This window comes from Ascaphus truei, chromosome 20, assembly GCF_040206685.1.
Source record: "Ascaphus truei isolate aAscTru1 chromosome 20, aAscTru1.hap1, whole genome shotgun sequence".
Taxonomy (NCBI): Eukaryota; Metazoa; Chordata; class Amphibia; order Anura; family Ascaphidae; genus Ascaphus; species Ascaphus truei.
The window spans coordinates 5,087,988-5,160,076 of NC_134502.1; the positions used below are offsets into that span (position 1 = coordinate 5,087,988).

Below are 72,089 nucleotides of genomic sequence, written 5' to 3' on the forward strand. Positions count from 1 at the left end.
GCGGAAGGTTGTTTTGCGCCTCCTTCTCGGCAAGGGAATAAAGTTATGTATTTTGATAATGGATGTCACCGAGGTAGGAGACATGGCAGAGGGCAGAATAGACGAAGATCTTATGCTGGACCCAGAAATCAGTCAGGAAGAAGAGCTCAGAATAATGGTGCCTGTTTTAACTGTGGTAATTCTGGTCATTGGCAGAGAGAGTGCCCCTATCAGAGTCAGAATCAGGGAACTGCTGCTTCACCCCTGGGGGGCTCAGAGTGTAAGTCCCTGTGAAAAAAAAACACGCCTCCTCATGTAAAAAAGTTTGTTTGAAACCCTGATGAATTTTTTCCTGATTGATTTTTGTGTGAAAGATACTGTGGGTCATGCTGATTATCACGTGTTTAGGTCACATCCATGAATTTGCAGGTATTTACAAAAATACGAATATTATTGATTGCTCATGATGAAATCTAAGGTTTTAAAAGGTGTACACCAATTATAGAAGTAGACCAGAACGGAAAAGAACGAGCATATATTCAGCTGTGTTCCTGGTGATAGTTTGAAAGGTTTATTCGTCCTGGCCAGGCGAGTGGATCTTTAAACCAGAGACATTTTTTTCTGTTTGCTCTATTTCTATCTCAAAGAAAGGAGAGGCACTGCCTCTCCCCTCCAGTTTAAGAATGCGCAGCATTCACATTCCAGAAATGAAAATTAACTAGCTTAAGCAGTTTATTTATGAGAACAAGGTAATTTAGAAATGTTTTCTCGTTTGTTTGTTATTTCTGTGAAGTTGGTTGGATGTGTATGAGAGAAGTTTTGTGTCTCTGTTCCTTGTGTGTCTGTATTGTGGTTTCTATTTGTGTGTAAACCAGTAAAAACACACATTTCAATTTTATTTCTATAGGATTAGGATATGTTTGGTAATATTTTTGTTTAAAAAATGCTGGTAAAAAAACTCACACGCACTGTTTGAATTATATATATTGTATTGTATATGAATATAGCGCTATTAATGTGCATAGCGCTTCACAGGAGTGGTGCACGTGGTAATCATATAGGCAGCAAATGGTAAAGGTAATAGGTCATTGAATAAGTGATCCAGACATAAAATATAATATTAAGGAAGAGGAGTCCCTGCACTGAGGAGTTGTGTAAAGAGTAGAGTGATTCTGGCAGCAGCGTTTAGGATAAACTGTAGAGGGTCAAGGAGAGAATGGGTGTTGAGAAAATGGAGCAAGCAAGAGAATACAAGACAGGTAGGGTCAAACTTGCTGTTTTTGAGTCATGGTATAACTATCGCATGTTTGAAGAGATTGATTAATGGAGAGAAGTAGTTTTGTTTAGCTCGAGAGAGGTTGAAACAGGATATCATAAATTTGTAGTGAAGGAAGTTTGCGGGAATATGAGATTTCTTTCAGAAGGCATTCAGAGGAATGAGTGGAAGAATGTAGCATGCTCTTCTTGGAATAGATTTTGTGTTTATAAATTAATTTGACCTATTGGTATAAAAAGTCCCATTATTTTATTTTTGAGAGGCCATAAAAAATGTAGTTTTTAGGGCTGTGGAGAAAGCTTCATTTTTAACATTAAACTAATGTTCCAATTAGGCCATGTATATTATACTATGTATGTTTATTTTTGATTTGCCTAATAAAAACATTTGAAAAAAAAAAACTAATGTTCCAATCCAGCAATTAATATGTAGAAGACGGCGAAACCCATTATCTGCTATCTGTACCGCTCAAGGTTTTAGGGCGAAATGCCCAAAAGCTTGTTGGCTTTGTGCCTGAAAAAAAAAAAAAAAGCTTTGAGAATTACTTTTTAGTTAAATGAATTAATGCTGAGTGTCTTTAAAAAATATAAAGCTGGCCATGTGCTCGGCACTTCGCAAAGAAATTATATTACAAGAAATTATATTACAAGAAATTAGTGTGGAGTCCTATGCAAAATCATTTGTCTATTTTAAAAGGAAATCTCCTACTCAAGATTTCAGGGTTTTTCTTATATTTACAGGTTCCCTATTGCTAATGCCACAGATGTTAAAAGACCTACTACAGGCTTTTCCTTTTACCACAAGCAGTAAATATTTTTGTAGTCGCTACACATACAAATCTATTTACCAGTTTAATTTTGCTATATATCAAGCAACCAACAATTTAGCCACTACTGTTTTTATAACTATGTTTATATCTTTGTTCACATGATATATAGATAATATATGAACAAAAGAGGGGAGATACATAGGTGAGGGAATTACTCTTTGAGATCCCTATAGAAGATCCACAATTTGATATGTTTGTTGACAATACACAATGCACAGCAGGTTCAGAATTTATTTGAAGCAATGTTAACTCCAAGGGCTCTTGGAGTAATAAAGGTTGCTGCCCATACTAACAGGGTTGACAGGCTCTCATTAGGAAATACCTTTGCAGATGTTACAGCAAAGCAAGCAGCAAGCCATCCATATGTTGAGGGTAATATCATATTTGCCAACTCAGGAAGTAGTGAGTTGGCAGTCACCTTTAGTTTTTGGGTGTGTCCTGGGCATAGGGTTAAATACAGGGGATATATGGTTGCAAGTGCAATTGCATAAGTGAACAGGGTATACATTATATACAAGGCATTTCATATTTTTAGCAGAATAGTTACAGTGGAGTGTTTGAGGTGAAAGCCAGATTGGAATTGGCTAGGGAAATTTGTTTTGGTATAGATTATATTAATTGGGAGTGAACATATTTTTGTCTATGACTTTGGATAATATTTGTATGGAACTTACAGAGATACAAGGTGAGGGAATAAGTGCTGTAGATAGCAGTGCGTGGCCACAATGGGTGGTAGGAGTGACTGTGAGTGTGGGACAATAGCCATGAGAGCAGGCTATAGGAAAAATCTTGATTTGTGAGGCGAGTTTTAAGGTTAGTTAGTATTAAATGACTAAAAAGTTGACACCATTTGCATCAGAGGAGATGGCAGTGAGGCATGAATTAGAGCAAGTGTGTATTGGGAGAAGAGAGATTGGACTGTAGTTTGAGACAGTGTTTTTGTCCCCACTTTTGAAGATTGGAACAACTCTGACAGTTTTCCAGGTCTTAGGGAAATGGCCTGCAGACAGGATAGAGTTGATTATGGAAGCAATTGGTTTGGCAATGGCTGAGGCACCAAGTCTTAGGAACTTGGATTGTAGCAAAGTCAAATCCACTTTAGTTGCTTAGTTTTAAATTTGAGGAGCGTTAATAGGGGATACCTCTGTCTATATGCGGATGTTAATACAGTAGTAAACACAAATGGATACAAGAATTTATTCCTAGGTATAAATTAGCTCCCTATGAGACATATTTGGGATGACTTATGACTATCAGTAGTTCAAAGGAACGAATTAAGGACCATGTTATTGGTAATAAAACAATTAGTAAGTATTGTATGCAACTAATACATTTTTGAGTTTCTCTAGGCACAGGTCAAAGTTGAAAGTGCACCTACGTGAGACGGGTTAATGGTCAAGCATTTCCTACGCAAGCACGCTCTTCATCCCAGATGACAAGGCCATTTAAAGGACTACTCATCACCAACACTGCAGTAAATGTTTGCTTCATTATCATCATGGATACACATCACGCACGTCAAAATAGTGCCAGCCTGGCACAAACAGCTAATAAAGACAAAGCGCCTGCAAATTAGTGTTTTGAAGGGCATAATACTCCCTGACCACTAATCATTGAGGGAGAAAGGTCACAGGCAAAAGTCCAGGCCTCAACACACGAACTTTGAACATTTTACCATTTGTACAGGTTTTTGTTATTTTTCCGTTACAATGTATGCTCCGTTGGGTTTGTGTAAGTGGCGTCCCATAAGGTTGACAAAATACTAGAAGGTATTATTTGCTTAACTCTGTTTATTTTGTTTGGATTTATAGATGAATAGAATCTCCCTGCAGAATGATATCCCGGTGGGAGGATGTTTTATCTGTCAAACACACGGTTATGTTAATTGCCGACAGGTAGACTCAGAAACAGGAGAGATACACCCAATACACAAGAGTTAAAAAGTAGTCTATGGGAAGAATACGTTTTGGGGAACTTATTCCCAAATGTAGGAGTTGGGTTAATGTATGACAGGTTTACAGGTTGTAGATATCCTCAATCATACAACCACAGCCATTTACTCACTTAACCAAGAACAGGTTTAGTTCAGACTAATGGCTCTACAGAATGGAAAAGCTCTAGACTATATTTTAGCTTCAAAGGGAGGAGTATGTATGCGCCCTTGTTAAAGCGCAATGTTGTGTATTTATTCAGGATTCAGGAACCATTGGGACTTGGTGGTTGTATTGGTTCGCTTGGTGCAAAGCTAGTGAATGCTTTTGTATGTGTGTTTGTCCTACTCATTACTCTCTATGTATATGTTATGTGCAGTAAACTTTGATCCAGAAGTGCGTTGTGCTCCCCACCGACGCTGTGCCTCTTTTCAGTGATGAAGATGTCGATAGTACCCCAGAAGAAGAGACCGAAGAAGAAATCAACTGGGCCGATATAATGGCCGGAAAGGAATGAAGTTATGCACAAATTGGACATCTTGGTCCAGCAGGACTATGAAGTGGTTAACTGCTCTTTAAATAGACTGTCTCTTAAGGATAAGGGGGGACTGAGAAGATTGGATATCAGGATATGAGGAAGGTGGGGTGGTCACCAAGGGGCATCAGTCAACCATAAAGAAAGGATCACAAGACATCAATTTTGACCATAGCATCCATTTTGCCATTCTGAGTAAATGTAGTATGAAAGATGCGTGCAAGAAGGATGTTTGTGCAGTCGCTCCTAGCAGAAATTAGCCCCCACCAATTCTCACAAATAGCTGACCCTTAAATTATGTGACATATTGAGACGTAGGGTATTTCCCTTATCTGCAGAAATGTTTAATGTTATATATAAATATATGACACTATTGGTCCCTACAGGGCCCGTCATAGAGAAGAGTACCAAGTAAGGGTATTATTCTTTAGAGAACAAAAGGAGGGAACTGTTAGGGACAGTAGAGAAGGCCAGAAGCTGCATTTGTGTTAAACCATTAATTTTGTCTGCACTGGCTAGCTAAACTCATATAGTCGGCTTCTGCCAAGACACATTTTCTCTTTACTCAGCTTTTTTACTGAGATACATTTTCTTATGTGGTCAGCTCTTTGCTGTTTTAATTAGTAGTAGGAGACTAGTTCTTTCGGAAGGCAGAATCACCCCACATAGCTGCCATGGAAACCAAGGTTGTAGATAACGTAGACAATGAGAAAGTTATGTATTTCAGACAGTGCCTGTCTTGGGAGAATTACGCCCCTAGATCATTCCACTAACTTGTCTTGCCCCTAAATCACGCCTCTAACCTAAGTTACGCGTCTAACCAATGTTTTCTTTATTCTGTAAAAATATCTTTACCCTATGCTTAATAAACTGAGACAAAGGATTTGAAACATTGCGTGCGTGTCGTTTCATTTCTTTCGTTTCCCGGGCCTGTACGTTTTACCAGATCAGAGCAAGCAGTGCCAGGGCGTGGTTCCAAAGCTTCCCGGGAAGTCAGCAGTGTGGTGCTGTGTTTGTATCCAGTCACAAAGGCCTCCAGACCTTTTTCCAATTGCCAGGGCAGGTTCTTTCAAACAGTATCTTGATACTAACAGAATCTCCAGAGGATTGACACTATTTAAAACACCTACAGTAGACATTTCTAATAGTAGTTTCATTAAGGAATAAAGAACAAGATTCATGCTCTTTTGCATTAATTAAATTACTAATTAAGCATAGAAAAGAATCACTTTCTAAAACTGAAGAAGAGATTAAGAAACGTCAGTAGGTAATGGAACCCCATTCTGAAAGGGAAGAGTTTAAAAAATCTGAAAAATTCTTAAAAGAGAAAGTTTCAAACACAGAAAAATATGTTATTTTGTTAAAACAAAAGAAATTTAAATGTGTCAAAACTGACTCTATAAATAATTGTGTTAGGACATGGAAAGAAAAACCACATGTGGAGAAAAAAAACATACAATAATACAAACAGGGTAATTTTAATTCAAATTTTAATGCAGAGTAAGGTTCACAAACAGAAACCATCTTAAGCCTCGCTAAGAAAGGCTGCGTTGCGACGTGTGCGCGCTTACGTGCTCGCGGACGTCCATCACAATTTCGGGTTATTCGGTGGGAGTTTTCAAACTGAAAACTCCCCCAGCGGCAAAGTACAGCATTGTCGCTGCGACATTTTGCCGCCACAACATTGAAATTTGGGGCTATAGTCGCATGACTCGAGCTGGTTCAGCCAATAAAAGCTAACCAGCTCCGTGACGTATTCGTTACGCCCCCCCGCCACACCCCGACCCAACTCCTGCAGTTTGAGCACAGATCACTGGGCTGCAGGAGCGCGCGGTGAAGGCGCGAACACAAGCGCGCGGTCGTAGCAGCCTGTCTGAGCGAGGCCTTACTCTAAAAAGGCTACACAGGAAAACAATAAAGCTCCATCTAGGAGCACACGTAAACACTCAGATAATGTGAGACATGCAGATAAATCTACGGGGAAAGAATCGCAAAATAAACACAAAAAAAGTGAACAATCACCTGATCAGAATGATTTTCTGAAATTTCACACTGCAAATAAACACACTCCGTTAGAAACTTCTACGCCTTTTTTAGAGAGAAGCGGGAAATTGAATGGTGGAAGGGAACCACAAAACAAGATTCAACTAAATTTGAATCCAGTGATGGGAAAAAGGGAAAGGTCACTAAACGAGGAAGCAGAGGAGGACGTAATACCAAAAACCAAGAGGAGCACAACATAGAACAGACTCTTTAACCCGAGTTAAAAAAAGTTCTTAATTTAGAGAAAAAAAAAGTCCTAAGTAAAGGCTTAGCCTTTGCACCGTCTAATAAAATAAATTTGTTCGGTACTTACTGTATATAGACGTAGGCAAATTTGTCAGGAACTTATCTCTCAAAAAAATACTTTATCAAACAAACATTGCATATTGAGCAAAAAGATGGAGGTATTACGCAAACCAAGACCACTGGTTTCAAAAATAAATCTATATTCTACCCCAGTTATCTGAAAGGGTGTGTCTGGAGATGTTTGAAAAATTAGTACAAGATCTAGAGAAACTGGAGAAATATAACTACTGTATAACTGCTATAATATAACTGCTAGACCCAGAAGCAGCTTGGCCAAGGAAGCGGTTAAACAAGGTATAGTATATTGAAGTACAGATTACTGTTAGTACTTATAAACTTCATAGTTGCTAGAATGAGCAGGATTGAAAATGCCACTCAGTGCACATCTTGCCACATGTCTGTGCACTTGGAGCAGCTGTTCCAAGGAGCATACAGTACCGCTGTGAGAAGTGTGAGCAGGTGGTCTCGTTAGAGTCAGAGATTGCTGATCTGAAGAGGCAACTTGCAATATTGAGAGACATTGTCAATCTTGAAAGGGGTTTAGAGCTCACTGAGCAGGCCCTTGCTTTGACTAGTGGTGCAGATGGTGGTGCTGTTAGTGAGGAGCAGGTAGGTAGCTGGGCAGAAGGGGAAGCAGGGGCGATAGGGAAAGGCAGGTCATTTCTTAGTTGACCCATCTGTGATTGTGAAGGGGTCTCCAGGCCACCAATTAAAGCATTATGCCCAGCTGCCCCCCCCCCCGTCATAAAAGGTGACTGTGAAGTGTCAGTTCTGCAGTCCAGAGCTGACTGCAGTCTTAGAAATGTATTTCACATGGTGTTAATATGTTCGTGGGAGGAAAAAGGGCTGCTAGCCTGTGTTTAAGGGGTTCATTGGAGAAGTACGCCTGGGATTGTGAAGAATACAACATTGTAACACTGTTAACCACAGACTAAAGGTGCTCTGGCGACAAGATATATGGTACCATGGTATGGTACTGTGAAGGAAAAGGAGGGGTATTAGACCAGATTTAGGAGGAAATATGTGGAGCTCAGTTTTGGACATTAAGTTTAAGGGGTCAGACCGGCATCCATGAGGATATAGCCAGGAGGAGGGAGGTTGTGAGGAGAGTGGGGAGGGGTGGTGAAGATAAGGGGGTGGTGAGGAGTTGGAGATGGTTAAGAGAAGGGGGTGGTGAGGGGAAGATAGGAGAAAGGGGAGGGGAGAGGTGAAAGGGAGGAGTGAGGAGAAAGGGGAGGGGGAGAGGAAGGAAAGAGAAGGGGTTGGTGAGGATATGAGGGTGTTGGTGAGAAGGGGTGATTGGTGAGGGGAAGGGGGGTTGGTGAGGAGAAGGGTGAGAGAAGGGGAGAGTGAAGACAAGGGTGAGAGGTGTGAAGGGGTAAGGAGGAGGGGGAAGGGTGATGAGGGGGAGCAGGAGGGGTGAGATGGGGACAGGTGAGATGGGGGGAGAAAGAGGGTGAGGAGAAAGGGGGTGGTGAGGGAAGGAGTGAGAAGGGGAAGGGGAGGGGTTAGGAGAAGGGAGAGGAGTGAGAAGGGGCATTGTGAGAAAAGGGGATTGTGAAAAGGGGATGAGAAGGGGGGACTGGTGAGGGGAAGGGGCTTGGTGAGAAGGGGAGGGTGAGCAGGAGGAGTGAGAAGGGGGTATTAGAGAAAGGGGTGGGGGGGAGTAAGAAGGGATGAAGGGGAGAAGTGAGGAGGGGAAGGGGTAAGGAGGTGGAGAGGGGAGACAGTAAGGGGTGAGAAGAAGGGGGAGGTGTGAGGGGGAGTCGTTTGGCGATTTTTTTCCTGCTGAAAACAGCATTTATCGTCGACTTATCAGGGCTTACTGAAACGCTGTAGGCTTTTTTGGTGATAAGGTAGCGATAAGTGGCTTATCACTGCTTAGTGCATAGGCCACTATGTATTTTTGTAATATTCATTTTAACTTTATTATCGTGTGTGCAAATAAAACATTTCATTCTCTAAAAAAGCCTTTTTGGGCGCATGCGCGATGGCAGAGAGAATGGATGCGTGATCCCATTGCTCTGTGCCCCGCTCAGAATCCAATGACATAAAACAACCTTTATTTTTCGAGAAAAAACGGGACATTATCTTCTAACACTCTGCTAACCCACCGAGATGGCGAAGCGACAAGCCAAAACCCCGAAATCAAAGGGGCTCCCGCAGTATTTCCCCAGCACCAGAAACAGCGCGGCTGAGGCAGTAATGGCGCCAAGCTCGAATCAGGGCTCTGATTCAGAACGGGAGGGAGAGATGGAGGACGGAGCAAATCCAGAACACCAGCCAGTTCGGCTCTGCGATTTCAATCGCCTCTATACAGATCTCAAAACCCTCCTTCAGGCAGAAATAAAAGAGATGGGGAGGGAGATTGGGAGCCTGGGGGAGCGCACAGGACAATTGGAGACCCAGCTAGATGTAACATCCACGGCCGCCAAACGTAACACTAAAAAAGTAACGGAGATGCTGACTCAAATCACCGACCTGCAGGAAAAACAAGAGGACGCTGAGAACCGCGAGAGGCGGAATAATATCAGGATCCGGGGGGTCCCCGAAGATGCAGGGGAGTGTGAGGAATTCGTGTTGAGATGGCTGGGAGAACTGCTGCCAGACGTCCCCAAAGAGCGGCTAGAAATGGACCGCTGCCACAGGGCCCTGAGAACGAGGCCCATGCAGTCTGAGCAGCCGCGCGACATTATTGCACGTCTGCATTATTATAAGACCAGGGAGGCTATCTTACGGAGAGCCCGGGAGACACCGTCGGTGGAATTCGAGGGGGTAAAGCTACTTATCTTCCAAGACCTGTCCCCCCTGACTTTGCTGCGCCGAAGGGCCCTTACACCAATCACTAAGGTGTTGAGAGACCACAATGTTCGCTACAGATGGACATTTCCATTCGGGCTGTCCGTCAGTAAAAATGGAAGAGCCCACTACATGAAAGAGTTGGGAGAGGGAGAGGCTTTCCTCCAAAAGTTGGGGCTCAAAGGGGCACCAGCGGCACCGGAGGAGGCGGAGGAAACCCCAGGTCCCAGCTGGGCAATGGCGGGTCAGTCTCCCCGACCTCCACGTTCCAGAAGTTGAACCTCACCAAAGATATGGTTCAGTTTATCCCAAGTTGTTAGGGTACCAAGTTTATCAGTTCCCAGTTAAATTCACCTGGTTCTATATTCCAGGCATGTGTCCCCGTTACTGATCAGGTATTCGCATCAAGATCCCCTCCGGTAGGAGAAAAACAAAAAAAGCCTCGTTTGCCCACCTGAAAGAGACTCTGTACTTACCTGGGCAAGGACGGTTGAAGGCCCAAAGATGGCGACGTACACGAGGCAGGAGAAGCATCCAGCCTGGAACGCAGGAGCAGGAAACTACCATCAGCCAGGAAGAGAGATCACACACATCCGTCCAGGTCGAGCGACGATTCCAAAATGGCGGCGGCCGGATGTTCGGGCGCTGAAACCGGAAAGGAGCGAGCGGCCATCTTGCAGGTGGCAAAGGAACGATCCGGATATCGCGAGGAAGTGACAAGCGTCACACGAGAGGCCCGGAGCAGCGGGATATTCAAACATACTTACGCGCCGCGGCTATAGAAAGAAAGGCAGCAGAGCACGGCAGCGGAGAGAACGTGACCCTATCCCCACTCCTCAGAAAGAAAAGAGGATGTAGAGGCTGTAGGAGGCGGGTAGGGGGCAAGTAGTTAGTAAAAGACAGAGGGCCTATAAGGTTGAGGATGGTGACAAGGGCAGAGTATAGGAGGAGGGGGGGTAACCCCTAAGACTGGGGCAAAAGGAGGCAAGCTGAAGGGCTAGAGCAGTAGGTATAAGTAAGTAATGAGAAGGCGAAAGGGAAGTGATAATAGTTGGAGGACAAAGGGAAGTTGCAGGAAAGAGAGAGGTAAGGTGTAGGAGGATAAGGGGAGTAGAGGAGGTAAGAGACGAAGGCAAAAGCGAGGGTACAAAGAGGAGTGTGTATGTTACGGAAAGTAAAGAGTAAGTAATAGAAAGTAGAAGCGAGTTGAGCAGGTTAAGCGGGTCAAGCAAGTTAGAAGAGGGGAAGGCATAATGAATAGACAGAGAGCACACCATAGAAGGTATACTAGGATGAGGGTAAGGGGATGAGGCCACCCAAGTGAATATGGAAGCATAGAATGGGGACTAGTGCAGCGGAAACAGGTGCCCGGGATAGCATCAAACATAGGTGTTAGTAGATATAGGATATAAAGGTTAAGGTTAGACCGTTGATATAGGAGCGGGGTGGGAGCTGAGGGATCTCAGCCTGCTCTGCGGTCCACATGGGCCAGAGGCTGGGAGGGGGTAGTCCCAGCGAAGTCCTTTGGGAGGGAGGGGGATTAAGAGGCGAAGTGTCATCAGACGGAGTCCCGGGGCAGGGGCCCAATCCCCAAAGGCATTGGACTCTGAGCCAAGTTGGCAGGGCCACAGCTCGGAGGTCATTAAATGTTTATTGTTATATGTGTGTCACCCCCCATGTTTTCCTGCTGTCTCCCCCCAACCCACAGGACCCACCATTCGAGGATCAGCGCGAGCGCCACAGGAAGGAGACTGTCGTACTTCGGTCAAGGCTATCGGCGAAGCACACAACACTACTGTCCCATGTTGCAGGTTCTATTCAACCCCGAGATGAGTAACGATCTGACCCTCATTTCCCATAATGTCAAGGGATTTAATAACCCAATAAAGCGTAGAATTGCCTTCCGGGATTATTTACGTAGAAGGGCGGATATAGTGTTTGTCCAGGAAACTCATTTCTCTAAATCTAACCATCCCAAATACCTGGACAGACACTATAGGACCATTTTTATGTCCTCGGCGACAGTAAAGAAAAGGGGGGTAGCTATATTAGTGCATCGAAGAGTGCCCTTCCAAGTGGTTAAATCATATAAAGATTCAGACGGAAGATATGTTATAGTCACAGGCACAATTAATAACAAGGAGGTCACATTAAGCTCAATATACGCCCCCTGCGAACAGGCCCCGCAATTCTTTACGGCATTTTTCAATAAACTACACAAAGTGGCAATAGGTTGTATATTCCTCGCTGGCGACATGAACCGCACCCTAGACCCAGACCTGGACAGATGCACGGGGACTAACTTACCACAGAAACAGGACGTACTAACCATATTTCAAGGGCTACACGATTGTCACTTACTTGACATTTGGAGGGAAAAACATCCCACGGAGAGAACATACACTTTTTACTCACACCCCCACAACAGATACAGTAGGATAGATTACTTCCTGGTTTCTAAGAAAGCGGTTCCCATGGTCACCCATACTGGGATCCATGATATTTCATGGTCGGACCATGCACCGATTGAGCTGCGGTGTGCTCTGCAGCCTCTGGACAGACCGGGGGCGAACTGGAAATTAAACGAGCTGCTGTTAAAAAACCCAATATCGGAGCGGGCGATAGGAGATAAAATCAAGGAATATTTTGATATCAACACGGGGAGTGTATCTTCCCACTCTACACTCTGGGAAGCCCATAAGGCAACCATGAGGGGTCTTCTAATGAATTTAGCAGCACAATCCAAACGAGCTAAGGAGTCCCAGATAAAAGACCTGCGAGGGAGACTAGCACACCTCTCCGCATGTCATAGTCTAAATAAACAGAGCGCTACCCTAAAGGAACTCTCTGACACCAAAACTAAACTCAATTTGTTGCTAAACTCCAGAGCCGAGAGGGAGTTGGCCTGGTCCAAGCGTAAGTTTTACGACAAAGCCAACAAACCAGATACCTTACTTGCCAATAAATTACGTAACAAACTCCCTAATTATAGTATTTCCTCTATCCGCACCAAGGGGGGGGACCTTACCTCCGATCCCAGAAGAATTGTTGAGGAATTTAAAAAATTCTACGAAGTTCTCTATGATGGAGATAAGGTCAGCCACACACAGAAAATAGAGGAAAAAACCCAGAAATTCCTAAAAGAGGCGCGCCTTCCCAAATTGAGCAGGGCAGAAAAGGAGGCACTACAGGGTGACTTTACGTTCGAAGAACTATCAGAGGTTATAAAGGCCCTTAAGCCAGCTAAAGCTCCGGGACCAGATGGTTTTTCAAATTTATATTACAAAAAATACCTTAAAATATTAGCGCCACAACTATTAAAACTATTTAACGAGATCTTAGCGGGGGGCGCCTTTCCATCCCAGATGCTCCAGGCCTCAATCTCCCTGATCCATAAGCCTGGCAAGGACCCGGTAGACTGTAAGAGCTACCGGCCCATATCCCTGATCAATTCCGATGTGAAAATATTTTCTAAACTCATAGCTAACAGGGTGGGCATTGTCCTGCCTGGGCTAATCCATCCGGATCAGGTGGGATTTATTGGAGGAAGGCAGGCGGCAGACAACACAAGACGGATCATTGATTTGATCGATCTGGCCAATAGAAAGAATATCCCGTCTATGCTGTTGAGTCTGGATGCCGAGAAGGCCTTCGATAGGATTGACTGGTCCTATCTGAGGGCAGTACTAGGAGCGTTTGGGTTCGAGGGACGCCTCCTAGAAGCCATCTTAGCCCTGTATAAAGGCCCCACAGCTAGGGTGCGCCACCAGGGCTTCCCATCGGAGCAATTCAACATCTGTAGCGGGACGCGACAGGGGTGCCCCCTGTCCCCTTTGCTATTTGCATTATGTATAGAACCCCTGGCGGCCCATATTCGCCTAAGCCCAGATATAACAGGGATAGACGTAGGGGACCAACCCCACAAAGTGGCATTATACGCTGATGACGTTATACTGACCCTGTCGAGACCGCTCACTTCCCTGCCCAATGTCTTTGAGATTCTGGGTGCGTTTAGCCTCATCTCCGGGTTTAAAATTAACCAGACAAAGTCTGAAGCCCTAAATATTAATCTCCCGCGCCCAATGGAGAAATTAATCGAACTAAATTTTAACTTTAAATGGCAAGCCTCCTCAATCAAATACTTAGGTATCCAAATTACCAAGACATATGACTCATTATACAAAGCTAATTATCCCAAATTATTTCAAGCTTTAAGGGAGGATATGAGGGTGTGGGCGGGGTTTGGAATTTCTTGGTTTGGAAGAATTCATAGCATTAAGATGAATCTTCTGCCAAGGGTGCTTTACCTGTTCCAGGCCCTGCCAATACCATTGGTGCGGGCAGATATCCTCGCCTTACAGTCAAAGATCATGAAATTCATTTGGCACAAGAAGAGTCCAAGAATTGCTAAGAGTATATTAACTAGACCCACGATTAGAGGAGGACTAGCGGTACCTTGTTTGATGGCATATTACAAAGCAGCTAGATTGGGTCAGATCGTCCAGTGGCACCTGGACCCGTCCCTGCGGAGATGGGTGGCCCTGGAGAAAACCTACTGTGCTCCAATTGAGCTGTATAATTTAATTTGGCTGCCAAAACGCTGCGACAACACGGTGGGGATGCTGGTACGGACCATGGTGAACTCTCTGGCGGTGTGGAGGAGTTCCAAATTTAAACATAAACTAACGACAAAACACTCCTTGATGACCCCGCTATTCGATAACCCAGATTTCGCCCCGGGGATGGCCGGAGAGCGGCACTTTAAAATTTGGATACAGTCGGGATATAAGCGATTAATGAATCTGAAGGGGCCTCAGTATATTAAAACATTCGAACACGTCAAATCAGAAAAAGGCCTTCCAAACACTGAATTATTCCGCTACCTTCAGATAAGAGCATTCTATAATGAATTTCCAATTAGACCAGCCAGGACCAATTTCGAGCAGCTGTGTTCTAGAGCCACGGACACACGGGGACTCACCTCTAGATTATACCGGGAAGTGATCTGTCCAAGTGGACCTGACGCCGACAAACTGAACTACATGACTAAATGGGAGACAGACCTAGGGGAGACTTTAGAGGACAAAGACTGGGAGTGGATCCTACAGGCGGCAGCCAAAAGCTCCATATGCTCTACGTTAAAAGAGAACGCATATAAGGTCATGATGCGCTGGTATCATACCCCATTACGTTTATCTAAATTTGTCGGCGGTTATTCCCCGCTCTGCCCAAAACAGTGCGGGGAAGCAGCAGACCTAGTCCACATGCTGTGGTCCTGCCCGAAGGTACTTCCGATTTGGGAGAGCATTAGAGCTTGGACACAAAGTATCCTCGATTTAGAGGTCCCCCTGGACCCGTGGCTGTTCTTACTGGGCAGGCGGGCTCAGGGGCTGTCGAAAACGGCACACAAACTGGTGGCACATATGGCCACAGCCACACGGTGCGAGATCGCAGCATTGTGGATACAGCAAGATATTCCAGTCATTTCTAAAATTCGAAACAGATTGTGGCAAGTTTGCCAGATGGAACAGTTGACTAGCTGGGTCAATGACTCTGGCCGAAATTTTTTTTAAAGTATGGGAGCCATGGCTCACCCAATCCGACATCCCCGGGGTAGATGCCAGCACGATTTTGCTATAATACACACAAGTGCGTTCTCTGGTGACGGAGCGGAACATACTATAACATAGGCACATGACAGGTAGGATCCCCCCCGACTATTCGAATTGGAACCAAGAGGTGGAGTCGTCAGGAGCCGCGGAGAAGGACGCCTTACGGACCGACAGCAGATCTTCCACTACCAAAGAACAGGGTGGCAGTCCATTCCCTTCCCCCCTCCCCCCTCCTCTCCTTTTCCCCCCTTTGGTGTTTTTTCCTCTGTTGTCTAGTCTCTGGTCCAGTAAGTCAGGTTTGTCTAGTCTTGTGAGTGTATGTTGTTAGTCCCTCGTTGCTCTTGAGTGACTTTACCCTCGATAGTGAGAAGGAAAAGGGTAAACCTCGGGGGGTTTCAAATCGTTTACAATGGGATGTGGCATAATGTTTTTGGTGTGAAACCCAATAAAAATTTTGAAGTTGAAAAAAAAAAAAAAGCCTTTTTGGTGTGTTCACGTTTTTACCCTTTAGATTTCAATTAAATAAACTTGAAGTACATACAGTACAGTACTAAACATCTGTGTGATATCGGATCGTGCACACAAACGGGAATAAGTGACAGGTTGCATTGCAATTTCATTTTTAAGACACAATAACTGACTTTTGCCGACAATTGCCAACTTGAGTTTCTGGCCGGTGTTGAAGACAGTTTACATTGCTTTCACAATCTAATATCTACATTTCTCTAGGACTAATCCAGCGCCTACAACTTTGAGTTCAAAACAAAAAGGAACAATTCCCCAACATTTTCTTTATTTATTGTTAATCAGGACATTTTTGCAGAAAATAAGTGCAAATTGAACATTCTAGAAAAGAAAATTAAATACAGGGTTTCCCATCATGAACAGGTTTTCCATGATTCATGTGTGGGTTTACTAGCATGTCTTTCATTTTGTGTGGCTTTTTTGATGCATAGAAATATTTTATTGATCAAAAAAGTTTTTCCCGCATGGGACAATCACACAGCTTCTACTCCATGTGTTTGCTTGTGTGTGACAAGACTTTCAAGGTGAGTATATATATATATAGATGTCATGAGAAGTTCCATTTCCCAGATTCATGGCTTCGCTCTTGTTGTATAAATTTGTCTGGTGTGTAAGAAGACTTGATTATTCAGAAAAGCATTTCCCAGATTTAGGGAAAACATACACTGTGGATTGTCTCGTGAATTTTGAGGCAATAAAAAGCGGCTTTCCTAAAAATATTGAACGTAAGTCTCTCTCCTTTGTGCATTCTCTGATATACTGTAAAATTACATTTGGTACCAAAGTATTTCCCACATTTATGGCACACATTATTTCTCTTCTTTATGAGTTTTCTGGTATTGAAGAAGATTTGACCTGTGAGTAAAGCAATTCCCACACTAAGTTCAAGCATAAGACTTTTCTCTTGTATGAATTATCTGATGTCGATTAAGAGAGGGCTTACTAGAAGTGTTTCCCACGGTCAGTGAACGTATGACGTTTCTAGAGGGAAGATGAGGTGAATGATCACCCCCGATGTTTCCCACACTCATTACACTTATGTGGCTTCTCTCCTGTGTGTGTTTTCTGATGCACAATAAGACTACATTTGAAAGCAAAGTCTTTCCCACATACATTGCATTTATAAGGCTTCTCTCCTGTGTGTTCTGAGATGTTCAGCAAGATTATATTTGCGGCTGAAGTGTTTCCCACATTCATTGCATTTATGTGGCTTTTGTGTGCATTTGTGAGCATTCTCTCCTGTGTGTGTTTTCTGATGTACATTAAGATTAGATTTTAAAGTAAACTGTTTCCCACATTCTGTGCATTTATGAGGCTTCTCTCCTGTGTGTGTTATCTGATGAACAATAAGATTAGATTTGAAAGTAAACTGTTTCCCACATTCTTTGCATTTATGAGGCTTTTCTCCTGTATGTGTTTTCTGATGCGCAACAAGATTAGATTTGCGGTTGAAGTATTTCCCACATTCGTTGCATTTATGAGGCTTCTCTCCTGTGTGTGTTTTCCGATGTACAATAAGATGAGATTTGTTAGCAAAGTGTCTCCCACATTCATTGCATTTATGACACTTCCCCTCTGAGGGGAAATTGATATTGTCCATTGTCCTATCTGTTGAACACGCTGCAGTGTGGATCCAGCTCATGGATCCATCTGTTGGAAGGAAATTCACAGTGAGTGTATCATAACAGTGAGTGTAATCTAACATTTCATTCACTATGAGCATCATTTGACAATGAGGGGTGTTGGCTTTTTGGTGGTAACACTTTCGAGTTTGGTTATATTTTCTATGCCACTCTATGTATTGGCTGTCCTCTCTCTATATGTAATCATTACAAAGACAATTCAGAACTTGAATATGAAAACACAATATACTGGAGAAAAGGAAACCTAGTGTTCATGCGCTCTGTCACAACTGAATGTATAATGATTTTGTTAAAATACTTTATTGATAACCAATGAATAAAAAAAGGGGGTTTCAAATAAAATATATATCAAACAGCACGTGACTGTGTCATTTGTAACATAACTACGAGTAGTTAGGTTGATTGTACATACAGTATGGAGAACCTTGATTGATATTCAGGATCTTGTGCTATACATATAGCTGCCTACAGATATAGGAATGGGGCCGTAGTGGGACCACTATGTAGATAAAGTCTTGGCCCAATATAAATGTATCAGAGCGTGTAATTATAAACGCGCTATAATAGTAGACTTAGTATGGTATATATGTTAATAATCCAAGGCATCAAATGCGAAGATAGATCTGATGTGTGTAACTACCTGTAATAAATGGTCAATAATGAACCGGAGGGTAACCTCGTTCATACTGCTTGGCGAGATGTCAAGCTGTGAGGGTAACACTAGAGGGGAACACTAAATAAAGTAACACCCCTTATGCCGTTTTAGCCAAAAATGGATGACAGCGTATGCACAGTAAAATAACTCATGTAGACACCCACAATAGGGTATTCATGCATATAGTGCCAACCTAATACATGTATTAATGTATACTGTGGCTCGGCTGTTGGGCTAATGCAGGGGGTAGTGATACCTCCTCAAGGATGTGTATGATCAACTAGTCTTGTATCTCCAATAAGGGAGATGACTATTATATATAGAATTAAGCCTCACAGTACTCACAAAAGGAGTGTTTGGGGCAAATGAGTGCAGTGTATACGCTGGGAGGTTCGCATTGGGAAATAATTGGCATAAGCGAAGCACTAAAGAGAGCCTCCGCAATACGTAAGTATTATATACAGTGCATGGTAGGCAATGCGTGATTATCGCATGTAGTACATGATAGGCGTGATAGGGGTAGTTTTAAAGTCGGCTTAGTGACTGGAAGGTGTTGCTTACCTAGACACAGGTATAACAACAGCTGAAACCGACTGGTTCCTACAGCAAAAAGGTAAGTGTCGTGCGTTGCGATCAGTGTAGACCCGCAGTCCACGAACACCCCCTAAACGCTTCGGTAGATATGGATATCAGCCTTAGTATACAGTCATGTGCAGTAGTTTGTCCAGATGGGACCACCGTGTTGCACGTGAAATAATCAATACAGGCTCTAGTTATAGTGGTTAACGTTAAGCGCCAAATGACTTCAGCCGAAGGATACTTCTTAATAGCCGGTGTGTAACAGCTGATACGAGCGGCTCCCCACGCCAGAGGCAAGTGCCGTGCAGTAGGTTGCTTTAGACCCGTCACCCACGTATGAACGCTTCTTACGTGCCCTGAAGAAGCGTTCATACGTGAAACGCACGCGTGGGCCACACACTCTCCTACACACGCGGGAAGCTTTTCATTTTGAATGTAGCATTGTATTGATAGTTTCATGCTACTATGCTTTCAGCGACCTCCATGTATTTGTTACGGTGATCCTGCGTGTTATACTCTACACCGCAGGATCCTTCTGCCCTGAGGGGCTGTTTATAAGCCCACTATCTAGTTAGGCATGCCCTTGAACATATCAGCGCTGATATATCAATGATCAGCGCTGATATAGGGGACTATGCGCTGTCAGTTCTGTAATAATGTGTTCTACCTGATTTATGTAACCTCCTACATTTTCTGTCCTGCTCAGTGGGGGTGCGGGAGGGTTCGGATCCACATAGACCTTACCTCACGGCACTTGCCCCCACTGAGGATTCGCGTTCATCAGCTGTTATTACCGGCGGTTTTAAGAAGCACTATCGGTGGCTTTTGCTGATTTTCAAGTGTTACCCATACCAATTGAGCCAGGAGTGGGTATATAAACTGCCTATGGTTGTCCTAATTGGACAATTAATTACATTATACTACATACTCAGACTCACAGTATATTTTTTTTTTTTCAACATAAAAGTTTTTATTGGGACATGGTACAGTTCGCATACTGTCTAACAACCCATTATCATACATGAGTGATCACGTTCCCATTTTTTATTTTATTTTTAAATGCCAAACGGTACAAATAATAACGTACTGTGGGGAAAAAGAAAAAAGACAACGGACATACGGGACGAACAAGACGAACCCAGGGGAGGAGGGGGGGGGGAGGGTAGGGGGGGGAGGGTAGGGGGGGCCCAGTCGAGGAGCATCTCCTGACTGTGATCTGTGACCTCCGATAGTGTGCTTGTTCGGTGTGGGTCTTCTCATTGCCATCTTACTGTCTGCCTACGTCTGCCCTACCAGTGCTCTGATCCGTCGCTGTCCGTGCCGCCCCCCCCCCCCCCCCCCCGAGGAGAACGCATTTCTTTCTATCACAGCAGAATATTGGTGGCATTCACCCCTGGGATGTCTGATTGATCTAGCCAAGGGGCCCATATTTTTAGAAAATTTGTGCCGGTGTCATTGACCAAACTCGTCAATTGCTCCATCCGGCAAACATACCAGATTCTGTTCCGAATTTTCATCATCGTGGGTAAGTCTGGTTGCTTCCACAATGCCGCGAGTTCGCACCTCATGGCTGTTGCAAAGTGTGCAATCAGTTTTTGAGCCGGTCTGCTTAGCCCCTGCCTGCGCCTGCCCAGCAGGAACAGCCAGGGGTCCAAGGGGACCGGGTGTCCGAGAATTCTCTCCAGCCAATCTTGGATTTCCTCCCATAAAGGTGCCACTTTGGTGCAGCCCCACAGCATGTGCAGCAAGTCTGCATGTTCCCTACACTGTTTGGGGCACAGTGGGGGGTAATCTTTTACAAACTTTGCTAATCGTATTGGGGTAAGGTACCACCTCATTAGGACCTTATATGCGTTCTCCTTCAGGGTTGTGCAGATCGAGCTTTTGGATGCTGCCAGCACTATTGAGTCCCAGTCGTCGTCTTCTAAAGTCTCCCCTAAGTCAGCTTCCCATGCACGTCTGTAACTTAATTTAGTGTTGTCTTTGGTTCCAGGACAGACCACCTCTCTATAGATCTTAGAAGTAAGTCCCTTAGTGTCCGTGCCTCTCTAACACAGCTGCTCAAAATTGTTACGCCGAGGGCGTTTAGGGATTTTGTTGTAAAGTGCTCTAATCTGGAGGTATCTAAAGAATTCAGAGTTTGGTATCCCACTTTCAGATTTAATTTGGTCAAAAGATTTTAATAATGGACTTCCTTCCAGATGTAGTAGCTTCGTGAGGCCCTTTGTTTTCCAGGCCCCCAGGTTCCCACTTGGCATGCCCGGAGCGAAATCAGGGTTCCCTACAAATGGGGTCATGTATGTGTGCTGGGTGGTAAGAGCACATCTGTGTCTGGTGCCCCCCCAAACTGCCAACGAGCTCCTCATTGCCACCAGCGGCACCCCTACGGATTTTTGGGCCCTTTTCGGTAGCCAAATTAAGTCCTGTAGATCTACAGGGGAGCTACATTCCTTTTCCAATTCAACCCACCTCCGGAGATCCGGCGGCATGTGCCACTGTACAATTTGAGTCAATTGTGCCGCTCGGAAGTAGGCCATCAAGCAAGGTACCCCCAGTCCTCCTCGTAGTGTTGGGCGAATTAACGTACTAGCTTTGATGCGTGGTTTTTTACTACCCCAGTAGGATGTCATCTCCGGCCACCTGCACCGGAGGGTCTGAAAGAGGTACAGGATTCTGGGGAGGAGGTTCATCTTGAGGCTTTGGATCCTGCCGATCCAGGAAATTGCATAGCCCGACCAAAGTCTGAGCTCCTCCGTCAGAGTCCTTATCAGTCTGGGGTAGTTGGCTTTGTAAAGGGCGCTATATTCTTTGGTAATATTTACCCCTAGGTATTTGATAGAGGAGGCTTGCCATTTAAAGTTAAAATTTAGTTCTATCAGTTTTGCTGTGCTCCTTTGGCAGGTTTAAATTTAACGCTTCTGATTTAGTTTGGTTAATTTTGAACCCCGAAATCTTATTAAATGCATCTAGTAAGCTGAAGACGTTCGGCAGAGAGGTAAGGGGCTTTGACAGCATTAAGATAATGTCGTCCGCATACAGGGCCACTTTGTGTGACTGGTCTTGAATTTGGATTCCTGTTATGTCTGGGTTGTTACGGATATGTGCCGCCAAGGGCTCAATGCATAGTGCGAATATAAGTGGAGACAGAGGACAACCCTGCCTAGTGCCACTCTGTATCGGGAATTCCTCCGAGGGGAAGCCCTGGTGCCTGACCTTCGCCTTCGGTTCATGATACAGAGCTAGAATGGCGCCCAACATTCTCCCTCCCACCCCAAACTCTCCAAGCGTCTCTGTGAGGTAGGGCCAATCAATTCGATCAAAGGCTTTTTCGGCGTCTAAACTAAGTGCCATAGACGGGATATTCTGTCTTTGGGCCAAATCAATTAAATCTATAATCTGTCTAGTGTTGTCCGCCGCTTGCCTCCCGCAGATGAACCCTACTTGATCTGGGTGGACCAGCCTGGGCATAACCGTATTGAGGCGGTTCGCCAGTAGTTTGGAAAAAAAATTTGTGTCGGAATTGATTAATGAGATTGGGCGATAACTTTTACCGTCAGCTGGGTCCTTCCCTGGTTTGGGGATCACTGAAGTAGACGCTTGGAGCATCTGGCTGGGTATAGGGGCACCTTCCAGAAATGAGTTAAACAACCTAGTCAGGTGAGGTACTAACAGTTTTCGGAACTTTTTGTAATATAAATTAGAGAAACCATCGGGGCCTGGGGCCTTCGATGGCTTCAGTGTTTTGATTACCTCTGATATTTCCTCACCTGTAAAATCTACCTGTAGCGCGTCCCTTTCCGTTCTGCTCAGTTTGGGCAGGTTCGCCTCCTTCAAGAATGCCTTCAGCCGTTTACGAGTGGTCTCGCAAAGGGAGACCTTCGCCCCGTCGTACAGGGTCTCGTAATAAGTTTTAAATTCTTCCACAATTTGTTTAGGGTCAGAAGTGAGGCCACCCTTACTAGTTCGGATTGACTGTATATGGAAATTACTACTCACGTTTCGGAGTTTACGGGCAAGCGGGGTATCTGGCTTGTTGGCTCGTTCATAGAATTTCCGTTTGGACCACGTCAGCTCCTTCTCAGCTCGGGAGGCCATCAGTAAATTTAGTTGTGTATTGGTATCTAGCCATGCCTTAAGGGTCTGTGCTTGTTGATTGTGTTTGTGTAGGGCGGATAGGGTTTGTAGGTCAGATTGTAAAGTGTGAATCTTTTTTTCCCTTTCTTTCTTCCGCCTACTTGCGATCCCTATGAGTTCACCTCGGAGAGTCGCCTTATGGGCCTCCCACAGGGTAGATTGAGATGTCACGCTACCCATGTTCTCATTAAAATAAGCCCTGATTTTTTCCCCTATCGATTGTGCCACCTCGGGGATTTTAATTAAGAACTCATTGAGTTTCCAGGTCGCTCCTGGCCTGTCCAGTACAAAATCGGTGCACCGCAGCTCTACTGGTGCGTGATCGGACCATGAAATATCATGGGTTCCCGTATGGGAGATCTGCGAAACCATTCTGTTGGTCACAAAGAGGTAGTCTATCCTGCTGTAACGGTCGTGTGGGTGGGAGTAAAATGTGTATTCCCTTTCTCCTGGGTGTTGCTCGCGCCAGATATCGACTAGACTATTGGCTCGGAGGCCTCTGATCCAGGCAGCTCTACCCTGCGGATTTTTCTGTCTGCCCGGGGTGCATCTGTCTGTATGCGGGTCGAGTGTGTGGTTAAAGTCCCCTCCTAATATTATGGCACCTTGTGCTATTTTCTGTAAGATCGTGAAAAATCTATCAAAGAATGAGTCTGCGCGGTCGCTAGGGGCGTATACGTTTGCTATGGTAAGTGGTTGGCTACGGATGGTCCCAACCACTATTATGAACCGACCGTTAGCGTCTTTCCTAGTGGTTTTAATGTCCAGCGATAGGCGGTTGTGCAGCATGATCGCAGGGGTGTCTGCTGATATGCTTGCTTGTTGTACCTCATCTTAGTAGTGTTCCCTAGGGGGTGCAAAGTGGGAGTGTGCCCATTACTGTCCCAGCATGCGAGCTCCCTATTTCGCCTGGGCCCTATGGATCTGAGTCGGTTTGATGGATATAAAAAGAACTGACCATGTACTGCCCTTACAGTTACATAGTCTCCTTGGGTGTTTGTGCAAGTGACTTGAGGGCTCACGTAAATGGGGGCCTACCGTGTTGATCTCCTGTAGAGGCACTACTGCAAAAGGTTTCTCCTCCCCCTTTTTTTTGGGGGGGGGGGGTTCCCTATTTTTGGGGGGGGTGGGGAAGGTATGGGGGGGTGAGGGGGTTAGAGGGGGGGTGGAAGGGGGGGGTAGATTGGGGATGAGGGGGGGGTGGTAGGGGAGGGGGGTGGGGGGGGCGGGGAGGTGGGGAAGGCATGGGGGGGTGGGGGAGGGTGGGTATGGGGAGGGGGGTGGTGGAAGGGGGGGGAAGTGGGGGGTATGGGGGGGAAGTGGGGCGGTATGGGGGGAGGATATGGGGTTGTGTGGGGGGGGTGAGAGGTGGGTGGTGTTGGTATAGGGGGGTGGGGGGGTGGGGTGATGGTATGGTGTGGGGGGGGTGGGGTATGGGGGGATGGGGGTTTCCGCGTGCTATATCAAACTTTTATTGATCTGCCACCCATCCATAATCCCCTCTGTTGGGGTCCATAATGTCCGCTCCGTCTCAGGTGGTGACGGGCTGCCTGTATCAGTCCCTCGGGTTGGCGCTTCCGGTGCCGGATGTGAGGTGCCCCAACCAAGATGGCCATCCCTTGACTTCCGGTGACGTCCATCCGGTCGTCGCCATTCAGCCGCCGGATGTCGAAGGGAGCGGATGTCTCCTGGTCAGCTCTTCCCGCGTAGATGGCTTCTTCTTCCGGTAGGTGTTGGAAAGCCCGCCAAGCAGCCTGATGTCGCCATTTTCTGGAGCGTGCGTGTCAAGGCTGGTTTCCGGGTTCCCGATTTTCGCATCCACTGGATCTGCAGGTAAGTTTGACATCGCGGGTGTCTCTTGCCTCCTTAGCATTGGTGGGGCTCTTCGGGGGCCGCTGGAAGATGGTGGGGATCTAGTTGGTCAGCTATCATCGTCCTCAGGGGTAATGGCGCCATTTTTGGAGGAAAACTGTGGCTCAACTTTGGCCGACAAAACAGCGATAACAGTCGCTTTAGAGTGTTCGTGTCTTTCACTCTTTCTCCTCTACCGCCCGTTCCTTATGTTTTTTGGAACTGGGGGCCTGTTGCCAATCTCCTGTTGGTCCCTCCGGGTGGCCGGAGCTGGGCCTTCTTCTACCCCGAGTTTGCGGAGGAATTCCGGGGCGTCTTCTGGCTCTCTCATAGAGATGGCCTTCCCATTCCTCAGGACCAGGAGTCCGAATTTGAAGGTCCACCGGTATCGGATTGCTCTGTCCCGCAACAGTTTTGTGACAGGTTGCAATTTCTTTCGTCGGGCCAGGGTGATGGGGGATAAGTCTTGGTACAGCTGGAGGGAGGCCCCCTCGAAGCTGCAGGTCCCTGGGCCCCTTGCTGTTTGAAGTACTGCCTCTCGGGTGCTGAAGTAGTGCATCCGAGCTATCACATCGTGTGGTTGGTCATTGGCTGCTGGCCGGCTTCGGAGGGCCCGGTCGCTAGCTCCGTTGCGGGAACCTCCGGGAGTAAGGTGGACATCCAGCGGGTGATATACTCTTTTATTTCTGTAATGTCCTCCGAGATGCCTCTGATACGGAGATTGCTCCGGTGGTCTCGGTTCTCAGAGTCCTCCTGTCTTTCTGCCAGCTCTGAGATCTGGGCCTGTAGGTGGTTTGCCCTCTTCTCCGCTTTCCGCGCGGTGGTAGTGGTGGCCGCCATTTTTTCTTCCAGTGCTCCTGTGCGTTCTCCCAGGCCTTGGACTTCTTTCTTTAGTTCTTGTATTTCAGCGCGGAAGAGCGACTTCATGCTGTTATAGAGACGGTCGAAGTCGCATCTTTGCACGGGTAATTGGCCTGCTGTGTCCTCCATCTCCTCCTCCGACTCTGAGCCCGCGGCAGAGCCCGGCGCCATGTCTGCCTCGGCCCCCCTCGTTGCCGTCCGGCTCAAATATCTCCTTAGATCGCCGGTCTGTTTTTTCTTCGTGGACTGCGGGGCCATCCTGAGTTATTCCCCGATTGGTATTTGGTAGTTATAAGGGCAAAAATTTATTTAATAAGTGTTATTAATGTGTGCTTCGTGCGGCGGGGGCGGGAGCTCTCAACTTAAGCAGCTACCCACCTCACCATCGCGCATGCGCCTCTCCACAGTATATTTTTTATGGGCTGTGCATCTCCTAAAATATTCTGGCTATTATACTACACTTACCTGCATACTCTTTCACCTTGTTGATTAAAGGGAAAAGGGTGAGGGGTTTACGTGGGTGACAGGTCTAAAGCAACCTACTGCACGGCACTTGCCTCTGGCGTGATGAGCCGCTCGTATCAGCTGTTACACACCGGCTATTAAGAAGTATCCTTCGGCTGAAGTCATTCTGCGCTTAACGTTAACCACTATAACTAGAGCCTGTATTGATTATTTCATGTGCAACACGGTGGTCCCATCTGGACAAACTACTGCACATGACTGTATACTAAGGCTGATATCCATATCTACCGAAGCGTTTAGGGGGTGTTCGTGGACTGCGGGTCTACACTGATCGCAACGCACGACACTTACCTTTTGCTGTAGGAACCAGCCGGTTTCAGCTGTTGTTATACCAGTGTCTAGGTAAGCAACACCTTCCAGTCACTAAGCCGACTTTAAAACTACCCTATCACGCCTATCATGTACTACATGCGATAATCACGCATTGCCTACCATGCACTGTATATAATACGTATTGCGGAGGCTCTCTTTAGTGCTTCGCTTATGCCAATTATTTCCCAATGCGAACCTCCCAGCGTATACACTGCACTCATTTGCCCCAAACACTCCTTATGTGAGTACTGTGAGAGTTCATACTATATACTAGTCATCTCCCTTATTGGAGATACAAGACTAGTTGATCATACACATCCTTGAGGAGGTATCACTACCCCCTGCATTAGCCCAACAGCCGAGCCACAGTATAGATCAATACATGTATTAGGTTGGCACTATATGCACGAATACCCTATTGTGGGTGTCTACATTAGTTATTTTACTGTGCATACGCTGTCATCCATTTTTGGCTAAAATGGCTTATGGGGTGTTACTTTATTTAGTGTTCCCCTCTAGTGTTACCCTCACAGCTTGACATCTCGCCAAGCAGTATGAACGAGGTTACCCTCCGGTTCATTATTGACCATTTATTACAGGTAGTTACACACATCAGATCTATCTTCGCATTTGATGCCTTGGATTATTAACATATATACCATACTAAGTCTACTATTATAGCGCGTTGATAATTACACGCTCTGATACATCTATATTGGGACAAGACTTTATCTACATAGTGGTCCCACTACGGCCCCATTCCTATATCTGTAGGCAGCTATATGTATAGAACAAGATCCTGAATATCAATCAAGGATCTCCATATGTACTATCAACCTAACTATTCGTAGTTATGTTACAAATGACACAGTCACGTGCTGTTTGATATATATTTTATTTTAAACCCCCTTTTTTTATTCATTGGTTATCAATAAAGTATTTTAACAAAATCATTATACATTCAGTTGTGACAGAGCACTTGAACACTAGGTTTCCTTTTCTCCATTATACATGTATGCCCCTACCTAGTAAGCACCTCACTGTGGTTCATTACTCAGCTGTGCGGGTGTTCTCTGTATGTGTAGATATGAAAACAAAACAAATAGAAAAACAAGGCTCATCTCCATGCTGCAATATAATATCACCACCCTGTAAGGTAAAGGTGATGCTCCTAAAGATGGGCCACAGGACTTCACGGGGTCGCGATCCCCATTGGTAGCAATCACATGTTCGGGGATCTCCCCCAGGGTGACAAACAGAATTCTGATCTTGGGATTCTGATCAACCCAAAGAAAACTAGCATTTTAATGATGATTTACCTGGAATGACATAAGGACCTACAGTATGGCATGCCCTGGGCCATAGCAGGAACATTATTAGAGTAATCTGAAGGTTAAAATAAGGAATGCTAAGGAATTTTTCTAATTACTTTTAATACTGGTGCACAACATAATTTCCTTCAGAACATACCTACACATACATTTGAATTGTAATAATTTTTTTCTGCACATGGGGGAAATATGGGCTCTGAACTGCTATCTTCACACATGTTCTACTCACCTGTGCTGGTAACTTCAAGGCTTTCCATCTCCTGAGCTTCCAGGTGACTTTTCACACTCGTCCCCTCTATTTGCTCAGCCCTTGGTACAATTTCATCTTTAACTTCATCTGCTCAAATCATTCAATACCAATTACATTTTCTTATTTCATTGACTCTCATATTTAATCCATATTCTACTTAATGTGTTTTACTGTTTTCCACATGGCAGTGGGTACCAAATTGGATAGCTCCTCACCTGTAGCCGCTGTTGGGACAGAAAATTCTTCTGTAGGTACTAGTACTGTATATAAGGCCCTCAACTTACATGCAAGAACAATATTTTCTCTTTCCTACCGCGTAGCAGTAGGATTTGTTATTTTGAAATAGGACTCACCGTGCAGTTATATTCAGGAGTCGTCAGCCTCTCCCCCCTGAAGCACCTGCCGGTGTCTGTGTTCTGGAACACAATCAGTGAAACACAAGGCCAGGGTAGGCCTTATAGGGCTGGTAATGGCATCCCACGTGAGTGCTGACGATCGGAAGTGGTCAATATGTCTACAAGCGGCATGTGCGATGACGTCATAGGCGCGACAGTGACGGAATTCCTCTATTATGCTTGTGGTATGCGGAGGCACTTAGAAAACCAGGAAAAGAGTGCAGATTGAGCATGCAAGCAAGCAGTCTCCCAAAAGGTCACAGTCACAAACAAGTCTAGACAAGAAGACTCTTTTCCAGAGGGGTCAGATGTATTTCAGCAACATTCGGGGGCAAATATTGGGATTCATCTAAACAGGTGGGGGTTAGATGAAGATTTGGATTTTAATTTAGACCTTGTAGACCCCTTAATTAAGGCAATGAGGTAAATACTGGAGTTACAAGACACAGAAGAATAATGCATGAAGTAAGAAATTATTTATGGGCTCACAAAGGAAGATGAGATATTTCCCCCTGCACAAGGTTATAAAGTGGGTGATGGAGGCTGAGTGGACACAGCCAGACAAGAAATTGCTTGCTCTTAAAAGATTTGCCGGGATGATTTCTATTGAGAAAAATTGGTCAGGTTTTTGGGAAGCCCTCCTAAAGTTTACGCTGCAATCACAAGGATTGCTAGAAAAATTAAGTTGCATGTCGAGGAGCTGTATCCTTCAAAGACGCTATGGACTGAAAAATGGAGTGTGTCATAGGAAAGTATTTTTCAGTATGCAAACCAACAGTAGCAATAACATCCCTATCCAGAGCCATGCACATCGGAGCAGCTTACATGGAAGAAACACTCAAGAAGGATACAATGAGAGGATTGATCCTGAGTGCTCTCAGAGAAATTAATTTGACAACAGATCAGTAAGATCCATGGCCCTTTCAATGGCAGTGAGAAGGGCACCATTGTGGCTGAGACATTGGGTATATAGAAAAGATGTCCAAGCACATCAAAAATGTGTAAAAATTAATTATAATTAAATGGTCATACTAGACCTATACTGCAAAAATGTGAAAACTATATGAAACCACAGATAAGCATCTGAAGTTTAACATATATTAGTGAGTAAAATACTGTGTACGTGACCTAGACAAATAACACCACAGTGCAAATATATATAATAATAAACATCTCTTTACAAGTAGAGGGTCTGAAGCTGTACTGGAAAGGCTGAGGTCAAGATAACGCCAGCTAGATAAAGAGAAAAAGAATAAAGCGCAAGACCCTCATAGTGTAGTATGTAAAAATAGAATTTGTATACGGAAGGTAAAATATGCACGTGCAGAATAGAAATATTATATAGGCATGTAGGTATTGTGACAGATATAAGGGGATGGTAGTGGAAAGTGTATATGTTGCCCCTCAATTATTGCAGGGTTTCTGCCAAAATTAAGCCCCAGGGAGATGCAGTGTGTAATTTTGGATTTTTTCGCCTTCTATTGGGTCCCTGGGGCGGAGCACTTGGAGAGTAGGGTGGGCCAGTGCTCCACTCCATGTTCTGGAGATTTACCAGGTAGAATCCAGACCGGGACTTCTAGCTCTCACTGGTCTCACACAGCTACAACTGCTAATGAAGAGGAGCAGCTGTTAAAGCCTGCCTGTGAGCAGACCAATTTGTTTTCAGAGAAGCTTGTACTAAGAGAGCGGTGTTTTTTGCTCAGTGGAGCAAGGACTTTTGTTTATTTTGATTTATTCATTTTATCTGCTGTAACATCTTAATGGTAAAATAAACAGGCCAAAGCTTTATTTTCACCTCTGTGTCAGAAGACTGTCTCCGCTACCTGGAAGTGGTGATCCCTGGATGAAAGGTACATAGCAAAAGGGTACTTTTGTCACAGTAGAAAAAACAGTAATGGATAAGGCGCTCCCACGACTGCTGCACAGGATCCACAGAAGGCACCATGTCTTCCTTCAAAGGCTACGATATGGCCACAGATGCCGAAATTATTCACCCTCACATCTCTGCTCCTCTAAGGAACGGGATAGCCAGAGTAGTAGAATATCAATTGAGATCCGCCTTCTCCAGCAGTTGCAGCTCTTGGGTACTGCGTGTCTCAACCTCCAATCAGCACAGCAGAGAGAGGGAACTCCATGCATCGACAGGCGGAACCACAGAGTGACGTGTACCGTGTCACAAACTCCAACCAATCATAGCTCTGGTCCCAGAGGGGAAGCAGTGCGGTCTCAGCGTCCAGGCATCGTAATCGGAATGCGATCAAACAGCATCTAGCAGAAGCGTCTAATGTTGAAATAAAAGTCCAGAAATAGCTCAACTGAGCTTAATAAATCCAATAAACATATTGGATCAAAATGAAAACTCCACCGCGTTTCATGACGCAAGGTAACTTCTTCAGAGATGCTGTGATGGGTTGGAGTTTGTGATGTGGTACACGTCACTCTGTGGTTACGCCTCTCGACGCGTGGGGTTCCTTCTTTATGTTGTGCTGATTGGAGGCTGAGACGCGCAGTACCCAAGAGCTGTAACTGCTGGAGAAAGTGGATCACGGTTGATATTCTTCTACTCACTCCACCAACTCTGGCTATCCCATTTCTTGGAGGAGCAGAGATGTGAGGGTGAACAACTTCGGCATCCGTGGTCATATCGTAGCCGGTGAAGGAAGACGTGGTGCCATCTGTGGATCCTGTGCAGCAGTCGTGGGAGCGTCTTATCCATTACTAGGTTTTATACCTACAGTACATGCCTATATATAGTATTTCTATTCTGTACGTGCATATTTTACCTTCCATATATAAATTCTATTTTTACATACTACACTATGAGGGTCTTGTGCTTTCTTCCTTTTCCCCTGAGACATTGGGTGGCAGGCTCCACCACAAAGAACAATCTATGTTCTCTGCCTTTGAAAGGAGAATATATCCATCAGCCAAAAACGGGATGCAAAATCCAATGTTAGTGGGAACTGTGTTCCTGCCGCAGGAGAGAACAGCAAAGTGTTTTTATAATCCTCAGAATGTGTTACATGCATGCGCCAAGGTCTCTCGTTCTGGGAAACCTCTCTCATAGCAAATCAGCATGAAGAGGATCCGTTGGAAGGGAACATTTTACATTAAATAAGGAGGGCCCTGCAATTCACTGTGGGAGGAAGGCACGTGCAGTTCACAGCTGTATGGGCTCAATCTGTAAGAGACAAGTGGGTTCTTTAAGTCATCCAATAAGGTTACCATCTGGAGTTCACTCAGAAACAAGAGGAAGATAATTTTTGATTTCCAGCAGTACATGGCACATAGAAATCGAAGACTTAGAACGTATCCTAATGAACCTAACACTGAATTGAGTGATAAGGGAAGTCCCTCGTTCTCAAAAAAAGAACAGGACTACTCCAGAATATTTCTGGTCAGAAAAGTACATGGAGAATTCAGAGCAGTACTGTATCTCAGGAGGTTCAATACTTTCATCCAACTAAGAAAATTCAAGATGGTATCATTAAACACAATTATTCACGAAGTCAAGCCAAAGAACTGGTTGGTTTCAATAGACCTGAAGGATGCATATCTGAACCTACCCATCACACAGAGCCATCAGAGATTCTTCATAATTCCAGTAAGGGGAAAGCATTATATATACACTGCCATCCCTTTTGGATTAGCACCTTTACCAAGGTAGTAGTTCCATTGGTGGTTGAGTTGAGATAGAGGGCTATCCAGATATATCAATGACTGGATGAACAGGAAGAATTATTGTTAACATCTCAAGACAAAAGGTGTTACTGTCGAACACACACACAGTAATCACAATCTTGGAAAATCATGGGTGATGGGAAAGATTCCATATTAAACCACTGCGGAAAACATTCTTAGATCAATGGAACACAGATCCAAAATATCTAGAGCAAAATATTTACATTTATACCAGAACAGGACTGGATCTAAGATGGTGGGAAATCCCACAAAATCTACATAATAAACGATCCCTCCAGGAAGGTGATTGAATAACAATAACCAACAATCAGTGCTGGATGGGGAGTGCAGATGGGAAGACGGTTGGCACAAGGAAGTTGGCCAAGGTCCTACAAAGAGCTTCCAGCAAACATGCTAAAAATGAGTGCAGTGAAGAACATGATCAAAAAATGTCACGCTTGTATTAAAGTCAATAATATAAGAGTAGAATCTGATAATATTGCCATGGTAAAATACATTGCAAAAGAAGAAGGAACCAGAAGCGGGAGACTCACATCATGTCTTAGGAAGACCACACGAACAACATCACAGCGGTTCATATTCCCAGATGCAAAAGAAAATGCTGCAGCTGACTTTTTGAGCCAAACAAGAATCTGTCCAGATGAATGGGAATTAGATGTTGGGCTATTTTACCAGCTGATGTATCCACAGGGTCAGCCCCAGAGAGGGCTCCATGAGGTCTATCTCAAACACAAAAAAAGTTGACTGCTTCTGCTCAAGGTTTTCATATGATCACTCGAATAAGACAAGAAGAACATGGTTTGCCCATCTGGTGAATATGGCAATAGATCCCACATGGCATCTCCCAGTCTTTCAGGGGACATGGAGATTAAGTGGCACATACTGAAAAAGAAGGGATGTTCAGATAAGGCAATTGCAACACTAATGCCAGCCAGGAACACCTCAATCTCATTAATATACCGTTGATTTCAAGACTGGTGTCAGAAGAAAAATCAAGATTTTTCTGACCTCTCTTTTTAGTCATTGATAGAATTTTTGCAAGATGGTTTTGACAAGGGTTTCAGTCTACGTTACTGAAAGGGCCAGGTTTCGGCATTATCTGCACTACTAGAGAGGAATTTAGCATCAGACACCTTCCCGACTCTTGCTTTTTTCCCCCATTTGCCAAGATACACCCTTTCCTCTGTTGCTCTACTGCTAAAACTCAAATGCAGGCCCTTATCCTCTCCCATCTCGTCTATTGTAACCTTCTACTGTCCAGCCTTCCCGGTTCTCACCTGTCTCCCGTACAATCTACCTTAAATGCTGCTAGAATCATTTTACTCTTTCCTAAATTGTTTCAGTGACTCTCCTGCCAAAATCCCTCTCCAAGCTTCCTATTCAATCCTGTATTACTTACAATATGTTCCTTCTTTCTTTTAAGGCAATTCACTCCTCTGACCCTCCTTACCTCTCAGTACTAATATCTCATTATGCACATGCCCAACTCTTGCGTTTTGCTCAAGGACGTTTTTTGTCTGTCCCTTTTGCATCTGAAGTCATCTCCCATATAAAACCTCTCTCTCCCTCACTGACCCACGCCTCTGGAATGCCCTTCCCCTCAATGTCCGACTGGCACCCTAGCTCTCCACCATTAAGACCAATCTTAAAACAAACCTCTTTAACAAACCATATGGGTTGCTCCATGGCTGATACTATACATTTATTCATTGACCTCAACCCCTTGCTGATGCAGTTAACAGAACACCCTCTTACTGTCTCTGTAAATTCCCCTTACTTACTACTTAGATTGTAAGCTTTTCAGAGCAGGGACTCCTTTTCCTAATCTTACTTTTATGTCTCAAGAGCTTATTTTTATTATGTATTATATTATGCCACATGTATTACTGCTGTGAAGCACTATGTGCATGGATGGCCCTATATAAATAAAGATATACATACTGTACAGGCTTATTACAAGATTTCTACAAGCAGTCCAACCGCTAAGACCCAAAATAAGAAGCACAATACTAACATGGGATCTTTCATTGGTCTTACAATTCCTGGTGGGTCACCAATTTCAACAATTGCAGCAAATTCTGTTGACCAGGATGACAATCACATCAGCGAGAAGACTGGCGGGTCTCCAGGCTTTGACGTTTCACCAGGATAAAGCAGTTTTAAGACCAGTTTTCTATTTGCTTCCAAAAATAATTTCCCATTTCATTTAAATTAAGTAAACGCCTTCCTTCATGTTCCTATCCTCTCTATATTATATATATTTTTACATCCATGGGAGAAACCGAAGTCTGTCCTACAGGTAAGGTGAGGGACTTATATAATAGGACCTGCAGAAGACTCTCCTGTCCTACTACGGCTGAAGGGGAGGAACTATCCCATTTAGTACCCACTGCAGAGAGTGGAGACCCGGAAAAGAAAATAACGGTAAACTGAATACATTTTCTCTTTTTTTCCCTAAATCATTTTTTATTAAAATGGCTTTACTAGAAAATAACATTGGAATATAAATACTAACATTATTAATGGTTTTTAAACAGTCAAAAATATTCACATGAACTTAACATTTAAGAACTCCGGGAGACTATCTACTAATTCTGACCCACGTTCCATGGAGATTATTATCCTGTATGTTACTCACCTGCACTGGTGTCTGGGTGGAGTGTCCCCGGTTGAATGTCCTTTTCTCCTCTCTCTTCCTCTCCCTGCTCTTTAATTGATACAATATCTAGATTTTCATAGTGGTGGATTGTTAGTTCCAATAGAGGATTAAACAGATGTGTATACATTTAAATTAAGATATAAAAACCTTTTAATTGAGAGTTTTTTTACCAAAAAGGGTTACATCGCCATTTTAATACACTTGGGACGGTGTTCTGCTAACACAGCAGAGAGACAGACTGCAATCTTGTATCTCTGCTGATCATATCTTTTACGTAATTGGCATCAACCTTGTCCATAACAAACAAAACATAGTTCTATATATAACTATTCAACTAAATATTACATTACAGATGCAGCCACGAGTATTAGAACTCTTGCCTTGGAAATTCTTGGGCAGTCACACAGTAAATGCCTCAACATTTCTGTGCGATTCTTAATGGCCCATAGGATTAACATAGCGGGGGGTCCATGCAGTCCCATTCAAACTGAATAAACAGAGGACATTACCCAACCCCCATTGACGTTTTTTTTACGATCCCCAATAATAAAAAAAGTATATATGATATAAATATATTATGCTGGTGAATGTATCTAAAACATCTATAAAAACTCTAAGACAACACAGCTAAATAAAACAACAATTGATAGTTTTTAAGCAATAAATCAACTGGTGTAGCAACTCAATATCCATCATCCACTGTGGGGTAAGCAAATAAGTCCAAAAAAGTTCATAAGAGCTCATAGCTTCCAGCTAATTTAGTAGTAGTAGTGCAACCCTGTGGCTTGCCCGATGAAGCCGAGTACCACGGCGAAACGCGTAGGATGGAGATAGCCGAGTAAACAGAGGACATTACCCAACCCCCATTGACGTTTCTGCACGATCCCCAAGAATGATTGAGTGTGCATGTGAAACCACACACTGACGGAGCATCTCGGAGACTAGGTTTGAGGATGGAATCTGAACTACACCATAGGGAAGTTGTGTCTGCAGCCCGAGTGACCCTAGAGAATATGTGCAGGAGAGTGATCGAGGTGAGAGCTAAAATGAGAGACTCCTCAAATGCTAAATGCTTAAAAGAACTTCCCAAATGTGAGTGCAACCATGGATGTTAGTTAATACACTGATTAACTTTTGGAAACAAATTGCACTATTGTTTCTTTTTTGTTCTCGTCCCTTTTTTATTTTCATCTCTACCATTCTTGTTACACGTGAGTTTGTCTGTATGTCACTTCTATTGAATCTAGCAGGAAGTTATGAACTTTTTAAAACATAGTTCTACCTGAACTCCTGTTTAACGGGATTCCCAAAGATTTGAGGGACTTGTAATTCTCCACGATTACGTCCTTGTAAAGCCCGTTGTGTCCTTCTATATAGTCCCACTCCTCCATAGAGAAATAGACAGCAACATCCTCACACCTTATAGGTACCTGAGAGAGAGAATGCCATTCAGCGTTCACATAAAGCAATTTATTCTGTAATTACTTATAAAGAGACAGTAAAACAACAACATGAAGTGAATCAGAGAGAAGATAGAATAATACACACAGGTCCAGACAGAGCGTGGTCAATAAAGGGTAACTACTGTACTGGCTCCAATTTGGTATGTTCCAAGACCCCTGGCTGTTGGTTTCTCCATGATATATTTCCTTCTTGAACAGGCAAGCATACTGTCTCTTTCAGCCAGCAGCCATCTTGAGAAGTCACCTCACCTATCTCCTCTGGTAAAGTTAATATAATTGACCTCTCCCTTATATTTGTTACCTGCCCAGTCCCCCCCCCCCTTTTTGTTACTGTTGTTCTACAATAGAGATTACAGAAGAAAATAAGAACTCTGTGTGCATCAACAGGGAGTGAGTTAAGCTGCCTGCCTCTACTCACTTGCCAAAGTGAACTTGGGACAGAACAGTTATGATTCTGGTATAATGTAACATTCACCAGCAGTGCTCACCTCTCCAGTTAGCAGGTGGATGCTGCTGTGGGGGGAATTCATCCTCACAGTTATGTATTCCTACAGAATGAAAGAGTTATGTATGAGATGAGAAAGGGGGCTCGCGCTTAAAATGTGTGCTCACCTGTCTGGATGCGCCGGAGCTCTGTGAGGTCCTTTCTCCGACTTTTAGCTTCCGTGATTGCACGCTACATGCGGCCGTCGCATTCCAGAACGATTCTTTTTTGTAGGTCTCGTCTCTTGCAGGCTTTCCACAATTATTGTTTCTCGTCAAGTAGGTGATATATGTTTCTGACAGTATTTGGTAACGTGGCTGGTCGGTCCTTCATTTTATCTCTGACAAAAGCCAATCAATGGGACTATCCGCTCACTAGAAAAATCCTCTATTGTGTCCAAACTCATGGCTGATCAACTTTATCTGTTCTCTCCTTCTACCTAGTCATGTCCCTTTATTATCTTGTGCTCTCCCTATGCGCTAAGTTGTCTTGTCTGTCCCAGGCTCTGTCACTGAATAACTGCATCTGTCCCTGGACACCGGTTCTCAAAGTAACACACATACGCACTATGACACGCTACAGATGCAGCGGCCGTTATTCGAACAAATCACGGAGCCGTTTTCATGTGTGCTGCTGTACTCCACACAGCATTAATGCGACCAACCGCCCCAGCACACATGTTTATTGCAGTTGCTTTGTTTGTGCATGGATTCTGTTTCTTTTTGTGCAATGAAATGAATTGTAATGTGTACAGTACTGTGCTACCGTGTCAATTTCAGTGTTTAACACTAAAATGCCACTTTCTGCACTCGCGTCTTAAGGCGGGAAGGGGCGGTAAAGTTGGAAGAAATCCCGCGCCATGACATGGGTATTCTGAGGTATGCAACGTGTGAAGTGTTCGAATAACGGCCGCTGATTCTGTACAGCAGCTCTCACCTCTCCAGACAGCAGGTAGATGATCTCCTGGGTGTGATTCAAGATCCTCTCAGTCATCTTCTCATAATTAATTTTGTTCATCATCAGCGAGTCAGTCAGATGCTCCAAGAATGGTCTCTGGGACAAAAGATACATGGGAGATGTCAGAAGTACAGATATAGGCATTTTCTGTCTGCGTCACTGTGCATTTTGAAGTACAGAGAAGAAAGACTAAGGGGCATATCTATCGGTGTCTCTTTGCAGTGGGAGGGACAGATATGAGGGAGTCATCAGCTCCTTGTACTTTTTCATCATCACTGAGTTACTTAGAAAGTCCAAGAATGAGCTCTGGTCCCTGTGGGAGTGTTTCTCCACTTGGGGACCTCTGCAGTTAGGAATAGTGACTGTACTTGTCCTATCACATCAATAATAGGAGAGAGACCAACCTGAAATACTATGAGGAAAGTGACCATATTTCAGGAATCCTCAAACAAGACACCATCCTGCACTAAAATGTAATCTGTGCTACTTTATTTAAAAGATAATACTGTTGTGGTGATTTTAACAAGATGCTGTTCACAGTTATTGCGGATATGTTTGTGATTTTCAACAAACATGGGGATTCAGTGGGAGGTACAGATGTAATCTCAAAGAAACACACAGATGCACAGCAGGTCCCTTATATACAGAAGGAGATACGAGGGGTGCCATTATGACCTTCTGTAGACGCCCTCACCTCACCAGTCAGCAGGTAGATGATGTCTAGGGTGTGATTCAAGATTCCCTCAGCTATCTGCTTCTTGTCCATCATCATCGAGTTAGTCAGATGCTCCATGGTGGGCTCTGGAAGCAAACAGAATGGGTAAGATCTACAGATCTCAAGCAATAAGGGCTTTTTCTGTCTGTGTCACTGTGAGGTACAGAAGAGAAAGACCTCTCGATCTGTGACACTTTACAGTGTGAGAGACAGATGTGAGGAAGTGATCTGCTTCTTGTCATTGTTCATCACCAATGAGTTATTCAGATACTCTAACAATGCTTCTGGTTCCTGTGGAAGCGTTTCAACACATGGTGGTGACCTCTGCAGTTAGGGACATGACTGTACTTGTCCTTCACAGCAATATCAAGAAGTGAGAGGTAGGCAGAGACAGAGACCAACTTGGGAGACCATGGAGAAAGCTAGAAATCTCAAACAGGACAGGATCATGCACTAGCACAGGGGAGCGCAAACTTTTCTCCCTGCGCCCCCCTGCCTGCTTCCCCCCACTATCCGTTCAGCTCTAGCAACAAATGACGCCACGGGACATGTGATGTCACGTTGCCATGTTAACGCGACCCCGCGGCTTCATTTGATGCCGGGTTGCCATGGCGACGTGTCGCTGGAAGGTAGGATAAGTGAAGTTACAGCGGCCTCACGCAATCCCAGGCATTTCATTTAAATGCCTTCGGGGAAGAGCTGGGCCTCTGTAACCCCCCACACCCCAGAAATGATTGTGCACCCCTGCACCAACATGTAATATGTGCTACATTATATAGGAATAATGAGAGATGGGAGAGGTGTGATAAAAACCAGTAGAGCCGACAGAGCGTGTCTGCGAGTGCGTGCGTCAGAGCCGAGCACATCAAGGGGGGGGGGAGTGGGGACATGGTGTGATGGGGGGAAAGGGTAGTGAGGAAAGGGTGGGTGTGGGGAAAGGGGGGGTTAGGAGAGAGGGGCAGTGTGCGAGGGGGGCAGTCTGTGAGGGGGGGACAGTGTGTGTGAGGGGAGGGCAGTCTGCGTGAGGGGAGGGCATTCTGCGTGAGGGGAGGGCAGTCTGCGTGAGGGGAGGGGGGTCTGCGTGAGGGGGGCCAGTCTGCGTGAGGGGGGGCAGTCTGTGTGAGAGGGGGCAGTCTGTGTGAGGGGGGGCAGTCTGTGTGAGGGGGGGCAGTCTGTGTGAGGGGGGGCAGTCTGTGTGAGGGGGGGCAGTCTGTGTGAGGGGGGGCAGTCTGTGTGAGGGGGGGGGCAGTCTGTGTGATGGCCAACATCCATTGCAATCAGATATAACAACTCTGTATATAATATTCTCTGTTTCTGTATTTCTTATAAACCAATAAAAGCTTGTAACATGTCCCCTGTGTATTGGTGCAATAACAGGTCTCATACCCCCTTCCATGTATGTTACACACACAGCTTCCCCCCTTCTCTGCCCCTCACCCAGTAAGAATATTTAGCAGCAGCCATTCCCATGTGAGGTGGGTGCATGAAGCCCCCATGTAATAGTCAGGTCTCTGCACACAGTGTAACAGGAGATTAATGTAATCAGAGCCTCTGTGTAACTATATTACATACACATAAGAAACACATCACCTCCTACCTGGGGGCAGCTGCAGCATGTGGGGGAGGGACTCTGTGCTCTGATTGGCTGCGCTCTGAGTGATGTCATGCGCTCCCAAGTGATTCTGGGATTTGTAGTCCTGCTGCCTTCAGAGTTACAACAAAGGATCAGAAGCAGGACTACAACTCCCAGAAGCCCCTGCTGAGAAGGAAAGGACTCAAAAGCCAGATAGCAGGCAATTCGCACAGAGGCTCAGGGTGTCAGCATTCATTGGCTGCTGTGTGCCATGTGATCTCTTTCCTTGTCCCCATTGGCTATTGTGAGGTGTAGTCCTGCTTCCTATTCAGTGCTCTTAGGCCTCGTTCAGGGTGCAAGTTGGAGGGAGGGCGTTCGGGAGGGAGGGCGTTCGGGAGGGAGGGCGTTCGGGAGGGAGGGAGGGAGGGCGTTCGGGAGGGAGGGAGGGAGGGCGTTCGGGAGGGAGGGAGGGAGGGCGTTCGGGAGGGAGGGAGGGCGTTCGGGAGGGAGGGCGTTCGGGAGGGAGGGAGGGAGGGCGTTCGGGAGGGAGGGCGTTCGGGAGGGAGGGAGGGCGTTCGGGAGGGAGGGCGTTCGGGAGGGAGGGAGGGAGGGCGTTCGGGAGGGAGGGCGTTCGGGAGGGAGGGAGGGAGGGCGTTCGGGAGGGAGGGAGGGCGTTCGGGAGGGAGGGAGGGAGGGCGTTCGGGAGGGAGGGCGGCAGTTTGCTGGGCGATGTGTGTTCATCCCCAGCAGACTGTTTCAGGAGTTGAGGAGGGGGCGGGGCTACACACGGCAGGTTGGGGATCGAGGCTGCAGTCTTGAAATCATTCTCAAGAATGATTTCATTGGCTGCCTAGGTCCCTGTGACGCTGCTGCAGATTCAAAAAAACGATTTTTTCTGCTACCCTGACAACCAGTACAGGCATACCCCGCATTAACTTAAAGTGAAGCACTACCTTTTCCCACTTACCGATGCATGTACTGTACGGCAATCGTCATATACGTGTATAACTGATGTAAATAACGCGTGTGTAACAGGCTCCATAGTCTCCCCGCTTGCGCACAGCTTCGGTACAGGTAGGGAGCCGGTATTGCTGTTCAGGACGTGCTGACAGGCGCATGCGTGAGCTGCCGTTTGCCTATTGGGCGATATGTACTTACTCGCGAGTGTACTTAAAGTGAGTGTACTTAAAGCGGGGTATGCCTGTATTCAATTTGAATACTTTGTGTCCCACTGCAGCTCGCACGGCAGCACGCCCTCCCTCCGAAGCCTGCACCCTGAACGAGGCCTAACTGCTAAAACAGATTTGGGGAGCGCAGATATCACCGTATGTGGAAAGAATAAACAATATATAGTGTAGTAGTTTCTTAAATAGGAGACATCTTGGGTATAAACAGAAATGGGGACTCACACTTTCCCAGTGAATATACAGCAGTGGACGACCAAATGGTTTGTCAGCTCAGGTGGGCTCAGCGCGTTTTCCCTCAATGCAAACCAGAAAAATCTCACTCTTCGTGCAACATTGTATGTTCAATACATGTTGTATTAGAATGAATAATAGCGCACTTACATTTCAATTATGTGGCGTGTACACATAGAAATTAAAGGTGGCCCGATTCCTCTAGGCTTCCTGACTGCGTCGCGTCACTTCCGGTCACGGACTATCACAATTTTGGTGCCGCGGGTGCAGGACGGTCACATGAGCTTGCGTGGCCTACTCAGTCTTGACGTTATGCGTTTCGCTTCAAAAAAGCCGCAGGAGTCGTATTCTTTCCACATACGGTGATATCTGCGCTCCCCAAATCTGTCTTTGGAGATCTACCTAAGCAGAATTGGACCGTCTCTTTAAAGGGTTGAGCTGCGATTTTATATCACCTATATCATTATTAAAAAACACATTTGCACGGTTATTAATTTAAATGAGCACATTAATTTTATTATTTAATACAATTTATTTAATTCACATTATAATTGCCTCATTAAGGAGCGCCAAAGTACCACTTTTTCTTGCACTAGCTCTAACTGCTGAGGCAGGAGGACCACATCTCCCAGAATCCTTTGAGTGATCAGCCAATCAGAGCAGAGGTTTATCCTCCCCCCTCCCCATGGCAGGAGGGGATATTTAGTTACTGTGTAACAGGGTTGCCGCCTCCTACTGAAAGCCAACCTGGAGGAAAAGTAAATAAATCCCTTACTTTGTGTGGCGTGGAGGTGCGGCAGCGTCTCCCCGTATCCTGTTGCAATTCCCCCTCCAAATGCTGCCGCATTGCCATGGTAACCCGATGCTACGTCAGGGGTGCGCAAACTATTAGAGTTGCGCCCCCCTCGCCTTCTCCCCGCGTGCTCGCGCCCCCCCCCCCCCACCTCTTGTGTCGGTGTCAAAGGACATTGCGGGGTCATATGACACCACGTGACCCCTGCTGCGTTGCCATGGCGACTGACATGGGACGTCACGCTGCCGCGTTGCCGTCATAGCAGCCTGCAGAATCAAGGTAAGTTGAGTTGCTGAGGCCTCACGTGATCCCCCGGCATTTAATTTAAATGCCTTGAGGAAGAGCACGGGACCTCTGCAACCTCCCGCACACCTTTCCCCCATAAAAATCTCCCCCCAGTTGGTGCACCGCTGCTCTACGTGACATCATGGTGCTACGCAGCGCTGCGTTGCCATGGCAATATGACACCGCGCAGCGTCATGACGTCACGTAGCGTCTGGTTACCATGGCTACGCAGAGTCATTTGACGTCGCGCAGCCATATTCACTGCTGTTTGAGGGGGAAATTGCAGGAGAATGCCGGAGACGCCGCCGCTCCCCGTCACCATTCGGAGACTGACGACGGCAACCATAGCCCGGAGGTAAGTGCCCGGAGTCTCCGGGTCAAACCCGGAGAGGTGGTAACCCTGTGTGTAACACTAACAGAACAATAATAGATAAAATCTGTGATGCAGGGGTGCGCAAACTTGGGGGGGCCATGGCGCTTACAGTGACCCCGTGCTCTGCCACATAACATTTAAAGTAAATGACAGGAGCATGGGAATCCTCTGTAAGTCCCTTACATTGTCAGTGGGAGAGTTAAACAATTTTTACCATCATGCACCACGCAAGCGCTAAGTTCTGCTCCATTTAGGGAGGTTATGAGAAGGAGTATAATCATGGGACTATTGGCATATTTGGCGGTCCACCAATTGAAGGAAGAGTCCGGAATGACGCAACCGGCAGAGGAGGATATATGACTCTCCGCAGAGATCAACGAAGTATGGAGAGCCTGAGGGTTACTCCAACCAAATATGAGGTTGCGAGAGTTTTTATGAAGCCTAAATCCTATTATCACTAAAGTAAAGAGATACAGCTCTGAGAATGAACCTATGCGTTTTTTTAGTTCTAACCGAGTTTGGTTTTTCTTAAGGGAATGAGCTACAGCTCTGGGAATGAACCAAAGCGTCTTTTCATTCAACTTTGGGACTTAGAAGAAATATGGTGAAAAATATTTTATTTCATAAATGTGTAATAGCCCAGAAGGTTTTGAAGTCTAAGTCAGATTTGCATTGTGTGAGCGATTTCGCTAATGGGAATAAAAGTATAGAGTCCCATTCTACCCCTCATAGCCAAAAGACTTTGACAGGATAAAACTGTAAAGTATATGTGATGGTGAAGGAGTAACCAGGCCATCAATAAAGGTATTATGCCCGGCTGGTTACCTCTGAGTCCTATCTCAGGTTTTAGAGTGCCAGCTCTTCAACCTGTGTATTGTACCTACAATGAATGTAACTGTATGGCAATAAAGAATTGATGTGCCTTTTGCCTTTCCAGGAGTGTTAACCAGTGGAGATTTTCAGGCTATGTGTTTCAGGGTGGACTTTTCAGGTGAAAGTGTTGTCAGATTGTGTCTAGCTAGTCAGGGTCCAGAGTTGCTGGCCGCCCCAAAAATGTATCCAGGAGTCGAGTCGGATTCCTGGGTACTTATAGACACAGACCTCCGGACAAAGTCCTCCCTGGAAAGCAGTTACGCGGCACACCGCCATGATGCCCTGCTTCAGCACAGACCAGAAAGGTAAAAGGGGGCATAGGGATACGTGTATCCCGGGTATAGTATGGGGTCCTTGGTTTAGGGGGAGTCCCCCCCAGTATATTCCTAAACACCTGAACCCGGTATAGGGTTCTGTACAAAAGAAGCAACTCTGAAACTTAACCTAAACGTTATTTGAAGCAACTTTTTAGTAAACTTCTTATAGGAAGGTTTAGGAGGTCTGAAAATGAATGTGCGCATCTTTTCAGTAGATCCTAGGGGATGAGGGACTTTGAAGAATTTTATTAACATGGTATATAAAGGTATATATGTTTTATGCACTGTATATTGTGACGGGGAGGAAAGGGTTAATACCTGATTTGCCATGCATTATTGTTGTTGCCCTGTCCCCGCCATTTTTATTCCCCATTTGCAGGCCATTCCCTGTCTGCGAGGGTAAAAGACAAGATGCATTGCTTGCCATACCCTCTAACCAACACATGATAGCAGATCTTAAATGTAAGGCAGGATGTATTTTTTTGTAAGTCCACGCAGGAATTACTTGGACCTCCAGCTGTGATATGGGTGAATGAGCTTCGGTATTTTTATGACCAAGCCTGAAAGGGTTGTAATTATTTTTATGATGGAGCCTCAAAAGGCTCCCACAGATTTAGAGTCCCCCTGTCTAAAAGAGTGTAAAATATGACAAGACCCAGAGGCCCATAATGTATACAATACTGGCATACTGATGCACAGCAGATGTCAGGCTATTGACACCTTTAAGACAGAGACCAGACACAGTGGCCCCAAGAAATGGGTATAGCGTAGGTATGCTAAGTGGCATGGGCGTCAACCTGACCCATGCGCCCTGCCCACCGGACAGCCCTTTTGACCGGTCTTATGAATTGTGGGTCACATTTTGCTATTCGTGGTTTTTTTTGTTCCCACGAGGGGATTGGATCCACATGTTAAAGATAGCTTTGGCCAGTCTATAACTGTGGCTCCCCAAGTATTTCCCAGTGTGATTCCTGAATTTTAATCCATGATGTAAAGATGCAAGACTTTGTTCCAGTACAGCAACAACAAGTCCAGGAGTGAAGGGGTTAACAACCATATAACCACAGGACTTTTAAAACCAACGCTGCATTTCTTGCACTGGCAAGCAAAGGACCATTTCTTTCATTCCAAGGACAATTTATTTAGTTTCCTGATCCCAGTGAGTGTGGTTTTAAGTGTATTCTGCAGATGTCGTGTGTTTGTCTATTAAGGCAATAAATCACAATTTATTTTGCAACTTGTTCTGTTCAATCAAGTACCCAGAAATATAAATGTGTTGATAAAAGTTGATGTCATCGTGACAAGCTTTTAAAAAACTGGTGGCAGCGGTGGGATATGACATATATGATCTAGGGAATTTCCATGTCCCTGGTTCCGAGAGACCAGGTGGCCACATGGCTTGGTGCCACTGAGCCTGCTTAGGTCCCAAACTTGAAAGTCTCAGAGCTGCCAAGGTGTTAGGGCGGGCGGAGTACCGGAGTTATACTTGAGTACCCACATCCTGGCATAAATAAGGGCTATCTGGCGACCATCTGCCCGGCCCCAGACTCTGAGGAGTCTGGCCCAGCGGGTGGGTTCAATATGCTCAGTGGAAGAGGTGCCAAGTTGGCGCATGCCCCTTTGCAAAATAGAAATCTGTGCCCGCCAACTTTCAGATGGGATGGTAGAAATATTTCCATGCTCTGATTGGTTGAGGTATTCTGTGAATGGGACTGAAATCCTATACGAAACCTAGCAGCCAATCAGGTCAGGAGATTCTAACAGCCAAGACAGCAGCGGTAAATTCAAAGATGCTCTGTGTGAAATGTCAGTGAGACGGCTTCAGAAATTTCAAGGCAAGAATTTTTCTAAGTCCCACTTTTCGGGGCCAAGTTCTCAGAATACTTCGTAGCGGTTGCGGCTGGAACTGCATGCCGAAAAGAGTACCAGGACGTTTGGTACTCGCTCCCGGTCAAGGGATTTCAGCAACTCCAGAGTGGAAACAGCGGTGGCGTCAGGAACTACATGCCGATTTTGGTTCCGGGACTTTTTCGGGCTTAGTCCCGGTCATCTGAAAGACTTTGTAAAGACTTTGTTTTCTGTGCTATTGCAACTAAGAGAGGTTAGTTTTGTAGCCCAGACCCCCAGTAAGTGTGTTATTGTAATTCACTCTGTGTACGTCTGTTTCAATGGAATAAATGACAATTTGTTTTACTTCTTGGTTTTTCTCAGTGATATGATCCCGGTATAAAGGTGTAAATACCTGGTCTCCCGTGACAGTATATTTTAATAAACGGGCATGTTTAAAATGTATTATGCTTATGCACTGTAAAATAAGATGGGACTTTCAAAGCTGGTATTCTGAGTGATCCAGACGACTACCAAACTGTGGTGCCACTGTGTCTACTCTGGGTCCGGACTTGAAAGCCACAGATGCTGCCAGAGTTGTCAAGAACATTTCGGCAGGATGGCTAGGTGAAGTACCCACGTTCTGGGATCAATACAAGAAGTTACTGCTAGTATTCTACTTCCCAGACCTGGAGGCACCTAACCCAGCGGGTCACTTCTGCATGACAAGTGGCTAAGGTGGCAAACTCACGCATACCTTGTTTCATTAAGAAGATTCGCTTGCCCGGCTTCAGAAGGCTGACAGGCATCTGATTGTCTGGTTGTAAAGTTCCCACGCTGGGATTGAACTCCAAAATAGTATTGGAAACCCTGCAGCCAATCTGGTGTTGAGATTCTCTAAGGTTTGAGTGCCAAGACAGCAGCGGCAAATTTGAAATTACCAAAAGATGTTCTTGGAGAAATAGACACGAGCCGGCTTCAGAAATTTCAAGGCAAGAAAATTTTAAAGTCCCACTTTTTGGGGGCCAAGTTCTGAGAAGAGAACTTAGCGGTCAGAGCTGAACTTCAAGTCAAAAATAGTATCAGGACGTTTGGTGCTGCTGTATCTCCTGGTCAAGAGATTTCAGTTTCTCCGGAGCGGATACAGCAGTGGCGTCAGGAACTTCATGCTGATTTGAGTTCCAGGACTTTTCTGGTTAAGTCCCGGTCAACTTCAAACTGTGTTTTATGGACTGTAGAAGCTAGGAAATTCTAGTTTTTCCCCCCAGACCTCCAGTAAGTGTGCCTTTCTCTTGTATTTTGTAATCCACTGTGTGTACGTCTGTTTCAATGTAATAAATCACAATTTGTTTTATCATTTGGTTTTGCTCAGTGATATGATCCCGGTATAAAGGTGTAAATACCTGGTCTCCCGTTACAGGCTTATTTGCTGGTGTTAGTGGTGGGATCATTGAGCCCTATGTTTTAAAATCCGGCAGGGTCTTCTAACATAGAGAGAAACTTGTAGATTGCGAGCTCTCAAACCAGTGGTAACATACACACATTTTAGAAAGCAAAGAAAGCACAGGTTCTCATTTGTCACTTAGTTTAGTGCCACCAGGCGAACATGGACAAGCGGTCATGTCGGTACTGGTCATGGGACAAAGCCAGGATTATTGCCCGGTGTGAGAGCGATGGCTTATCTACAGATGGTCGGTCAAAGACATTGCTTGAGGAGGACTTGGAGAATCATGAAGCCAGTATTCCTTCACCGGAGGGGGACATACCCTCATCTGCAGTTTCAGTGGTCACTAGTCCACCCAGGTGCAGGAGGTCATTCCAGGACTGATGGAGGTGGAAGGACATGGGGAGGGAGTGGGCATCAACATGGATATTGTTGGGGGGCCATGGGGTGGTGAAAGGGTTAACCAGGCCAATAATAAAGGTATTATGCCCGACTGGTTAACCCTAAACCTTGTTGGGACTGAATGGGTTAAATTGTATGGTCACCATAATGCCATGTTTTCCCCTACACTATTTTTATTGTCCCTTTTTTGCAGCCCAGAAGTTAGCTGCCATATTATGAATGAATGGAGAATGTGCAAACTGTATTTGCGACACATTGGGAGCTTCTAGCGCTGTGCCAAGCGCTAATTGCATACGTGTGCCTGCGAGTAAGTGGCTGCATTGAAGATGGGTATCATTTTCTAGACCACAGACGTTGAAACCGCAAAGTCAATTGAATAAGTGGTTCGTGGTCTAGCTGAAGTACCTGAGAGCTACAATGTATCCAGCTGTCTTGTTATCCACTTAATGTGAATTGGTGAAGTGCGTCTGTGGTTACCGATCAAAGCCAGCACGGATACATTGTATGCCGGATTGTAACCCGGAACGATTACAGGTCAAACCGCAACCCACATCACATAGCCCATTCAATGAAGTGGATAACTTGCGCTAGGAAAGAGCTGGCACTCTAATTTTTGGAGTGCAGCTAGTGAATAAAGTACCATGAACATACATATAAGTTTTATATTTGTTGCACGTACAGAACTTTTGTATATAAATAAACTGTATGCCAATGGTGTTTTAAATGCAAAGGCAGGAACCCTTTTTTGCCGGTCCGGAAATGAATCTATTAACATGCCCATATGTTAAATATGAATGATCTGAGGGATTTTTCATCTCCATACTTCAAAGGGCACCCTGCTAAGTTGGTGCCCCAGTGTCTAGAGAAGTCCGGGGTTGAAAAGCCTCAGAGACCCGCGGTGTTAAGGTGGCCGGGATATTTGTTAGTACCAGATACCGGTGTGAAGTATGGGCACTTCACATTTGGTAGCCAAACCCCAGACATACTGTCGCCAGGTAAGAAGTTTGGCCCGGTATGCTAAGTAGCTCAGGTGTGAGGTTAATGCATGCTCTTAGCAGACCGGGAAGCAACGTTTGCCCTTTCTATGAACTCCGGGCAAGTCTGGGATAGGTGGGAAAAGTTTTTCCCACGGGAGGATTGGCTGGGTATGTTAGAGATAGAACCCTTAACCCTATAAAAATGTCTGCAGCCCAGTCAAGTTAGATTCATCTGAGATTCACCAAGATCTGTCCAAGTTACAGCATCAGCGGTTCTGGAGTGTGAGGAATTAACTGCATCGTAACCAAGGATCGCACCCCTCTTCCAAAATTCATTTGAGCTCAGGATTCCCGAACGAATCCTGTAAGGACTTAACGAAAAGATTTCCTCAGGCAAAGATAAAGGGGTGGCAACATGCGCCCCTAGCAAGGATTGTCGCACAGCTCAAATCATGCACCCACTTGCATGTATGCAGGAGTGCCCAGAGACTTTGTTTTCAAGTCATTCGTTCCGTGGACATTTTATTTCGTTTCGCCATCCCAGTAAGTGTTTATTAAGTGTAATTATGAAGAATTGTGTGTTTGTCTTTGTAGAGGGAGAGGGGGTTGGCCCGGTATTAAAGGGGTTGCACCCCATATGGCCACCCCTGACCTCACCAGGGAGGCAAGGGGTTAACTGGACTGCAGTCCAGGAAGGTGGTTTACACCTTTTCATGTCATGAAAATGTATGTTCCCCTGTTCCCATGGTTCATTATAATCCTGTATTTTAAATATGTTTTAAAGTGCATTTCTGTATCTCCAGTTCTGGAGGTCGCAGAGAGTTGATATTTGCCTAATATGTGGAGTCACTGTAGGCATTAAGAACTGGCAAATTTCGACCCACTGAGCCCACCAGAATGGAACGTATTAATATGTGTAGATATTAAAGTGTATATGTATGGTATTTTGGATCTGCCCTGAAAATGCAAACTCCATCTGCTATGCTAATAGGTCATGAAGGGCAGCCGGCTGATTGAGCCTAAGCACTGTGATCAAAAGTTAACTGCCTGATTGTTTACACTAAGTACTAATCAACAGATCAAGTACTAATCAACAGACTCTGCCACTCTAATTGTTACCTGAGGGTGGAGAATCATCAAACTGGAGTGGTTTGTAAGTGTTATGTCTACACCTACAAACAATGCAGATACTTCATTTGATAGACTGGTCGTCGCCCCTGATTTAATTATGGGGCTACCCATAGAGTCCCAGTACACATGGGCTAATTAGCTGGGGGGCATGGGTTAATCTGTGTCTCCACATTAGGGATTGGATACAGATAATTGTTCACCAATAGTCTGTATTCAATGTTAAGAATAGGGTTACACAGGTATATAAACTGTGTCAACCCTACAGTTTTTAGTTGTGCATCTGATTCCACCTGGAATGTCACCGGATTGCTGGAGAATTGCTAGCTGATACTTCTCCATCCCCCAACCCTAAGTAAGTGTTACCTTCTTGTCTGTTAATTGTACTATACTGCTGTGTTCACCTTTTTAAGGAATAAATTATATTTTATTATATCTAAGCCTCGTTCAGTTCAACCCAGATATTTGGTGTTCATTATATCTTGTCATAAGCTACCGTGACAGTCTTAAAAGGAAATAAATTACAATTTATTTTGCCCGACTTGTTGTGCTCAATCCAGAATCCTGGTAGCAGAGATTGCTAAACTATACGTTTCAGGGTGTGTTTTGCGGAGAAAGTCTTAACAGATTGTGCCTAAGTAGTCGGGGTCCAGAGTTGCTGGATACCCCAAAAATGTACCCAGGAATCAGGTCGGAATCCCGGATACATTTTGGCACAATGCTCCAGTCAAAATATTGCTTTGAAAACGCTTGCGCGACTAACTGCTAGGATTCCCTGCTTCAGCACAGACCAGAAAGGTAAATAGGGCATAGGGGTGCAAGGTATGCCCAGAACGGTAAATGGATCCAAAGTAGAAGAAGGGATGCCCAGTTGAGAAAATCTGTATTTTGGAAACAGATAGTAGGGGACTAACCTCTCGAATGTACAGATGCAGCGGCCGTTATTCGAACAAATCACAGAGCCGTTTTCGTGTGCGCTGCTGTACTCCACGCGGTATTCACTCAGCATTCACACCGCCAGGCACCCCTGTGTTTACTGTGGTTGATCTGTTAATTTAATGGTTTCGGATTTCTTTGGGTGCAATTCTTCACGTATCCGCCAGGTGGCAGAAATTAATGAATTGTAATGTGTACAGTGCTGTGCTACTGTGTCAATTTGCAGGTGTTTAAAAACCAGATAAAAACCAAGTCTACCACAGTGGTCCATTATGAATCGACGTTGGTCCTTGAAGACGCTGAAGACGTTATCAAATTTAGGCGTTTCATAATAAAAACATAAAAAACTCAATGCTCTGTGCTTTTTTCTACATTCCTACAGTATACTTGCACAATTGCTGACTGGACTGGACACCATGTGTACACCGTACACATATAAAAAAAAACCTGACTGTAGTTATGCATTTTTAATATGTTCTGCAATTAATGCGGCAGCAGATAACATGGCGACTGTAGCAGAAATATATAAATATTTCATTTCGAACTCTGATTTTTACAAATTTTCACCTGATGTTCGTGGGTGGAAGCTTTCTATAAGATAAACCTTAAGTTACAATCAGTGTTTTTTTCGCATCGACCCTGCACCCGGAGTAAGAGGAGGGTATTGGGGTGCGGTCCCAGATATTTACAGTATGTTTGATCATGGCAAGTGCAAAAGGAGAAAGGTCGGGTTTAATCCATATAAGATTCGTCAATCCCAATCCAGCAATGTGCCGGCAACAGCACCGGCACCAGCACCGGCTTACAATAACGGTCCGACCGTCAGTGAAAACTTGGTGAACGGCAAATCTTGCCGGAATACCTGCAAAATTTCCAGCCTGAGCCTGATTTCACATACAGATACCAGCAAGCTTGCGTGTACAAAAAATATTTCCAGCTCATCAGCTGTCAACTACAGGTGTAGCATGCCAGCTGTCACCTGTCAACTATAATGTAGACTACGGGAGTGACAGGGGCTCATCTCCACCCGTTTGGCAAAGGTTATAATGAAGGTAAATATAATGTACTACAGTATACTAAACACTGTACAGTACAGTATTACGTTTAAAGCTGCAGTTTAAGCTGCCGTGTTTAAAAAAAAGTATTATAAAACAATATGTGCATCAATACAATATGCACACAGACAAGTGATTAGCTACAGTTAGCTGCAAATCGGTCCGTTCTGTAATCAATCGCTTTGCTCAGGGTTATTTAATTAAATTCTTGCACAGTTATTGAAAATGTATTCCTGCAATGTGATTGAGCAGTTACTACAGTAGATACAGTACAATTGGTGGATAGCTAGGGAGAGGGCGTGGCTCAAGAGCCAGATCCTATCAGAAGTTTGTTCTCATCGTACAGACACACATGTAGGATATTGCTTGAACTGTTTGAATTGTTGCTGTTGCTGGGATAGGACATCTGTGGTTGCCCAGTGTGCGGATTATGGGCTGCCGACATGCAGCAGGTCCCAGAGGGACATGTGTGAGCATTTGGAGTGGCACTAAGCCAGCATGTGGTTGTGGCCAATACCGGTGAGAGCGAGCTCCTCGAGAGATCCTCAGAGGGGGGCCTCAACCCTCCCGTGGTTGCCCCTGGAACCGTTCTTACCACGGTGGGTGATATGTTAGCCCACTTTGTCAAGCTGCTTCCATCCATGACGTTAGAACAGAGAATACTGTTTGCCCAAATAGCACTGGATGTTGCGGTATGCACTGCCCCCCCTCTCCCCGAGTGAGGGGTTCCTGATGCCCCGGAATGAGGTGCAGGTCCCCAGCTCCGTGGAGCTGGTGACAGACTGTGTGCCCACATGGGCACATTCGGAAGCAGGTCCCAAATCCCAGCTGGAGTGCCGGTGACTCAGGTACTCCCAAGAGCTGACACTCTCCTCCTGGAGAGAAATCTGAGCACCAAGGCGGCAGAGGGAAAGATCAGCCAAGCTGATGCTGGGGATCCTACCTCCCTGATAGCCTCCGTGCAGGCTGAGGATGCTGCCACCTCTGTGCCATGCCTCACGGTCCCCAAGAAGGTGACCGGTGTTGCACCCCCCAGGGTATCCACTGTGGCGCTGTGTCATGGGAGACCAGGTAATTACACCTTTTTTCATACAAGAAAAAACAAAAAATAAAAATGCGCCAAATGGGATGTTACTACGAATATGGGCAATAAGCAAAATTGACAACAAAATATATATAAAAATAAAAAACAAAAAACAAAAAAACATGTGACATGAACCAGTCCGGTGCGTATAGGGTATTGCTGAAAAGAATATATATATGAGGGAGACAAACACAACCCAATGAATGGTGCAGCTTCTTTAAAACAGGGAACCCCCAGTCCCTGATATATACGTGGCAACAAAGAAGAAAAAAGTTAGAAGCGCAGTCAGTACGGGGTTGTGGTCAAACTCTATATCTTTATTAATATATCTTGTCCCAGGGATAAACCTCTAGGACAACAACAACATGAGAATTAATACATTGATAGTAATAGTAAAAACTGTGCAGATGAAGCTGTTTGTGCAATTGCACTTGATGGGTCTCCAAAGGGTTAAAAACGGGAGTAGCCCGATAGTAAGTCTCAGTCCTGCAATCTGTGCATTGCCCGAGCAGGTTTAGATAAAATAGGGGGTACCCCAGGGTTGAGACAATGCTCAAAATGCTCACCCTTGATCCACTTTGGTCCGTTGGTGTCCAGTAGTGTTCTTTGGTCCCGAAATCTGCTCCGTAGCAAGCTGCTCAGATGCGCTGGTGCACACGATAGCAGACAGCCCTCCGGGTGTCCGGGTCTGATGTCACTTCCGGCTGTGACGCACAGACCCTTCCCGGTAGTCTCTGGGCTTCGTCTATCAGCTCTCCTCCTCCTGCTAGTTGCCGATCACCAGGCAAACAGGTTTTCATCAGCTGGAGCCCAGCGTGTGGTGTTAACAGCTCTACTCCACTGCACTGTATGGAAGCAACACCCTATTGCTCCTCCTCCTACGCGTTTCACCAAAAGGCTTCGTCAGGGATATCAATGCACCAGTGCCATATTAATTTATAGCCAAGTTAATTGCAATGGCTCAATTAGTGTGATAATGAACTTCCATATTGGAACTTATAACTTATACTTAAACAAAAAACATGATATAAAAAAGATTGATTACAATATACAGTAGGATAAATTAAAAATATTTTAAAATTTTAAATTTTTTTAAATAAAATATGAATTAAAAATACATTCTTTTATGAATTTATCGGTGTTTGTCATTATTAAACAAATGGATTCATCAATATGTATTATAATAATTTAGCTATACAGTTAAAACACCTTATATAACCCACAAATATACAGTATATAATTGAATAACTGACTGACTTGGTTACAAAAAAATCAAAACATGAAATAGATAATATTAAAAACTTATAAATAGAATTGAAAACATTTAAAAACAGATAAAAAATAGAAATAATTTACATCTCAATAGATAAATGGTTTATGAGAAAGATAACAATTACAGAAAAGCTAATAGATCCAGTTCTTCATTCAGACCCACTGGACTCATTGTTTGTAATTTGAAAATCCAGTAGGTCTCCTGTTTTCTAAGTTTTAAAAGCCTGTCACCCCTCATGGTTGTATGGCTAATGTGTTCAATACCGACAATGGATAATCCTCCTATATCTTTATTGTGGGCTGTTAAAAAATGACGTGAAACCCCATGTCCAAGGAAGCCTCTTAAGATGTTTCTCCTATGTTCAGTAAAGCGTTCCTTTAAACTTCTCTTTGTGCGGCCTATATAATAAAGGCCGCAAGGACAACTGAGCAGATAAACAACGTATGTCGTATTGCAGTTAATGAACTGTTTTATTCTAAATTTTTCTCCTGTTACCTTGGATACAAACTCAGTACACTTATTTTTAATGTGTTTGCAGGTTAAACAATTAGTACGTCCACATTTATAACAGCCACCTGGGCATGACGGTAACCATGTGTTTTGATCAGTTCCTGTTTCATTCAGTCCAGTTTTATTTTGTTTTAAAATAGTGGGAGCTAAAATATTCTTCAAGTTTTTCGCTCTTCTGAAAACAATCCCAGGTTTGTTTTGTAATGTTTTTCCTATGATAGGATCATTTAATATGATTCCCCAATGTTTTGTAAGAATCTTTTTAATATCATTACAGGCCCCTTTGTATTTCGTGATGAATAAACAGTTATCTCCATCTTTCGGATTCGTGCTTTCTACCTGTTCTGGATTTTTAGAGATTTGTTTATCCTGTATCAGACACAGTCTATTTTGTCCCTTCACCTTTAAAAGTGCTGCATCCAATCTGTCTTTATTATACCCTTTGGCTAAAGATTTCATATAAAGTGCATCTGCTTGTTCCTTAAAATCCGATTCTTTTGAGCAATTCCTAAAAATTCTTAAAAATTGCCAATAGGATATATTATTGATCCAGGCCTTAGAATGATTACTTGTCCGCTCTAGATAACTGTTGGCATCTACTTTCTTAAAAAACGTTTTTGTTAAAATTTTGTCCCCCTCACTAAATAAAACTACATCTAAAAAATTGATAGTGACTGGATGGTGTTCATGGGTGAACTGTAGGTTTACTTCATTGTTATTCAAATAAATATAAAATTGTAAAAGCTCTTCTTCTGTACCCTTCCATATTATTAAAAGGTCATCTATGAACCGTTTATAAAAATAAATGTTGTTAAAAAAGGGATTGTTCTGCCAAATATTCTAATAATCTCCCATTTACCCATAAAAAGATTGGCAAAACTGGGGGCAAATTTTGTCCCCATAGCCGTTCCAATTCTCTGAATGTAAAATTTGTTATCGAATAAAAAATAATTATTTTTTAAGATAAAATCTATACTTTTTATTATAAACGATCGTTGCTCATTGCTCATAAAGGGGTCCTGTTTTAAAAAATAGTCAACTGCTTCTATTCCCTTCTCATGGATAATACTTGTATAAAGTGCAGTGACGTCACAGGTTACCCATATAAGATCGTCAGCCCATTTCATATTCCCCAATATATCTAAAATGTGTTTTGTATCTCTTGTGTAAGATTTCAAATTTTTTACATGTATTTGAAGGAACGAGTCAACAAATTCGGACAGGTTTGAAGTTAGAGAGTTTATTCCCGATATAATCGGGCGACCTGGCGGGTTTGTAAGGCTCTTATGAATCTTAGGTAGGTAATACATTATTGGTGTACTAGGATTTTCCACATAGAGGAATTTGAACTCTGACTGATTCAGTACACCTAGTTGTTTCCCATCTTTTAATAAATATAAAAGATTTTTTTGGAAAATAATCAGCGGGTCTGTCTTGAGAGTGGAATATGACTCCCCATCTCCCAAGATTCTAAAGGCTTCAGATACATAGTCAATTCTATCTTGTATTACTAACCCTCCACCTTTATCTGCTTGGCGGATAATGATATTTTGATTATTTTTTAAATCATCAACAGCTTTTACCTCTGTTGGTGTAAGGTTTGGTCTTGTTATATATATGTAACATAAATAAATATTTTATTATTTATGTAATAAAGACCCTTTTAGCAGGTCACTGCTACTCCTGATGAAGACGTCATTTAGAACGTCGAAACGCGTAGAGCGTGACCCTACGATTGAGAGGGAGAGAGACTGTTGAGGGATTCCGTGACGTCATCTCCAACCGGCCGGAACACCGGAAGTGACGTATCGGTTCCTGATAGAGACACAGTCTGGCGGCGTGCAGCCGCAGTAGCGGCGTGATGTGATCGTGAGACCACCTACATCCTTATGCTGTTATCCCATTGGGATCCTGTAAGCCTTCATTTTTATTGTGTGTGGATAAATTGTTTGTTTTTATTCCTGACTCTGTGTGTGTCTTTCTCTGCTTGAGATTGCACCTCCTCCTACTGGCTCCGGTCTGTAACCATATACCCTGCTGGTTGTCTGCTTGCCTAGGGGTAATTACTCCATCCCAGAGCCCTTGAGCAAGCCCGGTAGTCCTAGTCCCTAAGAAGGACAAGACCACCCGGTTTTGTGTGGACTACCGCTTGCTCAACGCTGGGACCGTGTCAGATGCCTACCCCATGCCCCGCATGGATGAGTTACTGGATGAACTTGCTGGGGCAAAGTATCTGACCATCATGGATTTGAGCAAAGGCTATTGGCAAATCCCACTGACCCTGGAGGCTAGGGAGAAGTCAGCATTCATCACTCCAAGTGGCCGCTATGAGTTTTTAATGATGCCATTTGGGATGAAGAATGCCCCGGCTACCTTCCAACGTTTGGTCAATAGGTTACTGGAAGGGATGCAGAGCTATGCCAGGGCTTACTTAGATGACATTGCTGTCTTTAGTAATTCCTGGGACTCCCACTTAGGACATGAAGCTGCGGTGCTGGAAAGGATCAGGGAGGCTGGGCTCACCTTGAAACCCACTAAATGTATGGTAGGGATGGCAGAGGTCCTGTACTTAGGGCACAGGGTGGGTGGAGGGCACCTCAAACCAGAGCCAGACAAGGTAGAAGCCATAGTTCAGTGGCCTGTTCCAAATACCAAGAAACATGTCATGGCACTATAGGAAGTTTGTCCCACAGTACAGTGCCATGGCCAAACCCCTGACTGATTTGACTAAGAAACAACTACCTGTGCTTATTACCTGGACTCCTGCCTGTGAAACTGCATTCCAGGCACTGAAAACTGCGCTTGCTGGGGTCCCCATACTGGCTGCCCCTGACTATACCAAACATTTCCTTATACAGACTGATGCCTCGGACTATGGCATTGGGGCTGTGTTGAGCAAGGTGGGGGACGACGGAAGAGAGCACCCTGTGGTGTACCTCAGCCGAAAACTACTCCCCAGAAAGGTGGCATATGCCACCATTGAGAAAGAGTGCTTGGCCATTGTGTGGGCACTCAAAAAGCTCCAGCCCTATGTGTATGGAAGGGCTTTCACGGTCCTCACAGACCACAACCCCCTGGGTTGGCTGCAGAGAGCATCAGGGGAGAATGCCAAGTTGTTGAGATGGAGCTTAGTTTTGCAAGAGTTTGAGTTTACCATTCAGCACAAAAAGGGTAGTGAAAACAGCAATGCTGATTGACTTTCACGTCAGGATTATCCCTCTGAGACTGAGTTCATAATGGTGCCAGCAGTGCCCCACTCCCCATTAGGGCCAGTGGGCCACAGGTCACCCATTAAGAAGGGGAGGTGTAGAGGGAGAGGGGGATTGGCCCGGTATTAAAGGGGTTACACCCCATATGGCCACCCCCTGACCTCACCAGGGAGACAAGGGGTTAACTGGACTGCAGTCCAGGAATGTGGTTTACACCTTGTTATATCATGAAAATGTATGTTCCCCTGTTCCCATGTTTTATTATAATGTCAGTGTCTGCACCACACACACACTGGGATCCATCCGGGAGGGCAAGGGTTAATAGTTGTATAGTGATTATAGCCCTTTGTTTAATTTTCCCGCCTTTTCAGGCACCATTTTGCAGGGTCCCATAGGCCGCCATTGAAGCTCCATTCATTTCAATGGCGGATCTAGCTGTTTTGGACCTGTTTCCCTCGAAGACCAGCAGGTGGCGTCCGAGAGGAGGAGCGGCGGTTTCCCATTGTAAGTCAATGGGCTCATTGACTTCAATGGAGATTCCTCGACGGCGCTTTCCAGGAACGAGTTGGCAGCCGTCCAGACCGCAAAACCGCAAAGCGGACACAATGTCTGAAAAAGAGCTTTGATCACTGATTAGTCAAGTTCAACGTCAAGTGGCGTGGGAACTTTAGGTTCTAGGGCACCCAGAAATAAAATTCTTTTTGCCCCTAGTTCCTATGCCCCCCCTCACTCGACCACCACCGGGTCCCAGAATCCAGGACCCCCTGAAAGGGTCGTGCTGGCAGAGCGGGTCGCTCCATAGGTTCCAATGGCGGCGGCAGAAGCAGCACGAGAAAACAGCTAAGTCCGAAACCCTACAAAGCATAAGCCCATATCTCCGGAGGGTCCAGAGGGCTAGGGTTTGGGGTGCCTATAGTCACTGCTCCGGCATGGCTGCAGAACCATCCTTGACCCTCTCGGACCAACCCGACGGAGTATGGACCACCATAAAGTTCGTGAGTTTTTCCTATAGACTTCAATGGCAGCCGGTTCCCATTGACCGGCTATGGCGGAGAAACCCCATAGGCTTCAACGGCGGCGATGCCCCATTGAAAGTCTATGGCGGCGGATTCCCATAGCCGCCAATGGCGGAGCATTACCATTGAAAGTCTATGGCGGCGGAGCCCGTTGTTTTCAATGGGGATTTAGTGAAAAACGTGATTTAATTTACAGCAGAGAATTTTGTATTCAAATATGAAACGGTTTAAGTAGTATTTGTGTATCTCCGGTTCTGAAGGTCACAGTGGGCTGAAACTTGGACCATATGGTGTCCGGCATTAAGATCTGGGAAGTTTGGACCCGCTGGACCCAATGGAACCGGATATTTTAATATGTTTGTGTTTTAACTTTAATATTGTATTCCAAAGCGGGGATAAAAACCCGCGAAGATTCCTTTACACAAAGGGATGCAAATGGTCAGGGGGGCGACCCAATGTCTAGGAACCAAGTACTGATCAAAGGATTCTGCCACTCTAACTGTTTACCTGAGGGCGGAGAAGCATCAAACTGGAGTGGTTTGTAAGTGTCATATCTTACACTTACAAACAAGGAAGATCCTGCCAGATACTCCATTTGGTAGACTGGCCGGCGTCCCTGATTTAAATGTGGGGCTACAGAAATGAGACCCTCAGAGCCCCAGTGTGCATGGGCTAACTAGCTGGGGGCATGGGTTAAACTGTGTTCCCACGTTAGAGATTGGATACAGTAATTGTTCTCCAATAGTCTGTATTCAATGTTAAGAATAGGGTTACTAAGATATATAAACTGTGGTCAACCCTATAGTCGTTGTCTTCTAATTACATCTGGATTGTTACCTGATTGCTGGAGAATTGCTATCTGATACTTCTTCAACCCCCAACTCTAAGTAAGTGTTACCTTCTTGCCTGTTAATTGTACTATATTGCTGTGTTCACCTATTTAAGGAATAAATATACTTTATTATATCTAAACCTCGTTCAGTTCAACCCAGTTATTTGGTGTATATTATATCTTGTCATAAGTTACCGTGACAATCAGGATGGGGCATGAAGACAACCCGAGCAGGGCCCGCACCCACCTCTGAAACAGCATTATAACACTTAACATATCTTACAACATAACTAACATTATAACCTAACTATGAATCTCCTGATCGAACCATTTTAGAACTACAACTCCTAATTATAAAAATTGAGTGATCCCAACGTGCCTCTGATTCATGCTGGAACCCAGCTAGGCCCTGACCGTGAACTCCCAGCCTGAACTAACTAGGCCCTGGATAACCTTAATGACCTCACAATTGAAACCACTTCCTAACTTTGTCTTCCTTTACAACTGTTAACCAGAGTATAGCCTCTCTCCCAGCCTAACTCAAGCTGCCACTTGTCCTCCTTACTGTGTACAAAGTGTATATGCCCATGGATGACCTATTCCTATTACTGGTGTCTACTATAGCCCCTTTGTATAGCCGTCCTGAGAATTATAATCCCCTATTCCCTCCATAATGCTTTTTTGAGATGGCCATTGTGGTTATACTACTTACCCGTAGTATGCAAGCTCGCTCCTTAGGATCTTCAGTGATCATCCCTTCTGTACCTTCTATTTGACCCCTAAAACATAGCATTATCCCCTCTAACCCCTCACCCTCCTTCTCCACCTTTCTTTCTTTTTTTTCACCCCGCCCCTCCCCCCCATTTCTATAGCCGCTCTTTCTCTTTTAGATGCAGGTCCTCTCTTAATAAGCTTACAAATTACTGTGACCGTATACATTACTGTGGCCCCACATACCTTTCCAGACGGCCACCATCTTTTCTGGGGGCGGACTGACTTGCTGCTGTAACATCTTGCTGCAGCCCGCCATCTTACAATTGTGGCCTTCCCTCCCCCTTCCCCAAACCATACCTCTGTCCCAATTGTCCATCAACCCCATACCAGGACAGCTCTGTGTTCATTGTCATGTGGGGACCCTTCATCAAGGGTGGAATGCGTGCACCCCCAACCCGGTTCCGGATCCCTGCACAATCTGGCAGGCCTTCCTCCAGGACAACCTCGCTCATCGCCGCCATTGCTGACCGCCGCGTGTCCTCGGGTATAGGGGCATAGGTGTATATCAGGCTGCTTCTCCGGCTCATTTTCCTCGCTGTCGCTTCTGGCCCTCCTAACATAAGTGAGGATCCACGTTCCCGGGTAGGTCCTCCACTGTTGCCCATGACCCATCATAGATAATAATTTTTCCCCTCTCTTCTGCAGGGCAGCATAGAAGACCTGGCTCAGACTCCAGGACAGCTTTGTACACCTAGGACACACAATAGTTCCTTTAAAAGTGATTTGGCTGGAAATAGAAGCAATCTCGGCTCTTTAGGACCTCAGTTGGCCGCCCTATCCTCCCGGCCTCGTGTTGCTCTCCTCACTTCGTGCCACAATGCCTCCGGGGATGGATCTTCATGAGAAGTGTGAGAAATTCTATTTTATTTTAATTTTTTTAAGGAATTCAGCACCTTCTTCAATAGAATGCATAGCCCGGCCATCTCTGATGACCAGTAATCCAAACGGGAAAGTCCAGTGATAACGGATGCCATTTTCCCTTAGGATTCTGGTCACTGGCTATAGTCTCAGTCTACGGTCTAGCATGTTTGGCGACAGGTCTTGAAATACTTGTATCTGTATATCGTCAAATATTTTAATGGGGACATTTCTTGTAGCTTTGGCAAGATCTTCTTTGGTCTTGATAAAGTGAAAGCGGATAATCACGTCTCTAGGGGTTTCCTCCCCTTGCGGCTTGGCCCTCAGTGCCCTATGGCATTGATCAAGCTGAATCTCTGCCTCTTGTTTTTTCAGGGAGCACCGAGTTTAGCCATCGGGAGACAAAGTCCTCTACATTCTCCACGGATTCAGGTATCCACCTTATATTATTTCTCTTGCGGCGGTTTTCTGCATCCTCTTGCCGCTCCATGATGCCTGAGATCTGCGCCTTCAGAAAGTTGGTAGTCTTTTCCTGCTTCTGCATTGCCATGGCTGTGGCCTCCATTCTCTTTTCCAATTCATCAGTTATATCCCCTATTTGCCTTATGTCCTTCTTCAGGTCGCTATTTCCGATTGGAAAAATTACTTCAGGTCATTAAACAGGGACCTCAGATCACTTTTTAAGTCACTTTTTAAGTCTGCTCTGGTGACCAACTCTCTATCCTCCCCCTCTTGTCTTGATTCAATCTCTGAATCAGACTCTCTTAATGACGGTTCTCTTTCCGCTCTTGTGCTGTTGTAGCGAAATATGACTTAAGATCCTTAGATCGCTGCCAGTTTTTTGATCGCGCCGTCATCTCTATGTGTTCCGACACCTGCTTCCGACCCTTGATGTGGTTTGCGGGTGCTTATTATTGTCAATTATGCTGTTATTGCGCGGTGTACCGGCGGAGCTAAAAAGCTAGGCTGCCATCTACCCTGCAGCCGTGCATGCGCCTCGAAATACTGTAGGTTTAAGGCGAGAGAGAGCAGAAGAGGTGAAAGTAAGAAGCAACACATTTTTAACCATGGCTTAGATGGAGACGAAATGGGACAAACTGTCACACCTAGGCAAGGGGCTCTGGCGACAGGATATATGATACATGGTATGGTACTGTGAAGTTAAAGGGGGGTATTAGACCAGATTTAGGTGGAAATATATGGTGCTTCGTTTTAGACATGAAGTTTTAGGTGCCTGACCGGCATCCATGAGGATATAGCCAGGAGGAGGGTGGTTGTGAGGAGTGGGGAGGGGTGGTGAGGAGTAGGGGTGGTGGTGAGGAGTAGGGAATGGTGAAGAGAAGGGGGTGGTGAGGGGAAGGAGATAGGATAAAGGAGAGGGGGAGGAGTGAGGAGAAAGGGGAAGGGTTAGAGGAAGGAGTGAGGAGAAGGGGGGTTGGTGTGGATAAGAGGGTGTCCATTTCACCTTCCACACTCATCGCGAAGGAAAAGCGACAAGGGGCACCAGGCAAGCGAGATGGTGATCTACAATCTATCGGACCACTCACTGACACCGGCAGAGGTTAGCATTCTACAGAAAGGCTTATCATTCGTGCCAACCCATATGCAGGATTCCTTTGACTGGGAGGTTGATATGTACAGACTGCACAGACAATTGAAGTTAAAGGATTTCTTCTCTAAGAATATTGATATTAACTCTTCTGGAGACATTACCCCAAATCCATTTAAGACCAGGAGCACCTTTGACCCGCACTCACTGAACCCCAACATAGCTGCATTTATGAACTTGGTGACTAAAGACACACGGAAAATTCTGAAGAATCATAAGACCAGCTTCTTTAATACATCGAGAGAGGAGAGAGCTGCCCTGAAAATGCTACGGGAGAACAAGGGGATCATAGTGAGAGCAGCAGACAAGGGTGGAGGGATTGTGGTTTTAAATTATCAATACTACAAGCTGGAGATTGAGCAACAGCTTGCAGTTGTACATCATTATAGACGCCTCCCGGGGGATCCGACGATAGCCTACAAGAAGGAGATTGATGGCATCATCCGATTGGGCTTGAATAATGCCTGGATCACAGAAGAAACCAGCAAATTCCTGACTCAGGACCACCCTGTGATGCCAGTATTATACACACTACCCAAAGTACACAAATCTATAGTCGCACCACCGGGCAGACCCATCATCTCGGCCCGTGGGTCGCTGTGCCACCCCCTCTCGCAATTCGTGGATTTCTATCTACAGCCCCTGGTGGCTGGAATGGGTTCATACATCAAGGACACCACGGACTTTATTGAGCAGCTCAGTCATCTTTCCGTTAACACAGCAGAATGTATTCTTGCTACGCTAGATGTGTCCAGCCTGTACACCAACATTCCCCATGCAGAGGGCCTAGAAGCAGTACGCACAAAATTGGAAGAACAGGGAGTCGAACAGGGTCCACCAGTGGACTTTCTCATGTTGCTCATTGAGGTCATCCTCCATAAGAACTTCTTTAAATTTGAGAAACACTACTACTTGCAACTTACGGGTACTGCCATGGGCTCAAATATGGCACCGTCGTACGCTAATCTGTTTATGGATTTGTATGAACGGTTGCACATATTAACTGACACCACGCATGGACGGCATATCGTCAAATACCTTCGCTATATTGACGACATCTTCATTCTGTGGACGGGCAGTGAAGATGAGCTGCTGGCATTTGTTTCTGATTTAAACAAAATCCCCTCCTCAATCCGTTTTACCCTTAACCACAGCTACCAGGAAATCGCTTTTTTAGACACCATAGTGTACAAAATTGGAGGCACGCTGGCTACTAGAATATACCGGAAGAGTACAGACAAGAACTCCCTTCTTTGTGCAGCCAGCCACCATCCTGTACCACTTAAGAGGGGTCTCCCATACTCCCAGCTTCTCCGAGTGAAAAGAATCACCACTGATCCAGAAGAATCACAAAGGGCCTTGGCCCAAATGGCCGCACGCTTCCGGGAGAGGGGCTATTCGGCCAAGGACATCAACTTTGCCTTGCAAAAGGTTGGACAGGTTGATAGGGGTGAACTACAGTAGCGACATACTTTATTAAAGTAAATGCCGGCGGCATGCCGGGATCTACCCCAGCTGCCGCCAGTCAGAAACGCGCGCCGCCGCGTTTCCCCCACGCACCCCCCCTCCACATCGCGCGCAATTACCCCCCCAAAGACACCCCGAACCCGGCTTCTACTCTGCCCCTCTGCTTCCCCGCACCCCCGCTTACCTAGATTTGAACTCCAGGGGTGTCGGGGAAGCCTGGGGAAGCCGGGGAAGACGGGGAAGCCGGGCGCGCTTGTGACCGTGACGTCACAGTGCGCTGCCACGCGCCGCGGCTACCCGCTTCCCAGCCTCATACAGCCAGCGGCATTTGCTTGAATAAGAGCTGCCGCTGCTGTATTGACACCTTCGTCAGGCAGACCGGTGAGCAACAGGCTCAATATAGTCAGTACATTCAGTACTGCTACTAACAGCATTAAGCGCTGCATTCGGGGCAATTGGCGCATCCTGGAGAATGACGAGAGGATTGGTGCATATGCCAGAGAGCCACCTCTATTCTGCTTTCGTCGGGGACCAAACATTGGCGACATGGTCACTGGATCTGACCCAATAGACAAATATGCCACACCCACCACTTGGTTAGCCAAAAAACCTGGTTCGTACCGCTGTCATGGCTGTACCAACTGCAACTATATGCAGCTGGGCCCTAGCTACAATCACCCGCATAGTGGCGCACCGATTAAAATCAAACAACCACTGAACTGTGAGTCAAAATTCGTGGTGTACTTTATTAAGTGTCCTTGTGGATTGCTGTACATCGGGAAGACTGTTAGGATGCTGAAAGAACGTATGGCCATGCACCGTTCAAACATCAGAAAAGCCCTACTGAGTGATGCCGCTGATATAGATCTGAAGTGTCTACCTGTGGCTAGACATTTCAAAGAAAAAAGACACACACTGGCCACACTTCGTTGTATGCCTATTCTGCAGGTTCCAGTCCCCCCCCCCGTGGGGGTGACAGGGGCAGGACCTTGCTTAAACAGGAAGCAAGGCTTATTTATGAACTAAGAACTATGACACCTGGTGGCCTAAATGAGGAACTTTCACTTAGCTGCTTTTTGTAGCTGTCTCCCTGCTTTCATTTAATTTTGCATTATGCCTTTTATATGTTTGTCACTCATACTCTGTTGCATCACTCCCTCTGCACTTTTGCACTTCCTTTGTCCTTATATATTATGGTGATGCTATGCGCTCCTTGTGCTCTATACCTCCATCTGTCCCCCTGTGGTTCACCTTAACGCTCTGTGTATTACTATTCTGTTTAGCCCATTATTACTGTCAGTGTGTGGGTAACTGTGCACCGAGGCGTTTTTTCAGACTGCGCATGTGCGTTTTGCGCTGCCGGCGTCCCTGGTGGCCAGGGAGAGTTAATGAGGCATCTGCTCACAGCTGTGATGCGCGGCGCACTCGCCTTGCTGGCGCTCCGGCAGTCAATATGTTTTGGCCCACTGCACATGCGTGGCGCGCGACTTTCCCCCGCAATGGCAGTAGACCCTGGGACCAGTGTCTAAGGGTGTCTCTCTCCTAATAGTTTAAGTGCCTACTCTCATGTCATGATGAGTCATTTGGATAATCAGGTAATAGGGGAGGGGGCACGGAGCACAGCTATGTTGCATATTTTGTCTGATTGCATGTTGGTGATTGGTTCCCTTTGTTTGCATTGCACTATGGGTGAGGGTATATATGTTTGGTCACTTGCACTTGTGGGTTGCACGGCCCTGAGGAAGGTCTCTCTGTGGGACCGAAACGTTGGCTTACGTGTATTTCATGTTGTGAATATAGATTTTTGGATTAACCCCGTGCGGTCTGCTGTCTCTTTACTGGTCTTTGGATTGGTTCGTATCATATATATATATATATATATATATATATATATATATATATATATATATATATATAAAACAAGGAAAAGCGTCCCAACTCATCCTCCTGTGATAGAAAATCTATCACAGGAGGATGTCAGGGTTTGTTTTAATATTTTTTGTATTTTATGTGTGATTATTTGTGCTGTTAAATAAATCATAATTTTCTTTGATATTTGTTCTGAGTATACTTGAGTGCTGAGTTGGGACGCTTTCCTTTTTCTTTTCATTGTTATATTACTTCTAGTCCCTAGCACCGTTAGTGGTTATTATATTACTAATTTAAGTACTCATTATTTGCTTAGTCTGTTGCAGGCAGTTTGTCTTGTTGTAAAAAAATATATATACAGTGGCGGCCGAGCTGAGTCTTATTCGGCCGCCACCGCAAATTAGAAAGGGGAAGGGTTAGAGGAAGGAGTGAGGAGAAGGGGGGTTGGTGTGGATAAGAGGGTGTCCATTTCACCTTCCACACTCATCGGAACTTGCATGCAGTTTGATTGCGACAAATCTAATACAGAGTGCTTTTCCTGATATTGTACAGGTTAATAAGAGCTTCAATCAGACTTAGAACTATGCAACTAATTTTGCCAGATTTATAATAAATCATTCTTACTGGTAATGTACAGATTATTAAGAATTTATATGAGTTTTAGGACCCATGAGACGTGGTCTGCCTTGGAGGGGCTCATGGACTTATGACACTTTGGCCAAAGAGTTAAACTAAAAGACCATTTTATTCAAAAGATATCTATATATATATAGGCACTGTACTGTGTATTTGTGTCAATGGATGTAGCACTGGGCTTTGTCTGTGTTTCATGTTCTGTCTCTGATTTTAAATATATATTGCCATGCTCAGTAGCACTCCTCTTTGACACGTATACGCATATATATATATATATATATATATATATATATATATATATACACATGAAGGTCAGTCAGCACACTGTAGTAGAAAAGGTTGTAATAGCAGATGCTAGTCCCATAGAGAATAAGTATGATACGAACCAATCCAAAGACCAGTAAAGAGACAGCAGACCGCACGGGGTTAATCCAAAAATCTATATTCACAACATGAAATACACGTAAGCCAACGTTTCGGTCCCACAGAGAGACCTTCCTCAGGGCCGTGCAACCCACAAGTGCAAGTGACCAAACATATATACCCTCACCCATAGTGCAATGCAAACAAAGGGAACCAATCACCAACATGCAATCAGACAAAATATGCAACATAGCTGTGCTCCGTGCCCCCTCCCCTATTACCTGATTATCCAAATGACTCATCATGACATGAGAGTAGGCACTTAAACTATTAGGAGAGAGACACCCTTAGACACTGGTCCCAGGGTCTACTGCCATTGCGGGGGAAAGTCGCGCGCCACGCATGTGCAGTGGGCCAAAACATATTGACTGCCGGAGCGCCAGCAAGGCGAGTGCGCCGCGCATCACAGCTGTGAGCAGATGCCTCATTAACTCTCCCTGGCCACCAGGGACGCCGGCAGCGCAAAACGCACATGCGCAGTCTGAAAAACCGCCTCGGTGCACAGTTACCCACACACTGACAGTAATAATGGGCTAAACAGAATAGTAATACACAGAGCGTTAAGGTGAACCACAGGGGGACAGATGGAGGTATAGAGCACAAGGAGCGCATAGCATCACCATAATATATAAGGACAAAGGAAGTGCAAAAGTGCAGAGGGAGTGATGCAACAGAGTATGAGTGACAAACATATAAAAGGCATAATGCAAAATTAAATGAAAGCAGGGAGACAGCTACAAAAAGCAGCTAAGTGAAAGTTCCTCATTTAGGCCACCAGGTGTCATAGTTCTTAGTTCATAAATAAGCCTTGCTTCCTGTTTAAGCAAGGTCCTGCCCCTGTCACCCCCACGGGGGGGGACTGGAACCTGCAGAATAGGCATACAACGAAGTGTGGCCAGTGTGTGTCTTTTTTCTTTGAAATGTCTAGCCACAGGTAGACACTTCAGATCTATATCAGCGGCATCACTCAGTAGGGCTTTTCTGATGTTTGAACGGTGCATGGCCATACGTTCTTTCAGCATCCTAACAGTCTTCCCGATGTACAGCAATCCACAAGGACACTTAATAAAGTACACCACGAATTTTGACTCACAGTTCAGTGGTTGTTTGATTTTAATCGGTGCGCCACTATGCGGGTGATTGTAGCTAGGGCCCAGCTGCATATAGTTGCAGTTGGTACAGCCATGACAGCGGTACGAACCAGGTTTTTTGGCTAACCAAGTGGTGGGTGTGGCATATTTGTCTATTGGGTCAGATCCAGTGACCATGTCGCCAATGTTTGGTCCCCGACGAAAGCAGAATAGAGGTGGCTCTCTGGCATATGCACCAATCCTCTCGTCATTCTCCAGGATGCGCCAATTGCCCCGAATGCAGCGCTTAATGCTGTTAGTAGCAGTACTGAATGTACTGACTATATTGAGCCTGTTGCTCACCGGTCTGCCTGACGAAGGTGTCAATAGTTCACCCCTATCAACCTGTCCAACCTTTTGCAAGGCAAAGTTGATGTCCTTGGCCGAATAGCCCCTCTCCCGGAAGCGTGCGGCCATTTGGGCCAAGGCCTTTTGTGATTCTTCTGGATCAGTGGTGATTCTTTTCACTCGGAGAAGCTGGGAGTATGGGAGACCCCTCTTAAGTGGTACAGGATGGTGGCTGGCTGCACAAAGAAGGGAGTTCTTGTCTGTACTCTTCCGGTATATTCTAGTAGCCAGCGTGCCTCCAATTTTGTACACTATGGTGTCTAAAAAAGCGATTTCCTGGTAGCTGTGGTTAAGGGTAAAACGGATTGAGGAGGGGATTTTGTTTAAATCAGAAACAAATGCCAGCAGCTCATCTTCACTGCCCGTCCACAGAATGAAGATGTCGTCAATATAGCGAAGGTATTTGACGATATGCCGTCCATGCGTGGTGTCAGTTAATATGTGCAACCGTTCATACAAATCCATAAACAGATTAGCGTACGACGGTGCCATATTTGAGCCCATGGCAGTACCCGTAAGTTGCAAGTAGTAGTGTTTCTCAAATTTAAAGAAGTTCTTATGGAGGATGACCTCAATGAGCAACATGAGAAAGTCCACTGGTGGACCCTGTTCGACTCCCTGTTCTTCCAATTTTGTGCGTACTGCTTCTAGGCCCTCTGCATGGGGAATGTTGGTGTACAGGCTGGACACATCTAGCGTAGCAAGAATACATTCTGCTGTGTTAACGGAAAGATGACTGAGCTGCTCAATAAAGTCTGTGGTGTCCTTGATGTATGAACCCATTCCAGCCACCAGGGGCTGTAGATAGAAATCCACGAATTGCGAGAGGGGGTGGCACAGCGACCCACGGGCCGAGATGATGGGTTTGCCCGGTGGTGCGACTATAGATTTGTGTACTTTGGGTAGTGTGTATACTGCACCGACACACTTTATTCGAGCAAATACCCGGTATGTACCTGGCAGATACCTGGAATGCGCCGCTCCTCACCTCTGACAAGCCCCGTTGTGTTTGCCTTCCCAGCCTGGGTTCATGCCTGGCTGACGGGCGGCTAATCTGTTAAATGATAATGATTAGGATTTAATAGGCTGCAATGCTTCGCGTGTCTACCAGATGGCATAAATTCATGAATTGTAATGCAGTATATATATATACTGTGCAGTATTGCAGCCAGCAGGAATAAAATGCTTCAATCCCTGCCTGAAAAATAACTCAATGTACTCGGGCAGAAAACAGTCACAAACCTCAATACACCCGGGTATACCCGAATTCGTGGGACTAGCCAAGCTCGAATAAAGTGTGTCGCCAGTGTAATACTGGCATCACAGGGTGGTCCTGAGTCAGGAATTTGCTGGTTTCTTCTGTGATCCAGGCATTATTCAAGCCCAATCGGATGATGCCATCAATCTCCTTCTTGTAGGCTATCGTCGGATCCCCCGGGAGGCGTCTATAATGATGTACAACTGCAAGCTGTTGCTCAATCTCCAGCTTGTAGTATTGATAATTTAAAACCACAATCCCTCCACCCTTGTCTGCTGCTCTCACTATGATCCCCTTGTTCTCCCGTAGCATTTTCAGGGCAGCTCTCTCCTCTCTCGATGTATTAAAGAAGCTGGTCTTATGATTCTTCAGAATTTTCCGTGATGATGAGGGGTGATGGGGAGATATCTGAGGATGATGAGAGGTGCTGGAGGAGAGATGATGATGAGAGGTGCTGGAGGAGAGATGATGATGATGATGATGATTTTACCCGTGCAGCCCAATTTTTTTTTCCTTGGAACAGTTCGGCCCTTCTCACTTTACGAGTTGTGCAGGCCTGACATAGATTATAACATTTTAGTTTACATTGCTTTCACAATCTAATATCTACATTTCTCTAGGACTAATCCAGCGCCTACAACTTTGAGTTCAAAACAAAAAGGAACTATTCCCCAACATTTTCTTTATTTCTTGTTAATCAGGACATTTTTGCAGAAAATAAGTGCAAATTGAACATTCAAGAAAAGAAAACTAAATACAGGGTTTCCCATCATGAACAGGTTTTTCATGATTCATGTGTGGGTTTACTAGCAAGTCTTTCATTTTTTTGTGTGGCTTTTTTGATGCATAGAAATATTTTATTTATCAAAAAAGTTTTCCCGCGTGGGACAATCACACAGCTTCTACTCCATGTGTTTGCTGGTGTGTGACAAGATTTTCAAGGTGAGTAAATATATATATATTGAGAAAGGACTTGTTATAGTCCGAAACGCGTTGGTGTGTATCTTTTTTGTATCTGACCCATTAAATAAGCCTGCACTGTGGGAACGCATCCTTGCATTTTTTGGCATAGCCTTCTGGATCTAGTGCTCCGTTTTCTCCCCTCCTTTGCTACATTTGCTCTTCAACAGGCGGAGGCACAGTTAACCCGTGGACACCTGGACACCTGAAGACCCACTTTTCATCGTGGACACCTTCCCATGTGAGTCTTTCCAGGATAGTTCTGGACTTTATTTATCATGATTGTTCCTTTCATATAGATGCTTACTACTCATATATCCTTACTACCGAGCATTGTGGGATTGTAGTGTTTACATGCATCTTCTGGACATTTCATATGTATATCCTTTATCGGGTTAATCCACTTTTCTACAATCAAGACATGTGCAGTGTTTGCTGTATTCTTTAGAGCACCATACAACGTTTTCATCATTGTGGCTGAAGTTAAAGCCACAAGAGGCAGTGGTGAAGGTACTAGGGGTCCCAGCTGCACCCAACAAAATAATTTTTACTTGCTTTGATGTTTGATCATGTTTGAATGTTTATTTTTATGTTTGCATGTTTATTTTGACGTGTGGACACTTTCCTTCCATAGCTTCACTTCCCTTGCACATTGTCACTCCCTTGTTTTTATTGTCATTTTATTGTCATTTTTATTTTGTTGGGTGCAGCTGGGACAACTGGTACCTTCACCACTGCCTCTTGTGGCTTTAACTTCAGCCACAGGCTGTTTTGGCTCGTGTGTCTGCCTTGTATTGGTGCTGTGGGTACAGCGCTGCCCTCTCTATCAGTATTCACTACTGCGCCTGCACGGACTGTGTGCTGGCGTCTTTGGTTGCCAGGGTTCCTCCATTAGGGTACTGCGTGCCTTTCCAATGCGCAGTGATGTTTCCCATTGGCTCCCCGGCTCACCCTTTGCCCTATGACGCGCAGGCTAGTCAGGTGACGCGCTACAGCTCCCGACACCGGTCGCAGGTTATGGACATCAGAGCAGGCAGCCTGGATCACGAGAGGGATCTCCCTGCTCGTGGTTCCAGGACGT

The 72,089-nt window shown here is 45.1% G+C and overlaps 2 protein-coding genes across 3 annotated transcripts in view; both read right to left on the reverse strand.

Moving 5' to 3' along the window:
• Positions 1-15,560: 15,560 nt before the first annotated feature.
• LOC142471290 (oocyte zinc finger protein XlCOF8.4-like) lies at positions 15,561-40,283 on the reverse strand. Of its 2 annotated transcripts, XM_075578122.1 has the most exons (8): positions 39,949-40,283; positions 38,331-38,437; positions 37,616-37,732; positions 36,684-36,743; positions 36,015-36,162; positions 34,712-34,798; positions 27,956-28,063; positions 15,561-17,485 (listed from the first exon to the last, which is right to left on the reverse strand). In XM_075578122.1, exons 1-8 carry the CDS (start codon positions 39,965-39,967, stop codon positions 16,956-16,958), a joined length of 1,176 nt encoding a protein of 391 aa, XP_075434237.1. In that variant the 5' UTR covers positions 39,968-40,283; the 3' UTR covers positions 15,561-16,955. The 2 variants fall into 2 exon arrangements, with proteins under 2 accessions (XP_075434237.1, XP_075434238.1); XM_075578123.1 differs by lacking the exon at positions 39,949-40,283 and having other exon boundaries at positions 38,336-38,437.
• Positions 40,284-61,651: 21,368 nt separating this feature from the next.
• Positions 61,652-72,089, reverse strand: part of LOC142471451 (uncharacterized) — a 39,796-nt gene continuing 29,358 nt past the window's right edge. The window contains exon 8 of the mRNA XM_075578253.1: positions 61,652-61,931. Coding sequence (XP_075434368.1) covers positions 61,652-61,931 — 280 coding nt within the window. The remainder of the gene's footprint in view (positions 61,932-72,089) is intronic.

Coding starts and splice junctions, on each gene's coding strand:
- LOC142471290 (XM_075578122.1), bottom strand. Junction 36,744..37,615: donor TCTACCTGCTGTCTGGAGAG/GTGAGAGCTGCT, acceptor TTCATTCTGTAG/GAATACATAACTGTGAGGAT. Junction 28,064..34,711: donor CCACCCAGACACCAGTGCAG/GTGAGTAACATA, acceptor TGATTTGAGCAG/ATGAAGTTAAAGATGAAATT.